Below are 72,089 nucleotides of genomic sequence, written 5' to 3' on the forward strand. Positions count from 1 at the left end.
AGATCCTTATGGGAGTCCGTTTTTTATTCTTTTTGACTTGCTGCTTTGTGACCCCAGGTTTACTTTGAAATATCGGACTTTCAGCATTTTTTCCAACAGGTTTGTCAATTTCAAGCATGGAATCATGTTCGCAAATTTCAGGATAAGATCATCTATCCATACCGTATCATAAGCTGCACTGAGGTCGACAAAGACTGCTGATGTTTTCAATCCTTTTTGGAATCCCGATTCTATGTATGATGTGAGGGCTAATACTTGTTCGCAGCAGCTTCGATTAGTTCTGAATGCGGCTTGTTCGTGAGGCAGGTGTTTGTCTATCGTTGGGTGTATCCTATTGTAGATCCGTCTCTTCAGCAACTTATATCAAATGCTCAATAATGCTATTGGGCGGTAGTTTGCAGGGTTTTCACCAGATTTCCCTGGTTTAAGGATGGCCAGAGTAAGAGACATTCTAAATTCCTTCGGGATATCTCCAGCTTTTAGTATGTCATTGAAGTAGTCTTTAAGCCAGGTTCTTGATATTGCTCCCAGATTTTTTATAAATTCAGGAAATATATTATCAGCACCAGCTGCTTTCCGTGGTTTGAGGGTTTTTATACCTTTATTTACCTCCCTGATAGTAAAAGGTTTTGAAAACTGTTTTCTTGTAGGGTGCTCTTTACTTCTTTGAGTTTGTTTATCTTCAACTTGCAGTGGAGGATTTGGCCACGTTGTGTTTGGTGGTTATATACTGACACTTGGGAAGTTCTTCTATTATCGTTTCAGTATTGCAGGTGTTGGACTTCTTTACCACTTCATAGTTATTGATGTCATTACGTATGCATATAATTGACCCATACGTTTCTGAGAGAACTGTTCCCACCACTGTAAATCCTTGAATTTTGGTCCTGGTTAAGATATCTGTTTCCACAGCTACATGTGTTTCTTGCAGTGCAATTACATCAACTTGGTGTTCCTTAGCCATTCTACCTAGGTGCTCACATTTACTGCGACTGATGCCTTCTATGTTTAACTGCATACTATGGACTGATGGTCCGATATTAATTGTCTTAGCGCTCAGACGGTTTCTTGGCTGAGCGTGCACTTGCTGCTGTTGACCGTGAGGGACTCTCCGTCCAGTTCGGTCGCAGTTTGTGTAAACTTTCTGCCGTGCTGCTGACGAAGCCCGTTGCCCGGGAGACACCATCTTGGAGATTGTTTACACACGTCTCCCGATGCTTGTGATATCCTTAGGTTAGTTAGGTTCAAGCTAAGTTCTAGGGGACTGATGACCTCAGATGGTAAGTCCCATAGTGCTCAGAGCGATTTGAACCATTTTTTTTTTTTTTGTTGCGATAATTCTCGCACGTGTCAGCTATTGCATTCTTCGAAATTGTGTGAATGATATTTTTCCGATAGTCAGACGTTATATTACCAGACTCATACATTCTACACGCCAACGTAAATAGTCGTCTTGTTGCCACTTCCCCTAATGATTTTAGAAATTCTGATGGGGTGTTATCTATTCCTTCGGTCTTATTTGATCTTAAGTCCTCCAAAGCTCTCTTAAATTCTGATTCTAATACTGGCTCCCCTTCCTCTTCTAAATCGACTCCTGCTTCTTCTTCTATCATATCAGACAAATCTTCCACCTTATAGAGGCCTTCAATGTACTCTTTCCACCTATATGCTCTCTCCTCTACATTTAGCAGTGGAATTCCGGTTTTACTCTTAATGTTACCAACCTTGCTTTTAATTTCACTGAAAGTTGTTTAGGCTCTCCTATATGCTGAGTCAGTCCTTCCGACTATTATTTCTTTTTCGGTTTCTTCACATTTTTCATGCAGTCATTTCGTCTTAGTTTCTCTGCACTTCGTATTTATTTCATTCTTCTGCAACTTGTATTTCAGTATTCCTGATTTTCCCTGAACATTTTTGTACTTCCGTCTTTCATCGAGCAGCTTAACTATTTCTTCTGTTAGCCATGTTTATTTTTCCAGTCACCTTCTTTGTACATATGTTTTTGTTTCCAGCTTCTGCGATTGCCCTTTTTAGAGATGTCCACTCCTCTTCAACTGTATTGCCTACTGTACTATTCTTTATTGCTGTACCCACCACCTTACAGAACTTCAAGCATATCTCATTATTCCTTAGTACTTCTGTATCCCACTTCTTTGCGTGTTGATTCTTTCCGAATAATCTCTTAAACTTCAGCCTAGTCTTCATCACTACTACAGTGTGATCTGAGTCTATATCCGCTCCTGGGTATGCATTACAATCCAGAATCTGATTTCGGAATCTCTGTCTGTGAAACTTAACATCAGGGTCGATGGTCACGAAGTTGATGAAGTTAAGGAATTGCGCTAACTAGACAGCAAAAGAGAAGTCTACAAGTATTTAACATTAGCCTTAGTTTGAGGAAGAAATTTCTGAGAATATACGCTTGGAGCACATGAGCACAGTGAAACGTGGACTGTGGGAAAACCGGAACAGAAGAGAATCGAAGCATTTGAGAAGTGGTGCTACAGACGAATGTTGAAAATTAGATGGACTGATAAGACAAGGAATGAGGATGTTCTGCAGAGAATCGGAGAGGAAAGAAATATGTGGAAAATACTGTCAAGGAGAAGGGATAGGATGATAAGACATCTGTTAAGACATCAGGGACTGACTTCCATGGTATTAGAGGAAGCTGTAGAGGGCATAAACTGTAGAGGAAGACAGAAATTGGAATACATCAAGCAGATAATTGAGGACGTAAGTTGCAAGTGCTATTCTGAGATGAAGAGGTTGGTACAGGAGAGAAATTTGTGACAAACCGCATCAAACCAGTCAGAAGACTGATGACTCATTAAAAAAAAAAAAAAAAAAGAATGCTCCAGGTCGCTGCTCCATAGCGTACTGCGAGTGGCCTGTTCCCAGCTAAAGACAGTGCTATTAAGATTACTGCAGAATGGTCTGCAGTTTAGGTGTAATTTTATTGACAACAAGCTCACCAGTGCAGACCAGATTGACTAAATAGGTAATAAAATCCACGTAAAAGAATTTCTCAAACGATGTTGCAGCCAGTAGTACTGTCGTCTCCACCTGTCGTGACCAGGTTGCGTGTCGTGTACAGACGGGATCCAAAAGTGGGAAGAGTATTGTCAGTTGAGCAAGCCATCTGGATCCTCTACTTTTTGCTAACCAGACTTCTATGACGTGTTCTCGCCATTAATTTGCATATAACTACACGTAACGACTAAATGTGGGCATCAGCGTTACTGGCAGGTAGAGGAAACAAGCCAACCGCGGGATGTCCCGTCCCTGTAATCACCAGATTACAGCCCGGCCAGCAAATTGCAGGACAATGAGTTCTCTGCGGTAGGTAGGGGGCCTGTTCTCATGCACGCCAGTCTGCATTCTTTGCGAGCTCAGATGGTTCTTTAAAAGTGCGCATTACATGTTATGGACCTATTAGACTGACGAGACATTTGACCATAAAAAAGCGAAAATAATTCCTAATGACCTCATTCCAATTATATTGCGAAACTAAATGGTAAACTAGAAGGGAAAGGCAACTTAATGGATGCAACAACGGTTTTGGAACCTATTACACGTCGTAACTCCCGGTACACAGGTTCGTTACAAGGACGGTGTCTCAGAAATACTCATTAGACAATTATAAGTCAACTGTATATGTGACAGTAGTCTGAAATGTAGTTTTTTTGTGATCTCTCGTAGGGCCCCACTATTGTTAGAACGATTCTTTAGATGTTGGAACGTTTAAATGAACGCTCTCAACACCTTATAGAACATGAACGAATAATGATAGTTAAATAAAACACATTTTATTAACACTTTTTAAAACGCAGTAAAAAGTATAAAATAATTTTCCTAGTCCATGCAGATTCCTAACTCCACACAAATAGTCTTGAAAATTTGTGCTTGTGAATCTTTAAAAGCTATCAAAATGCTTGTAAAATGTAAAACGGAAAACCTGGGACGAATGAAATAGATAACTGATCGAATAGTTCACCTTAGTCACTAGCAACATTCTTCCACTTCAAATGGCGTGAAACAATGCGTAATTTTTCTCAAGGACTGATACTCTCTGCACTCCTTTGTGTTATATACACATATCAAAAAAAAGTTTTCCATCACTCCGGTTCCCAGAATTCCTAAAGATAGACGATGACTGTGGATATTCTATCACAGTCGCAGTCCCTTTGACTGTTCAGAGATGTCACTAAACCCGCCCAAAGATGTAAACAATCATGGATGGGCAGCGCCTATTAGACAGAGGGGTCCGACAACCAATCAGTTCCAGTCATTCCACCAGGAAGAAGGTACACGGCTCGTGTTGTCTGTATCTCAACCATGCCTAGATTGTCAATACCGCAGTTCGATCGCGTCCGCATTGTTACTTTGTGCCAGGAAGGGCTCTCAACAAGGGGAGTGTCCAGGCGCCTCGGAGTGAACCAAAGCGATGTTGTTCGGACGTGGAGGAGATACAGAGAGACAGGAACTGTCGATGACATGCCTCGCTCAGGCCGCCCAAAGGTTACTACTGCAGTGGATGACCGCTACCTACAGATTATGGCTCGGAGGAACCCTGACAGCAACGCCATCATGTTGAATAATGCTTTCCATGCAGCCACAGGACGTCGCGTTACGACTCAAACTGTGCGCAACAGGCCGCATGATGCACAGCTTCACTCCCGACGTCCACGTCGAGGTCCATCTTTGCAACCACGACACCATGCCGCGCGAAACAGATGGGCGCAACAACATGCCGAATGGACCGCTCAGGATTGGCATCACTTTCTCTTCACCGATGAGTGTCGCATATGTCTTTAACCAGACAATCGTCGAAGACGTGTTTGGAGGCAACCCGGTCAGGCTGAACGCCTTAGACACACAGTCTAGCGAGTCCAGCAAATTGGAAGTTCCCTGCTGTTTTGGGGTGGCATTACGTGGGGCCGACGTACGCCACTGGTGGTCGTGGAAGGCGCCGTAACGGCTGTACGACACGTGAATACCATCCTCTGACCGAAGTGAAACCATATCGGTAGCATATTGGCGAGGCCTTCGTCTCCATGGATGACAATTCGCGCCCCCATCGTGCACATCTTGTGAATGACTTCCTTCAGTATAACGACACCGCTCGACTAGAGTGGCCATCATGTTCTACAGACATGAATCCTATCGAACATTCCTGGGATAGATTGAAAAGGGCTGTTTATGGACAACGTGACCCACCAACACCCCTGAGGGATCTACGCCGAATCGCTGTCGAGGAGTGGTGCAATCTGGAGCAACAGTGCCTTGATGAACTTGTGGATAATATGCCACGACGAATACAGCCATGCATCAATGCAATAGAACGTGCTACTGGGTATTAGAGGTACCGGTGTGTACAGTAATCTTGACCACCACCTCTGAAGGTCTCGTTGTATGGTGGTACAACATGCAATGTGTGGTTTTCATGAGGAATAAAAAGGGCGGAAATGATGTTTATGTTTATCTCTATTCCAATTTTATGTACATGTTCAGGAACTCTCGGAACCGAGGTGATGCAAAACTTTTTTTTTGCTGTGTGTATTTCAAGGGACCCATCCTTTTCATTTTAAATTTTAGAAGTATTGTCATAGCTACCCCAATGATGAAAAAATTGGAACACCAAAAAGGAGTTGTGCGACATAAACAAAAATTGATAGGGGTGTTTCTGCATTGCCACCACGCCCAATTCTATCGCCACCTCAGAATTAGGTTAAGTCGAGATTAAGAAGACTTTGAGGCTATATTCGTGTATGAGGTAATTAATTTTTACTATAATTTGATTCGTGATATTGTGCATGTTCACAGGGTGGACGATACATACGAAATAACAGTAACGATGCACCAGTACAGAGACATCGTCCACAATTTTTGCTGACTGTAATTGCGATTAACTGAGAAGTAAGTAATTTTAGCGAAGGTAGCGTTTTCCGTTGTAAGGGGGCCCTTTGTGCTAAGGTCGAAAGGCCCTCAGCGCATGAGTTCACCAGAGTGGCGCCTCAGGATCGGTTTTGGCCGTTGGAAGAAGCCTGTATCTGGCAACCTAACGTAGCTGAGCAGCCTGTCCAAACTGTGCCAATGAGCACAGTTAGGATGGCTACGAAAAGAAGAGTCCTCTGCACATTCGGTCCTGTGGTTTTAAATAGCTCCAACAGCAAGAGCTCTGCTTCGCTGGGAGCCAAGTTCTTCTGTCGTCAAGATGACATTCCGTGGCTGGTATGGTCGGTCTGCAGCCCACGCGGTCCTATCGTTTAGGTGCCATTTTGAGACAGTTTACTTGAGTGCTGCAGACACCAACAGGTCGCTAAAAGATTGCCGGTTAGTCGGAGGAATGATTAATGACCTTGTTACCCGCTAGTTGCGACAGTCACATCATCCAGAATAACGATGGCAGCTCGTAATTACCATCGCGTTCTGAGTACCGGCGCACCCATTCCGGCGGTAAACTAATCTGGCAACTTCTGCTGTCGTGTATCATTATTAGGCAGTATCTCTCTCGCTCGCCATCAATTACATATTGTAAGACTGGGGTCACTTTTAGCACTTTTTGTAGTATAATCTTATACAAATGTGTGCTATGATATTTAATAGGAGAGTCTACATGAAATTTTATAACCTTTATCCCTTAATTTTGATGGCAACAAAGGTTTTCTCTGCACTGAGGTATTCGGAATAAAAGAATATCAATCGACACAAAGTTACCCCCACTGAGGACGATAGTGACATAAGCTCTAAGACAGGCAAAGTATAGTTAAATTCGTCTGTCTCAAAAATGGACCACCCTAATGTTTCTCTATGACACACAGTTACAGCTTTGTTAAAGATTTGCTCGGGTTGATGACTTCTATATGAATTGAAGGCGGAGAGGTGAAGAAAGGAAAGGGATCATTGCTGTCAGCAGCATCGGGACGTTACGCAGAGTCAGCGGCGGCGAGTGAAAATGTGCGCCGAACTGGGGATCTCCTGTTTACTAGACAGGTGCGTTAGCCATTGATCAACAGAGACACAGCCTTAATGCAACTGCGTGGACAACCTCGGCAGACCTCACTGCCGATCCACACTCCCATCGAGCGCCACCTATCAGCACTCCCTGTCCATTTCCTCCAAGTTTACTCTCTGAGATTCCCCCTTGAGGTCGGACGTATTTGTGCAGCCACACTGAAGAAGGTGAATCCATTGCCCAGCTAGGCTAATCAGTTTATATGAATTTGTGTTGTATGTTCTTTTGGACATGTCCGAAAGAACTGATGCCACGATTTTATATAATTTATGACTTTTGTTTTATCAGTACTCAGAAATCCAACTGTAACAAAGTTTTTCAATTTGGTGAAATTTATTTTTCTAATTTTTTTATGGGCCTATCCTCATTCAAACAAAATAAAAATGAAAAATGTAAACTTTTTAAGTAAGGTAGTTAAACGAAACTTTTATGCACTTCTTTACGTATTTCTTCAGCGGAACCGTTTGAGGAGAAAGCAGGTCACGACACTTAGACTTAAAACAGTATCTTTTAAGGAAGGTAATTAATTATTGGTTATGAACCGCAGATTGAAACTGAAGAAACTGCAAAAAGGTGGGAATTTAAGGAGATGGGACCTGGATAAACTGAAAGAACCAGAGGTTGTAGAGAGTTTCAGGGAGAGCATAAGGGAACAACTGACAGGAATGGGGGAAAGAAATACAGTAGAAGAAGAATGGGTAGCTCTGAGGGATGAAGTAGTGAAGGCAGCAGAGGATCAAGTAGGTAAAAAGACGAGGGCTAATAGAAATCCTTGGGTAACAGAAGAAATATTGAATTTAATTGATGAAAGGAGAAAATATAAAAATGCAGTAAATGAAGCAGGCAAAAGGGAATACAAACGTCTCAAAAATGAGATCGACAGGAAGTGCAAAATGGCTAAGCAGGGATGGCTAGAGGACAAATGTAAGGATGTAGAGGCTTGTCTCACTATGGGTAAGATAGATACTGCCTACAGGAAAATTAAAGAGACCTTTGGAGAGAAGAGAACCACTTGTATGAATATCAAGAGCTCAGATGGCAACCCAGTTCTAAGCAAAGAAGGGAAGGCAGAAAGGTGGAAGGAGTATATAGAGGGTTTATACAAGGGCGATGTACTTGAGGACAGTATTATGGAAATGGAAGAGGATGTAGATGAAGATGAAATGGGAGATATGATACTGCGTGAAGAGTTTGACAGAGCACTGAAAGACCTGAGTCGAAACAAGGCCCCGGGAATAGACAACATTCCATTAGAACTACTGTTGGCCTTGGGAGAGCCAGTCATGACAAAACTCTACCATCTGGTGAGCAAGATGTATGAGAGAGGCGAAATACCCACAGACTTCAAGAAGAATATAATAATTCCAATACCAAAGAAAGCAGGTGTTGACAGATGTGAAAATTACCGAACTATCAGTTTTAATAAGTCACAGCTGCAAAATACTAACGCGAATTCTTTACAGACGAATGGAAAAACTGGTAGAAGCGGACCTCGGGGAAGATCAGTTTGGATTCCGTAGAAATGTTGGAACACGTGAGGCAATACTAACCTTACGACTTATCTTAGAAGAAAGATTAAGAAAAGGTTCAAATGGTTCAAATGGCTCTGAGCACTATGGGACTCAACATCTTAGGTCATAAGTCCCCTAGAACTTAGAACTACTTAAACCTAACTAACCTAAGGACATCACACACACCCATGCCCGAGGCAGGATTCGAACCTGCGACCGTAGCAGTCCCGCGGTTCCGGACTGCAGCGCCAGAACCGCTAGACCACCGCGGCCGGCTAAGAAAAGGCAAACCTACGTTTCTAGCATTTGTAGACTTAGAGAAAGCTTTTGACAACGTTAACTGGAATACTCTCTTTCAAATTCTGAAGGTGGCAGGGGTAAAATACAGGGAGCGAAAGGCTATTTACAATTTGTACAGAAACCAGATGGCAGTTATAAGAATCGAGGGGCATGAAAGGGAAGCAGTGGTTGGGAAAGGAGTGAGACAGGGTTGTAGCCTCTCCCCGATGTTATTCAATCTGTATATTGAGCAAGCAGTAAAGGAAATAAAAGAAAAATTCGGAGTAGGAATTAAAATTCATGGAGAAGAAGTAAAAACTTTGAGGTTCGCCGATGACATTGTAATTCTGTCAGAGACAGCAAAGGACTTGGAAGAGCAGTTGAACGGAATGGACAGTGTCTTGAAAGGAGGATATAAGATGAACATCAACAAAAGCAAAACGAGGATAATGGAATGTAGCCAAATTAAATCGGGTGATGCTGAGGGTATTAGATTAGGAAATGAGACACTTAATGTAGTAAAGGAGTTTTGCTATTTAGGGAGTAAAATAACTGATGATGGTCGAAGTAGAGAGGATATAAAATGTAGACTGGCAATGGCAAGGAAATCGTTTCTGAAGAAGAGAAATTTGTTAACATCGAGTATAGATTTAAGTGTCAGGAAGTCGTTTCTGAAAGTATTTGTATGGAGTGTAGCCATGTATGGAAGTGAAACATGGACGATAACCAGTTTGGACAAGAAGAGAATAGAAGCTTTCGAAATGTGGTGCTACAGAAGAATGCTGAAGATAAGGTGGGTAGATCACGTAACCAATGAGGAGGTATTGAATAGGATTGGGGAGAAGAGAAGTTTGTGGCACAACTTGACTAGAAGAAGGGATCGGTTGGTAGGACATGTTTTGAGGCGTCAAGGGATCACAAATTTAGCATTGGAGGGCAGCGTGGAGGGTAAAAATCGTAGAGGGAGACCAAGAGATGAATACACTAAGCAGATTCAGAAGGATGTAGGTTGCAGTAGGTACTGGGAGATGAAGAAGCTTGCACAGGATAGAGTAGCATGGAGAGCTGCATCAAACCAGTCTCAGGACTGAAGACCACAACAACAACAATTAGTTCAAACTGTTACACACTTAATTACGAGTTCAGAGGTATGAGAAAGAACAGAGTAATAACACATTTGATACAGTATTCTGAGCTACTATACGTTATGTTTAGAAACATCTACATCTACGTACAAACTCTGCAAGCCACCGTACGGTGCGTGCTGGAGGACACCCTGTATCACTACTAGTCATTCTACTTTCTGTTCCACTCGCAAATACAGCAAAGCAAAAACGACTGTCTAATCTCTCTCATCTAATTTTCATGATCTTTACTCGAAATGTTATAATGCGAAAAAAACTTTGTCTTTTTTACTGAACAATTTGAAACGTGCTTTCTTATAGGACAACTATCGAAGGAGTTTCACCCAGTAATAGCCGAACAGCAGACTCTGTACACAATTTATTAAATTACCAATACTAAACTCCTTTAAATAACAACAATTTCATATAACTTACAAAACTTAACAAATGGTTAAAGGGCCGGCCGAAGTGGCCGTGCGGTTCTAGGCGCTGCAGTCTGGAACCGCGAGACCGCTACGGTCGCAGGTTCGAATCCTGCCTCGGGCATGGATGTGTGTGATGTCCTTAGTTTGGTTAGGTTTAACTAGTTCTAAGTTCTGGGGGACTAATGACCTCAGAAGTTGAGTTCCATAGTGCTCAGAGCCATTTGAACCATTTTTTGAATGGTTAAAGAGTGAGCTTTAAAAAAACAATAACGGCAGCTTGCCACCATAAAATCAGGAACCTTTTACAATAGTGCTTTTAGAGTTTATCCAAAAGACAAAATCCAATAATAAGTTAACTTGGAATTACAATTTAAAATGATTTATATAAAATACTTTACGATAATGGCGCTTAGCACCATAAAATGAAAGAAGCGCAACACACAACCAATAAATATAATAACAAAATAATTTGATACAACCAAAGGGCGCGGGAAACTCCCAATGCAATCACAGAAGAGCGAGATCTCAACACTTCGGAGACTTCCCACTAGAAACGGTCCCCGAAATAAACCGCTGAGAGCTCCCCGACATGCCTCCCACAACTGCCCATCACTTACGCACCTTGGTTATGTTCTGTAACACACGAAAGATAATATCAACATACGATAAAATTCAAAATATAGTATAACATCCGGACAGCACATGATAACCACGGCGCCGTTAACTCGGGCGCTCTTAAGTACCGGAAGCCAACACACAAATCTCAAACAATTCTCGTTTCCTAAAACGAAACAATAAAAGCCAAGCTCATATGAATAGTCAAACAACAGTCTTATAAGTGCCTTAACGACACCAAACGCGACTATTCCACCAAGTTAATAATAGCACAATAAAAAAATACAGAACATACCACTAAATGCTTTTACACAACCAAATGGACTAGATCGTGTTGTTCAGGTCCCAGAAGACCACATATACCAAGCAGCAGTAATTCACTATGTATATACTGTACAAAACCGCCCTTCTTAGGCAGGCTTTACCTAACACATCGACTGCCAAATGCTCCACACATGAACGCAACTCCGGGGAGGACTCCAGTTGAGCAAATAAATTAGTACCAACAAATATCGTGACGAGCCACACACACAGCAAAAAGTTCCAACAACACCGTCCCACATCAGAAAAGTTCAGAAACCGCTGCTGGAGCTTCCATGGGAAAATCTGAAGAGCCAACCGAGTCCACACCCTAACCTGGCAGACGACTCCAAAATTCAGGAACTAGTTGTCTCCGGGCCAGAATATCACAGGACCCCACCGGACCTCCACATCAGATAGGCAGAAAGAACAAGTACGCCGACTCCAATTAATCACCATCGCATGGCCAGCACAGCGGCGAGTCGCCTCCGCCCCAGACCACTCTGCTCATATTGCGAGGCACAACCTTAACGCTAGTCACTAGCAGGTCAGGCAGAGCGAACTTCACGTTCCGTCCAGTCCCCGGTAATCCAACCACCCTCTCGCTTTTCGCCGGCCACCGCAAACACACGCCAGCGACGTCATAGCAAATCGCCACCGGAGCGCCACCCGCACCAGGACAGCGAACTACACTCCTGGAAATGGAAAAAAAGAACACATTGACACCGGTGTGTCAGACCCACCATACTTGCTCCGGACACTGCGAGAGGGCTGTACAAGCAATGATCACACGCACGGCACAGCGGACACACCAGGAACCGCGGTGTTGGCCGTCGAATGGCGCTAGCTGCGCAGCATTTGTGCACCGCCGCCGTCAGTGTCAGCCAGTTTGCCGTGGCATACGGAGCTCCATCGCAGTCTTTAACACTGGTAGCATGCCGCGACAGCGTGGACGTGAACCGTATGTGCAGTTGACGGACTTTGAGCGAGGGCGTATAGTGGGCATGCGGGAGGCCGGGTGGACGTACCGCCGAATTGCTCAACACGTGGGGCGTGAGGTCTCCACAGTACATCGATGTTGTCGCCAGTGGTCGGCGGAAGGTGCACGTGCCCGTCGACCTGGGACCGGACCGCAGCGACGCACGGATGCACGCCAAGACCGTAGGATCCTACGCAGTGCCGTAGGGGACCGCACCGCGACTTCCCAGCAAATTAGGGACACTGTTGCTCCTGGGGTATCGGCGAGGACCATTCGCAACCGTCTCCATGAAGCTGGGCTACGGTCCCGCACACCGTTAGGCCGTCTTCCGCTCACGCCCCAACATCGTGCAGCCCGCCTCCAGTGGTGTCGCGACAGGCATGAATGGAGGGACGAATGGAGACGTGTCGTCTTCAGCGATGAGAGTCGCTTCTGCCTTGGTGCCAATGATGGTCGTATGCGTGTTTGGCGCCGTGCAGGTGAGCGCCACAATCAGGACTGCATACGACCGAGGCACACAGGGCCAACACCCGGCATCATGGTGTGGGGAGCGATCTCCTACACTGGCCGTACACCACTGGTGATCGTCGAGGGGACACTGAATAGTGCACGGTACATCCAAACCGTCATCGAACCCATCGTTCTACCATTCCTAGACCGGCAAGGGAACTTGCTGTTCCAACAGGACAATGCACGTCCGCATGTATCCCGTGCCACCCAACGTGCTCTAGAAGGTGTAAGTCAACTACCCTGGCCAGCAAGATCTCCGGATCTGTCCCCCATTGAGCATGCTTGGGACTGGATGAAGCGTCGTCTCATGCGGTCTGCACGTCCAGCACGAACGCTGGTCCAACTGAGGCGCCAGGTGGAAATGGCATGGCACGCCGTTCCACAGGACTACATCCAGCATCTCTACGATCGTCTCCATGGGAGAATAGCAGCCTGCATTGCTGCGAAAGGTGGATATACACTGTACTAGTGCCGACATTGTGCATGCTCTGTTGCCTGTGGCTATGTGCCTGTGGTTCTGTCAGTGTGATCATGTGATGTATCTGACCCCAGGAATGTGTCAATAAAGTTTCCCCTTCCTGGGACAATGAATTCACGGTGTTCTTATTTCAATTTCCAGGAGTGTATAATCGATTACAATGCGCACTCTGTACAAGATCACAGGTTAGCGGCGCGCGCCATATCACAATTCACAAGTGTTTCTAATTTCGTTAAACAGAATTGTTTTCCACAATTTCAATTATCATACTTCTTCTTGTAGGTAAGTGTGCTGTCACCGAGCTACCCGAATAATCTACAGAAATAACTTATTTCATTTTCGAGTGACCGAAATTTTTTTTTGTAAAATGTAAGTCATATCCAGAATGGTCTGCACATATAACTTACTTACGTTAACTTATCTTCAGTTATTCAGGCCTTCAACCTCATCGGCAGTACGAGGGAGTTACCGAGAAATTTGCAAACACGGTTTCCCGACTGCAAAAAAATTACTTTGTGAGCAGCGCAAGTGTATTGCACGTAGTTGTACACTGGTAAGCCAAAGCGTTATGACAACTGCCCACTGCGCCGTTGGATTCCGCCTGGTAGCGTTTCGGGCACGTGACACGCTAATGAAATTATGTAACCGAAGCAGACACGGACGCAGGATCACTCTAGCGAAGATATGGGCTGCAAACGGGGAAATCCACTGAGATATGCGACCACGCACAAGTGCTTTGGAGCATAACGTTCATCGAACATGTTGAACATGGAGCTCCGCAGTAGACGTGTTCGCATGTTGACCCAACGACCTCGTCAATTACGACTGTAGTGAGCACGAGACCATCGGCGAATCACACATTTGCTACACTAGATCGATGGTCGTCTCCACAAACGTCGTCATCGAGGTGAATGGCCGGCCGCTGTGGCCGAGCGGCTCTAGGTCCTTCAGTCTGGAATCGCGCTGCTGATACGGTCGCAGGTTCGAATCCTGCCTCGGGCATGGATGTGTGTGATGTCCTTAGGTTAGTTACGTTTAAGTAGTTCTGAGTCTAGGGGACTGATGACCTCAGATGTTAAGTCCCATAGTGCTTAGAGCCATTCGAGGTGATCAGCGGCTCGAAACGTGCAGCGCGCCACGGATGCAGGCTGATGGGAGGAGTATTTTGCTATGGGAGAGATTCTTCTGCGCTTGCGTGGGACCTGTGATAGCAATCAAAGAGACGCTGACAACTGCGAACCACTTGCATCGCTTTAAGGTTGATGTTTTCCCCGACAGCGATGCCAGCAAAATGGGTCAAATGGCTCTGAGCACTATGGGATTTAACATCTGAGGTCATCAGTCCCCTAGAACTTAGGACTACTTAAACCTAACTAACCGAAGGACATCACACACATCCATGCCCGAGGCAGGATTCGATCGTGCGACCGTAGCAGTCACACGGTTCCAAACTGAAGCGCCTAGAACCGCTCGGCCACAGCGGCCGGCGGCGATGCCATCCATCAGTAGTATAACTGCCCGTATCTCGGAGCCAGAACCGTGCTACAGTGGTTCGAGCAGCATCATAGTGAACTCAAAATTAGCTCCTGTTCTGGCATGATGTCTGCATTTGTTGTTTCGTTTGTTTATACCGTTTTTGTACACCCATGACCACGGCATTTTCGTACATGCATCTTACTGTTGACACAAATAATGCGGCAGCTATAACCTTCTGAAAAAGGGCACTAAATGCCCGGAATCAGTTAAGAAATTAAATTTCTTTAATGCGACTGGTTGCTGATTATTTCGATTTAGACAATTACAGTTGCTGAGGATGGATAAATTACTAGTGTTCATTAATATTAACACTAATCGTGTACACCTACCCTGTAAACTGACTCGTTGCATATCATTCGGAAAATACTATCGTTCAAATGATCTATTGAACATGCAAATAACTAGCTATATCACTTCATCAAGGAAGTCCTCTCCCTCATAGACACTTTCGGTGTACCTTTTACACCAAGGTATATAGTGACTGCTAAGCTCACGCTGTTTGCTATAGGGCTCATTAGCGTTCAACCTGCGTTTCAGAAGAGTCGCTGATAACCATTCGTAGAAGCATAGATTGAAAATACCGCTTAAATTGTAAGGTACCTTTTAGTTTTCAGGTCTTATATTATGTAAACCTCGTTGAGTTGTCAGCTTTTAGTTAGCAGGTTTTAAATTGATCTTACTTTTAATGTGTCCATTTAGTGCTATTGCTGCTAACTGTAGTAGATTTTAACAGTGTAGCCTGGGAGGTGATGCGACCTCCCATTTTGTTCAGTAACGAGATGCTTCTTAATAGGAGTGACACATGTGTATGTTCTTTGAACTCATGACTGTGGTGCGTTATTCCACGTCGCCATATACATCCCCACTAAATTAAAAACTTGCACGCCACTCGTGGATAGGGAAAAATTTCCATTATGTTTTACGATTTTTGCATAAATATTACGTCGCCGGCTCCCAGTTAGTTTACTACAGTTCTGTACTATCCCTATTCAATATGTTGCTTTACCACTCGTAATGTACACTTAACGCTTGTCATATAACTCTCTAGGCTATGTTTTTTTTTTTCATTTTGAATGTAAATCACTAATTCAAATAGCGAATGGCCGGGATAGTTGGTCCAGTGTTGCTGTTCCCGTCGTCAGATGGCAGTACTGTTGCCACTCTGGTTTACCAGTCTGCTTCCCCCCTCACGTACGCTACTCTGTGCTCCGCGCTCGCTGGTGGTACACCGCGTCCTGTACTCAACCACCGCGGCCTCGGGATCACAGCACAAGGTGTAAGTGTCCTGCTGCTAAGGTCTCTTGTTTATTTTCAGTATAACACATGATGATGGGCACGTAAGAGCCCGAAACCGGTCAAAAAACGTTTTAACTACTAAAAAATTAAAAAAAGAACCTTACAACGGAAGCGGTATTTTCAACCTCTGCTATAATGTTCCGTTGGGAAGTTCCTCTGACAGGATTGTTTGCATTCCTAGAAGTGGGTGAGCAGCCTGTAATAACAATAATAATAAGCGTATGGCATGGGTGGCCGGGAGACCCCTCGCGGGGCCGTTCGGCCGCCGCTCCACGAGTTCTTTAACGCCACTACGGCCACTTGCGAATGAATGAGGATGAAATGATGATGAAAGACACACAACACCCAGTCATCTCGAAGCAGAGAAAATCCCTGACCCCGCGGGGAATCGAACCCGGGACCCCGTGCGCGGGAAGCGAGAACGCTACCGCAAGACGACGAGCCGCGGACAGGCTGTAATGAGTTGGAACCTATAACCAGATTCCAGTAGGGGCCATGCGCCACCTCTGACAGCCTCCTCCCCCCCCCCTTCCCCTCCTTCCGCATTCCTACTATAGTAGTCAAGACGACCTGCCGTTGCGTTAGTCCCCGTGACCTTGGCGGAGCCGGTCTTGGCAGCAGCTTCGGCGGTCCAGCACTGACCCACCCCTAGTTCCGTTGCCTCAACTGAACTGTCCTCACTGACCTACAGAAAGACCCGCCAGCTGAACGGACGGCTTTAAGTGGCATGCGGCGAGACTCGTATTACAACTGAACTCTCCAAGGGCTACCTAATGGTTCATTTACACTGAAATCTCAATAGTACGTCGTGTAAAATGTCGGTTGGTTCGCACTGTCGTCACTTCCGCGTTTCACTGACCGGTACTGAATGGCGAATCCCACGCAATGAGGAAAGGAGTGTCTAACATTCTGCGTGGTGTCTGTTTGTTCTAAGTCGTGTCTCCCTACCACTATCGCGCAACGACGCTCTGAGTGTGTTTTTTTTAGGGAATTGACTAGTTTGCACCTGGGACCTGTTGCCGGTAAGGATACTCCAGACCACACATGACATTTAGAGTTCAGAAGAGTTCAGTGAGACTAGCGATGATATAGTCAAATAGTTAATGATTTCAGCGTCAGCTCCACTGCACTCTCTGTAAAAGAATCTTAATACTAACTAAATTTAGTGGAAGGGGTTCAAGGCTTTCCTATGTTTAGTTAGCTGGTAAAATAACGTCGAAAAAGCAGTTAAGTTTACCATTGGAAATTTTATTCTGCTCACAAAACATTGTTTATAAATTGCACTATTGATAAAAGGAAATGTTTTAATACAGGATGATAAAAACCAACTGCGTTCGCCGGCCGCGGTGGCCTAGCGGTTCTGGCGCTGCAGTCCGGAACCGCGGGACTGCTACGGTCGCAGGTTCGAATCCTGCCTCGGGCATGGGTGTGTGTGATGTCCTTAGGTTAGTTAGGTTTAAGTAGTTCTAAGTTCTAAGGGACTTATGACCTAAGATGTTGAGTCCCATAGTGCTCAGAGCCATTTGAGCCAACTGCGTTCAACAAAAATGTGAACGAATATTCCCTGAGTGGGTTTCCAAGTTCTACAATGGATCGAAGGATGACCTATACCATATCACAACTATAATCTAGATTTAAGTTAAGTTTGATAAAAGAGAAAACTATCAAAAATGGTCTACAGATATTCTCAATTATCTTTAATTACTTATTTAACTTGTCGTATATTACAGTGGCTGATGTGGCTTCTCAGTAATTATATAACAGAAAAATCATCACGTTTCAGATTTTAACTTTTAGTAGCAAATGTGAATACCGTGAGCTTTAATTGACGATTGACATTAGTATTATGCAAAAAGGGGATGTAACAGATGAGACTTCTGCAGTTCTGAGTGAAGCCTTATGACTCTCATGCGCCATCACGTGCGTTCAAAACTTTGTTGTTGGTTGGGCAGCGTCAGGGGACGGCGGATGGTGCAGCTCCACACAACTCGCCGTCTCGAAAGCAACTCTCTCTAACTTCTCCTTACTACAATTTACCGAAGTTGGTTTACGAAAAGCTATCTGGCTGTGTTTTCAACTGACCAATCAGGGTCTCAATGTTAACCTTAAGCTCCGCCTACAAAAATTCTGCCTATCCAATGGCAAACGTTATACTTTTCGTGGTGGGGCAATGTTTTTAATGTTTGCTACGTAACAGAGATGCGAGAAAGTCTCACGCTAAAACTTGCAGCTGGTGTGGCCCTTTTAGTGTTATCGTAAGATCTATACTGTTCTGGAGGGCTCTATCTTTTAGCATGGGCTGGGGGGTGGTTTTGGCGGTCGGCTGGCGACGTGGGTGTCCATCCCTTATCGTAGGGCCTCCTAGCCTACACGGTTCTGCTCTCGGCTTCTGTTCTCGTTTCTCCCCTCGGAACTGCGTCTGTTTCACGGTGGGAAGGTAAGACATGCATTTAGGCATTCTTGTGTTAGTCTGTGGTATTCCATTTGTTCACTGGTTGATGGTATTACTTTGGTTAATTTAATGTCAGGATTTATTCGGAGCTATGTTACATACTGCCGGATTTGCTATCATGTCAGGGTTTTCATGGAAGGTGTTGGATTTGCCTGACACCTTACAATAGCTTTACTCGGGCTTCGGTCTTGGCATGTTTAATGATGAAAGATGTTGATTTGGGGGCGGGGGAAGGGACCAAACCGCGAGGTCATCGGTCCCCATGAATTAGGGAAGGATAGGGAAGAAAGCCGCCCCTTCAAAGGAACCAACCAGGCATTTACCTAAAGCGATTTAGGGAAACACGGAAAACCTAAATCAGGATGGCCGGATGCGGGTTCGAACGGTCGTCCTCCCGAATGCGAGTGCATTGCGCCAACCACTGCGCCATCTCGCTCGGTAATGTTGTAAGAGCAATCACAGAAATTGAATGAGAAAATACAGGTGCAAAGAAGGAAACTGCGAAGAAACCTAGGGTAGCAGAAGACGTGTATCAACAGATCGACGAAAGGAAGTACAGAAACGATAAGGAAAGGACTGGAAAGCAGCAATATGAGTCACTCAGGAATGAAATAAATGGAATGTGAGTGGAAGCTATGGCGAAATGGCTGAAAAAAGAAAAAGTGAAGAAATCGTAAAAGAAATGGTCATCGGAAGAACAGATTCAGTATATGGAAAAGTCAAAATAACCTTCTCGGAAACTAAAAGCAAAGACGTCAACATCATCATTCTGCAGAAATTCCGCTGTTAAACGTAGAAGAGAGGCCGGATTGTCCGAAAGACGTCTTACAGGAAGAAAAAGGTGTCGATCTGGAAGACTTAGACAATGCTCTATTACCGCCAGAGTTTAGGAAAGCTTTCTAAGATTTGCCACCAAAGGAGGCACATGACATGGATAACATTTCTTTGGAATTCCGAAAATCACTGGTGGAAGTGGCAACCAAAAGACTATCCAGTTGGGGTGTAGGATCTGTGGTATCGAAGACATACCAACAGACTTTGGAAAATATCATCCACAGAATCCCGAATACAGGAAGAAGATATAAGTGCGAGGATTATCGCACAATCATTAACAGATCATGCATTCAACTTGATAAAAAGAATAATATCTAGAAGAACAGGAAAGAAAATTGAGGATCTGATAGGTGGCAACCAGCTTGGGTTTAGGAAAGCAAAAGGCACCAGAGAGACAGCTTGACCTTCTGTTTGATAACGACATCGAGACTTACAGTATTCACAACATGTTCACAGGATTCGTCTACCTAGAAAAAATGTTCGACAATGTAAAATTATGCAAGATGTGCGAAATTCTAGGGGAAAATATGTGTAAAGTGTAGAAGAACACAAGTAATATGCTAACTGAATTTTCCGTCGGCAATAAATGAAAACATGACAAAAGTTAAATTGTTAAAAAGGAAAAAAGTTACGTGGCAATAATTTTGATACGCTCTAGTGGCGATATTTTAGATAATGGCGTAATTATTAACAGCTTTCGTAGTACACAGAATAATATAAAAATTACAAACACGTAGCTAAAGAAGCCCAATGAATGAAAATAGAATGCAGCAAATAATCAGCGCTCTCTGTTGGTGCTAAAGCCAGAACGCTGCCTAGGCGAGAAATGGTGAGAGGAACGTAAGCGCCAGAGGGCCCTTCGTAACCTGCGGGACGCCGTTCCAAGAAGAGAATAACAAAACACCGTACCAGTGCATCGACAAGATTATCTAGTTAATGAAGTCTATTACATAAACAGAGAAAGAACAAAAAAACACTAGAGTTTCGCTTATTGTACCACCTGAACCTGCAGTCATTCGAAGCAGTCCGAGAATTTTAGCTAATTACACAGCATACCAAGGCGTGATATGCAATTTTCATTTCGAAATTCATTGGTCCGCGCCTTTAGTTGCGCTGCTTCCGACACCAATCTTGGAGAATCAAATACTGCAGCTTTGGCATGTATTTAGTGAGCTCAGATGTTGGTTTAAAATTTGTCGTTAAAAAATTGCAGCTCCAGAATTGGTCAAATAATTTCCCAGCAGTGAACGTTTGAAGAAAACGTGTTGTGAAAAAAATGAAAATTACTCGCGAAGGTATTCTCACGATTTCCGTAAATACTTAACAAAAATGCCTGAAAGTGTGAGAGTTAGGTTGCGAGGTCTCGCTATAATATTGAACAGGACAGAAACTTTTGAAATATATTGTGCTGCCTGAGAAATACAGGGTGATTCAAAAAGAATACCACAACTTTAGGAATTTAAAACTCTGCAACGACAAAAGGCAGAGCTAAGCACTATCTGTCGGCGAATTAAGGGAGCTATAAAGTTTCATTTAGATGTACATTTGTTCGCTTGAGGCGCTGTTGACTAGGCGTCAGCGTCAGTTGATGCTAAGATGGCGACCGCTCAACAGAAAGCTTTTTGTGTTATTGAGTACGGCAGAAGTGAATCGGCGACAGTTGTTCAGCGTGCATTTCGAACGAAGTATGGTGTTAAACCTCCTGATAGGTGGTGTATTAAACGTTGGTATAAACAGTTTACAGAGAATGGGTGTTTGTGCAAAGGGAAAAGTTCTGGACGGCCGAGAACGAGTGATGAAAATGTAGCTCGCATCCAGCAAGCATTTGTTCGCAGCCCAGGAAAATCGACTTGCAGAGCTAGCAGAGAGCTGCAAATTCCACAATCAACTGTATGGAGAGTCCTACGAAAAAGGTTAGTTATGAAACCTTATCGTCTGAACGTCAACTAGCCGAGGCGATGGATCGGCCGCCAGGCAGCCCGTGACAGAGCACTTCATCACTGGCCTCCAAGAAGCCCTGATCTTACCCCCTGCGATTTTTTCTTATGGGGGTATGTTAAGGATATGGTGTTTGGGCCACCTCTCCCAGCCACCATTGATGATTTGAAACGAGAAATGACAGCAGCTATCCAAACTGTTACGCCTGATATGCTACAGAGAGTGTGGAACGAGTTGGAGTATCGGGTTGATATTGCTCGTGTGTCTGGAGGGGGCCATATTGGACATCTCTGAACTTGTTTTTGAGTGAAAGAAACCTTTTTAAATACTCTTTGTAATGATGTATAACAGAAGGTTATATTATGTTTCTTTTTGAATCACCCTGTATTTTGCCCTTTGTTGGCAGCATTAACAATGTCCTTGTCAGTCACTCATGTGATTCGTTGAATCACATCTCACGGTTTCTTTTCTTTTGCTATTATGTTTATCTACCAAAATCAGTTCAATACAAGAAAAAAGATCATTCACACTAGAATGACCCGTAATGAAGGAATTATTTTCGACACCTTGGGATGTTAAGGAAGATTTATACATGAACCGTAAAATTAAGAATGATTCTTACGAGACGTTGCTCACTAAATACAGAGAGCGGTGCAATACAGCAAAGAAAGAAAGATTATTTTGTTTTCTTAAGAAAAATTCTTTAATGAAAACCAAATGAGCAGCCATTTCCAGTTCTGTATCAAATGTTGGACCAACAACACGTAAAAAATCTGTTATTCTCTTTTTCAATACGTTCACGGGAGTAACCTTTTGACAATCCTTACACCAAATTTTCATCTATCCTTTTTTTCTTCTGCTTGAAAGAAAGTAGGGCAATTCACACAGCAATAGCGTCTTGATCGTCCAGAATTTCGAACCAGACTAAAAACTGCACATTTGTACTGAGGATTTTGGGGGGGAACTACAATAACATTGCACAATATTATTCTACAGTAATGTTGACTGTCTAGGAACCCCATCAGAAGCTGAAAGCTGGTTCGTGACCAAATAAATAATATTTTGCAGAACATCAGGAAAGGGTCTCCTATTTAATAGTGTTGTCACGTTTTGTCAAGCACCGGTGAAACTCCCAGTTTCATGGTATTGTTGTTTTGAAGATCTGCTGAACATCTTTACAAAAGAACATAGGTACGTGTAGATATCCTTGTTGCAAGTACTAATCATACAGGGAAATACATCTTAGAGTAACATTACTTACCAGAGACCTTGCTTTACTAAATTGAACTGTCTGTCAGTCTTTAGCTGAAATTCGTGCACGTCTTTTACGCTTCTGTGACGATATATGACGTTATCAGCCCGTTATTGGTTGAAATGTAACCCCTCAGTTTAGTCTAATGAGCCGAACACTGCGAGAAAACTGTCAGCGAACACAAGTGAACCAATGAGTAGAACAGTAGCACTCTTTTTTTTTAGTCATCAGTTTTCTGACTGGTTAGCTGCGGCTCTCCACTAATTCCTATCCTGGTCAGCTTCCTCTTCCGAGAGTAGCACTTGCACTCTAATCCAAAATTAATACTTGAATGTATTTCAATATCTGTGTTCCCCCACCGTTTTTACCCTCTACAGTTCTTTCTCATATCGTGGAAGCTAATCCGTGAAATCTTAGCACATGGCTTATCTTTCTGTCCCTTGTTCTTGTCAATGTTTCCCACATGTTCCTTTCTTCGCCTCATTTCTTATCTTATCAAGCCACATCATTTTCAACACCGTTCTGTAGCATGACATCTCAAACGCCTCGATTCTCTTTGATCCGTTACATCCACAGTACTTGAGTTACTACCACGCAATGTTGTGCTCCAAAAGTTCATTCTTAGACATTTCTTATTGAGATTGAAGCCGATGTTAGTTATTAGCAGACTTCTTTTGGAATAAATGATGACTAACTGAAACCCTTAGCTGCCGACAGGTGTTGTTCATATACCTCGATGTGGACAGCTGAAAATGTGTGCCCCGACCGGGACTCGAAACCGGGATCTCCTGCTTACATGGCAGACGCTCTATCCATCTGAGCCACCGAGGACACAGATGAATAGCGCGACTGCAGGGACTTATCCCTTGCACGCTTCCTGTGAGACACATTCCCAACTGCCCACAATTCTACATATGTAATGTACCTTATAGACATTTGCCCATTCACTCATTACTCGCGCACGCTTTGGCGATTCCCGTAAGAGTTTGGACAACCTGTGCGAATTCGCACAGACGAAGGTCACTGGCTGGGTAGCCTTTAACTATATATATGAAGACAGTAACTGTTCTCGAAAGAACAGAATACTGTTGATGACCGTGCAGCTTTTCCCTGGAATAAATGATGACTAACTGAAACCCTCAGCTGCCGACAGGTGTTGTTGATATACCTCGATGTGGACAGCTGAAAATGTGTGCCCCGACTGGGAACAGTTACTGTCTTCATATGTATAGTTAAAGGCTACCCAGCCATTGACCTTCGTCTGTGCGAATGCGCACAGGTTGTCCAGACTCTTACGGGAATCGCCAAAGCGTGCGCGAGTAATGAGTGAATGGGCAAATGTCTATAAGGTACATTACATATGTAGGATTGTGGGCAGTTGGGAATGTGAGTCTCACGAGAAGCGTGCAAGAGACAAGTCCCTGCAGTCGCGCTATTCATCTGTGTCCTCGGTGGCTAAGATGGATAGAGCGTCTGCCATGTAAGCAGGAGATCCCGGGTTCGAGTCCCGGTCGGGGCACACATTTTCAGCTGTCCACATCAAGGTATATCAACAACACCTATCGGCAGCTAAGGGTTTCAGTTAGTCATCATTTATTCCAGGGAAAAGCTGCACGGTCATCTACAGTATTCTGTTCTTTCGAGAACAGTTACTGTCTTCATATAGAGACTTCTTTTGGCCAATAACGCACTCTTTGCTTGTGTGAGTCTGCTCGTGATATCCTCTTTGCTGCGTCCACCTCTTGTTGTTTCCGAAGTAGCAAAATTCTTTAAATTCACCAGATTGATGGCCCCCAATCTTGATGTTAGCTTTATCGCTTAGTTCATCTCTGCTACTCCCCATTACATTAATCTTTCTTCGGCATACTCTCACTGCATATTCTATAATCATTAGACAGTTTATTCCAGTCAACATATCCAATAATTCTGCTTCAGTTGAGGATAGCAATATCATCAGCGAATCATTCACCTTGAACATTTTTTTTTATTTCCGTCATTATTTCTTCAGTGTATGGCGTGAAGAGTAGGGGCGAAAGACTACATTCCAGCATTAGACCATTTTCAACCCTAACACTTCGTTCTTACTCTTATTGTTCATTGTTGTACATAATGCACATTACCCGTCTTTCCCTACAGATTACTCCGATTTCTCTCAGAATTTTGAGCTTCTTGTCTCATTTTACATGTTTTATGGTTCCGTACTTCAATAGGTAAAAACGAAACCTTCAAGGAAACACTTTGTTGTTTGTCTGTCTGTCTGTTCGTCTCTGCCTGTTCGTCTCTGCCTGTTCGTCAAGACCCGTTGTTTTCAGAAACAGACGTATCGAAATTTTTGTCAAATACTTAAGTCTGCGTTCCCTTAAGCTTTTGAGTCGTACAGTCATATGTCATATATTCTGATACACGCAAACTGTCTTGAAAACATGTTTCTACTTAGATGTCGGCGATTCAGCGGTAAAGTGCGTAACTGGAAAGTGAGATGTCGTGGGATCTAATGTCCGTCAGACCATGGATGTTTCTTCGTTTCAACGAAGCCTTCTCCTCTCAACGATGCGAAGAGACGCGAGAAACAATACGTCTTTCGGATTTCACATTAAACTGTAGGTTCCCGTTCTGCGATTGGATAACTGGGTTAGGTTAGCGACACGCAAGTCGCCGAAGTGGCGTCCGATAGAAATACCGGCACCACGCCATTGAGCCTCACGAAATTAATATTATTAGTGTTTAAATACGGGATTAAGTTTGCTTCTAACAACTCTATTATGGACTCCAAAGCTGTTTCACAGAGGAAGACAGCACTGTACTTCCTCCTCTAGATTGTCGCACAGATGAGAAAATGGTAGCTATCGAAATAGATGACAGAGGGATAGATGAACAATTAAAATCGCTCAAAAGAGGAAAGACCGCTGGACCTGATGGGATACCAGTTCGACTTTACACAGAGTACGTGAAGGAAATTGCCCCCTTCTTGTAGCGGTGTACCGAAGGTCTCTAGAAGAGCGCAGCGTTCCAAAAGATTGGAAAAGGGCACAGGTCATCCCTGTTTTCAAGAAGGGACGTCGAACAGATGTGCAGAACTATAGACCTATATCTCTAACGTCGATCAGTTGTAGAATTTTGGAATACGTATTATGTTCGAGTATAATGACTTTTTCGGTGACTAGAAAACTACTCTGTAGCAATCAGCAGGGTTTCGAAAAAGACGATCGTGTGAAACCCAGCTCTTGCTATTCGTTGGTTGGTTGGTTGTTTGAGGTTTAAGGGACCAAACAGCGAGGTCATCAGTCCCTTGTTTCAAATATACTCCATTCTGCTAACGGGACATCTCAGAAAAGTCAGAACAATAAAACGGAAAAAGGGAAAAACGTAAAAGGGCAGTCACATTGTCATTGGTAAAAACAAATGAGGGAAGTCGGCAAGAGAACGAACCCAACACTATGCTGAAGCAGCATAGGCAAGACCACCTGTGACTTAAAAGGTATAACTGCTAAAATGCAGAAAGTACGTATGGGAATAAAAAGACTAACCAAGCCTGAAAAAAAGGGTAAAAAAGAGTAAAAGGGGAAGGAAAGAGGATTCCGGTCAGGGAGGTGAATCGGGAATCTCTAAACACTGCCTACAGTGGGAGACACCCAAACACTCACCGCCCTGCCCCAACACCAGAGAGATTAAAAACCTTAAAACTGAGAATAAAAACCACTCTCCCGGAGGAAACCGAGAACCAGAGAGACCATCCGGGAATCGTCAGCCAACATCAAAGGTAAAGTGTGGGGGAGTCGGTACTTAGTACGCAGAGCCAAAAGAAGGGGGCATTCAACCAAAATGTGGGCCACTGACTGGAAGGCTCCACAACCACATAGCGGGGGTGGCTCATCACGCAAAAGAAAACCATGGGTCAGCCTGGTATGACCAATGCGGAGACGACACAGTGTGGTCGAGTCCTTTCGGGAGAGGCGAAAGGAAGAACGCCATGGGCCTGGTGTCACCTTAATTGCACGAAGTTTATTAGACAGTGGAGTAGCCTCCCAAGAATTGGCCCATGACTGCGCGAAGTGGGATTTGATGTGAAGCCGTAAATCCGCTGCAGGAGGGGTTACAGGAAACGGGGGGTAAGTAACTGCTCCCCCAGCCAAACGATCAGCGAGCTCATTTCCCGGGATACCCACATGGCCAGGGACCCATAGGAAGTCAATGGAACAAGCAGCACGGTGAATATCAGCGAGATGGTCATGGATGGCAGAGACCAAGGGATGGCGCGAAAAACACCGATCAATAGCAAGAAGGCCACTCATCGAGTCCGTACATAACAAAACGCGGTTGTGTTGGGATTGTTTAATAAAGGTAAGGGCCCGGGAAATTGCCATCAATTCCGCAGTAAACACCCCACATGTAGGTGGCAGCAGATGATTTTCCGTTCCAACAGAGGACGTGAAGGCATACCCAACATGATCAACAGATTTAGAGCCATCAGTATAAAAAACAACAGCATCCCGAAACTCCCATAAAAGTTTGCGGAAAAAGGAACGAAACACCACCGGGGGGATGGAATCTTTCGGACCGCGGCGGAGATCCATCCGAATTCGAGGCCGAGGAACTAACCAAGGAGGGGTGGAGGGGAGGGAGCGAGGAAGACAGGACAAAGAAGGAAGCTGAAAATCACGGTAAAGAGACGCAAGGCGCAGCCCAACCGGTAAACCCGCCCGAGGGCGGGAGTCGGGTGGGCGACGTCCATGGTCTGGGAACAGGATAGAATAGGAAGGATGAGAGGGAGAAGAACGGATAGTGAGGGCATAAGACACCAGAAGCTGGGACCGCCGAACAGAAAGGGGTGGGATCCCAGCTTCAACCAGGAGACTATCAACAGGGCTAGTAGGGAAGGCACCGGTGGCCAAACGGATACCACGATGGTGGACTGGATCCAGCACGTGCAGTGTGGAAGGAGCAGCTGAACCATAAACTTGACAACCATAGTCCAAACGAGACAGAACTAGAGCACGATAAAGACGGAGGAGGAGGGAACGGTCCGCACCCCAAGAGGAGTGGGCAAGGAAGCGAAGGACATTGAGTTTACGGAAACATCCTACCTTCAGGAGTCTGATATGGGGCAACCAAGTGAGCTTGTCGTCGAAAAGAAGACCCAGGAAACGAAACTGTGAAACCACAGGCAATCGTTGTGCAGCGAGATAGAGCTCTGGATCAGGGTGGACCGTAGTACGGCGACAGAAGTGGACCACCCGCGATTTTAAAGGAGAGAATTGAAACCCGTGAGAGAGGGTCCATGCAGAGGCACGCCGTATAGCCACCTGGAGCTGCCGTTCTGCAGATGCCATCGAGGAGGAACTAACCCAAATGCAGAAATCATCCACATACAGGGCAGGGGCGACCAAGGGACCGACAGAGGCCACAAGTCGCTTGCTATTCGTCCACGAGACTCAGAGGGCCATAGACGAGGGGTCCCAGGTAGATGCCTTGTTTCTTCTGCAAGGTGTTTGATACAGTTCCCCACAGTCGTTTAACGAACAAAGTAAGAGCATATGGACTATCAGACCAATTGTGTGACTGGATTGAAGAGTTCCTAGATAACAGAACGCAGCATGTCATTCTCAATGGAGAGAAGTCTTCCGAAGTAAGAGTGATTCCAGGTGTGTCGCTGGGGAGTGTCGTAGGACCGTTGCTATTCACAATACATATAAATGACCTTGTGGATAACAGGAAGTTCACTAAGGCATTTTGCGGATTGTGCTGTAGTATATCGAGAGGTTGTAACAATGGAAAATTTTACTGAAATGCAGGAGGATCAGCAACGAATTGACGCGTGGTGCAGGGTATGCCAATTGAATCTCAATGTAAACAAGTGTAATGTGTTGCGAATACATAGAAAGAAAGATTCTTTATCATTTAGCTACAATATAGCAGGTCAGCAACTGGAAGCAGTTAATTCCATAAATTATCTGGGAGTAGGCATTAGGAGTGATTTAAAATGGAACGATCATATAAAGTTGATCGTCGGTAAAGCAGATGCCAGACTGAGATTCATTGGAAGAATCCTTAGGTAATGCAGTCCGAAAACAAAGGAAGTAGGTTACAGTAGACTTGTTCCCCACTGCTTGAGTACTGCTCACCGGTGTGGGATCCGTACCAGACGGGGTTAATAGAAGAGATAGAGAAGATCCAACGGAGAGCAGCGCGCTTCGTTACAGGATCATTTAGTAATCGCGAAAGCGTTACTCCAGTGGAAGACTCTGCAAGAGAGACGCTCAGTAGCTCGGCACTGGCTTTTGTTGAAGTTTCGAGAACATACATTCACACAGGAGTCAAGCAGTATACTGCTCCCTCTTACGTATGTCTCGCGAAGAGACCAGGAAGATAAAATCAGAGAGATCAGAGCCCACACAGAGGCATACCGACAGTCTGTCTTTCCACGAACAATACGAGACTGGAACAGAAGGGAGAACCGAAAGAGGTACTCAAGGTACCCTCCGCCACACACCGTCAGGTGGCTTGCGGAGTATGGATGTAGATGTAGATCTCAAAGATAAGATTAAAGTCATTACTGCGTGTACAGAGTTACGCATTCTTATCCGTCGGTATGAACGAAACGGCTAAAATTGCTGGACTTGATAGAATGGCCGATCAAATGTAGGACCTGTAATACCCTATTTTTTCAGTAAAACCCTATTTTTTAACTTAATACTTCTTGGGAGGAAAATTTGTACGGTAATCGGTTCGCGTCTCTAGTAGTACACATTGAAGTTTGTGCTCACAGAGAATGAATGTTGGTTGCAAACACGGGGTGTGTGTGTGTGTATGTGTGTGTGTAATATATGTATAGTTATCTGTTTCATTCTTACCCGTCGTTTAAAGAGCTCTCTCTTAATGGTGGGAGCTTCGAGTAGCTCAGTTACAAAGGAGGTGGTGTCTGGCGCGGAAAGCAGTAAAGTACACAGACGCTGCAACTCCAGAGAACGGCGAAGCTAGATCGGAACATTTATTAAATCGTAAAATAACTTTGTCACAGATGACGCATAACTGAGATGCCAAATGCGCTGTGTAAGAGGGCTGAAGCGTTGCTCAATTTCGCCCAGTTTGAAGTTGATAGTTGCCAACTGTCTGACCTCTAGAGAAGAGGCGTATTCAGGGAAAACTCGCACAGCCATTGCATTTTTGCGGTAAAGTGCGGTACACTACAACGCTTCGTGTATCACAAGTTTGACTGGCTAGCACCTGAGCTGAGTAATTTGTTCGATGTATTAGAGCAGACAGGTCGCTACGGGAAAAGTGGCATCTTCGGTAGAGAGTATTTTTCTTACATTGTTTTCTAGGACAGCTAAGAGAAAAAGGCAACGGTTAGAAGTAGGATCAGCATCATTTCATCGCTCACGGTGCTGTAAGTGAAGCACGTAATATGCGGTGTCCTACTCGTACTTGTCCGGCTATCTGTATAATCGTTTTTTCCCACTTCTGTTTAGCAGAGGTAACAGGAAAAGCTCCGCCCGCGGGCGCCGTGCTACCGCACGAGCCAGCGAGGAAGGCGCGTGTAGGCCGCCTTGTTATATGGCACCGCCGCGGGCGCTCCTCGCTTCCGTGTAACTGCAGACAGCCTCCAAGAGCAGCTCGAAAGAAGGAAGTACCAAAGATCAGGATCCCGCATCCCGTCGACGAGCTGGGCGTTGGAGATGTAGCACATGCGCCGACTGAAAGGAAGGAAAGACGAAAGATTTAGGTTTAACGTTTCGTCGACGCTCGGACTGTGGTGTCACTGCCGGACACCACACTTGCTAGGTGGTAGCTTAAATCGGCCGCGGTCCATTAGTACATGTCGGACCCGCGTGTCGCCACTGTGTGATCGCAGACCGAGCGCCACCACACGGCAGGTCTCGAGAGACGTACGAGAACTCGCCCCAGTTGTACGACGACGTTGCTAGCGACTATACGGACGAAGCCATTTCTCTCATTTACCGAGAGACAGTTAGAATAGCCTTCAGCTAAGTTAATGGCTACGACTTAGAAAGGCGCCATTAGCCTTAAATAGCTTGTATATAAAGAGTCACTTGTATCGCCACAATCTCCAGATGTCTCATCAAGAACGATGTATACAAGGATGTATTAAAAGTTAAGTATATTCCAAAGATACGTATTTTCTTTATCACATTCATTAAGTCTCCTGTTTCAGACCTCACTCCATCCTTCGTGAGTTAGCGCGTGCATCTTGGCCGCCTCTTTCAATTAGTGTGCGTAGTGTTGGCAAGTCTGCCGACACTACACGGACTAACGAAGATGGGATGAAAAGCGTCTACGTAAGCTTCACGGGAACCCTTCTGGCGTTCAGTTTAATCGATTTAGGAAGTCATGGGAAACTTAAATCTGACTAGTTAGATGGGTGTTTAAACACCGAGTTGAGTCACTTAAGTCTAGTCTGAGTATCTTAGACTGCACACCATTTCGCTCTTATCGGGAACAGACCTACTGCTTAAGTCACTGTTTGGTTCGTGGCGGAGGGTGCCTGGTACCACTAGTTGCCATTTGCTTACCTGTTCCACTCGTAAACAGAGCAAGGGGAAAAAACTGTATGTGACCGTACGAGCGCTAATTTCGCCTATCTTCGTGGTCCTTAAGCGAAAAGTAAGCTGGCGGCGGTAGTATTGTTCTGCAGTCAGCTTCAAATGCCAGTTCTCTAAATTTTCTCTATAGTCCAAACAGTCCGACTGTACTAGCATAAGCTTTAGAAGTTCAACTGTCATAACTAAATGTTAGGTAGCAAGTATTTAAACATCACAAGCATAAAATTAAAAAAAAAGGGGAAATAATACAAGGAGAGTAGGGAGGACAATTTACAATTTACGTTGAAGTTTAGAAGCTAACTGATTCCCGGAGGCCATAACCTATACAAACTGACAATTTATTACAATTAAATATTTTCAACAAATATTATAATTAAACATTTGGAACAATTAATCAAAATATTCTACAATTCAAATCAGTATTCACATTAATCACAAACGGGTGCCAAACCCCGTAAACTTGATGCCGACAGCGGCCGCCTCGCGGGCAGATAACATTAGAAAAACCGTAAAACAGCCATTATTCTAAAAGAGAAACAAGATACCACTAAACTCTTGCATATACAAAAATTTTACAAAACATCAGTTACTTGAATGAGGTTAGCGATCGAGGAAACTTCATGACTCTTATATCATTTTACCATCTGACTCATAAATTAAAAAATGGGGAAACTACTTTGGTCAGTGTTTATAAAACAACAAAAGTACTTAATTAAAATAAAGTACTAAAGGGACAACTTCACTATTAAAGATAAACACACAGCAAAATTTCGCTAAAAACCTTAAGTACAGAGTAAATGATCTGAAATTTCATAGCTGAACATTACAGTGCTTTTGCTTCGAGGCAGTTTACAAGAACAAAGACAACACCTCCTTAAGAAATCCACTCAAATTACAAAACTCAGTTCTGATCATTTAATCAACCGGCGCTACAGACGCCATTGGAAGTTTCTAGAATACAGGCATCACCCATTTCTTCCCGTGAGATTGCAAGAGCGGATGCTCACCATAAAATCCAATTACGTGAGAACTTCTTCGTTTTGGTTCCCACATAGCATTCTATCCACCGCGAAACCAGGTGGAAATTTCAGACAGGGGATCAGCACCTCCTTCCGCGCCGAGGCGAACTTGTGGTTCCGACAGCACAGAACAACACTTAACCAAGCCGCACCCACCGGGCTGGAATCTAGTGTTTACTTACACACTCCGCCCAAGCTTTGCTTCGAGCCAAGCCACAACTCTGCTCCTCTGCGAAAAGAACAAAAGTGAGCTGACAGTCAAAGTGCCGACTATCGGAACAGTTCCCGCAACTTCACAAACGCGGGCCCGGAGCCAACTTCCACTAGACAACCCCTTCAGTCACTCTTGAAGGCTTTGCGCAGCACCTAGCGGAGAGGCGGAACATGTGCAGCAGCGGTAACCTCTCTGAAGTCGATAGAGACCGTCTCGTAGCCTTCCACGGAGAGAACGTCGTCTATCCTCCATGGATTCCCACTTGAGTTCACGGAACATCTTCGTAACACACGCGCGTTGTTCGAACCTACCGGTAACATATCTAGCAGTCCGCCTTTATTCGGACTTGGTGGGAATCTCAGTCACTTGGCCAACTCTCAAGAACGTTTCATACTGGCGTTTTATATGCGGTCTCCTTATAGATGAATCACACTTCCCTAAAGTACTCCCAGTAATCCGAAGTCGACCGTTCGCGTTCCTTACTACCGTCCTTACGTTCCATTCATATCGCTTTGCAACGTGACTCCAAGATATTTAACAGACGTGACCGTTTCAAGCAGAACTCTATACTGTATTCGAACATTACGGGATTGTTTTTCCCACTCATCTGCGTTAACCTACAACCTTCTACATTCAGAGCAAGCCGCGCTTTCATCACACCAACTAGAATATTTGTCTAAGTCATCTTGCATCCTCCTACAGCAGGGCTTAACAACTCGCGTCTGCTCAGGCACGTGCTCGCGAGCTGCTGCAAGGTCGCGGAGTAGGAGGGAGGGGAGGGAGGGCAAATGCGCGCGCACGTCTGAATAGGGCCGCAGCGTGCCTATTGAGTTCGCGCCGACTGTTAACGTTTAAAGTACTACGATCAGCTCTTAACAGTCACTTCGCTGGTTAAGAATCATGTGAAGTCGCCGTTGTGTAACCCCAACCATGCTTTCGCAGTTCAACCCCCATTGGGAGGAATTATATCTGTTTACTGAAAAAGATGGTGTTGCAAAATGTTTAGTATGTCACAAAACGCTGAATTCTTTTACGAAATTTAATTTGCAGCGACATTATATGTCGTACCACGCGAAAGACTACAGACGTGGAAAATGTGATTGACCAGATCGTGCACAGGAAGTTATTAAACTTAAAAGGAAGCTATCCGAAGATCTGGACGACGAAGAAAAATCAACTGAGGCAGCTCTCAGAGTGGGTTACAAAATTGCTTTGCTTTTAGCAAAATCCCTGCGCCCCTTAACTGATGGCGATTTAATAAAAGAATGTTTGGTAGTTGCAGCGGAACATTTGTGTCCATCTCAAGTTGAACAGTTTCGGATGGTGCCATTATTTAACATGACCATACAGGAGATGGCAGACGACGTCCAGAGCCAGCTTGCAAATATCTGTAAAGATTTTATGGCGTATTCTCTAGCTCTGGACGAAAGTGTTGATATCACTGGAACAGCGCAGCTTGCCATATTTATTAGAGGTGTTAATAGAGATCTTCAGGTGAGGGAGGAGCTCCTCGATGTAGTAGCCATGAAGAACACTACAACCGGAGGTAATATTTTAAGTAGTGTTGAAGAAAGTGTTGAAAATATAGGATTGTCGTGGAATTCTTTAGTTTCAGTGTCTACAGATGGTAGAGTCATACACTAAGGTAATAAAATTATGTGGCACGTGTACATTCTCCTTTATTTGTTTCATTTGTCGCAGTAATAATTCATGAGTGATATCCCTGCAGGTGGCCGCGGATTTACATCGACTGGCGGCAGCTGTTGTGCAACCCACGTGACTCTCCCCACTCTCCGCTCTGGTCCGGTAGTGGGGGTAGCGTGCTCGCGCTGCTCCGTGCTCGCGCCTTGCTGCTCACAGCTTGCTCCGCGAGCACGTATGTTGTGAAGCCCTGTCCTACAGTCACTCAACGACAGCATCCCCAGGTACACTACAGCATCAGCGGCAAATAGCTGCAGATTAGTGCCTACCCTTGTACGTCACATCATTTATTTATACATAGAGAATAATAGCAGTACTATCACACTTCCCTAGGACACCCCTGACAATAACCCTGTCTCTGATGAACATCCGCCGTCGAGGACAATGTACTGGATTCTATTAGTTAAAAAGTCTCTGACCCACTCACACATGTGGGAATCTATTCCATATCCGCGTATTTCATTTCCGGAAATCTGGTAGTATGGAATCCGCCTGTTGCCCTACATCCATGGAAAAAAGAGTTGTAAAGAAAGTGATCATATGTAAAGTTTGCCAATATGGTCGCTAGACAGTTGTTGCTACCAGCTATTTTATTTCCCGTTTTGATTTCCTCATTATACAGTTATCGTTATTATTGTTATTACTGTTATTATTGTAATTATTACTATTCTTACTATTCTTCTTCTTATTATTATCAGATGACATATAATGTAATTGCACTTCCAAAATACACACATCTAACACAGCTTTATGTTTGTTTCGGCGAATGTCTTTTTATTTGCCTAATATCGTTTATTGTATTAATCGATCCTCTATGATGAATGTAATTTTATTGCATTATTGTTTTCCTACGTAAACTGCATCATTAAAAATGTATACTAATTACTTTAAGAATTATAGTTATGAAAGAGTGTGTAATCTCACCCTGGTTTATCAGTCGTCAAAATGAGTACGGTACAACTAATTTTCGGCTGAAATCGTTCGACTGGTGGTGACAGACTAATTTGATGCATACCGCGAGGCCTAGGTTAGGCTGGAGGTGATGTGTCAAATTGACTTTGTGTAACAGATTGATCTTCAGCGTGGCATATTGTGTACGTTCGTGCCATATGTAATCGAACGATTTCGGCCGACAACCCTTCGTAAGAAAAGCTCGCTGCGTAACTATTTGTAGTAGAGTGTGTTTTTCGAAAGACATAGGTGTTCTGTGCTGCCCGCGAAGCAAGACGAAATCTTATAGCAGACAAAATGAGGCTGCTTTCTGCTCAAGTAAAGATTGTCAGTCTAGGATCCGTGTGCCGTAACAATTACTGCAGTTGGTGTAATAATTTCAAATAAAAAGATGTGCAGGATAGAAGCTTTACACAGCATTACAATGTAACCCAACATAAGTGACCACCAGCGAAATTAGCACAAATCTCACCATCATCGATCACAAAAGGGAAGCTCTGTTGTTTGTTTCGATTTATTTTTGTAACAGGCTGCCGATAAACTTTTTTTTTATGAATCAGATAATACACCGCTTAACAAGTTCAACGTGTTTAATTGAATGCAAACTACCCTATTACTCAAGTGAAAATTTGTTTCCTATTGTGGATGAACAAATGTCATTAAACATGTTTGATTAACAGTACAGAGAAATGCAATGTTAACACAGCTGCTTCACAGCTATGAGCTTTAGCGTGCATTGTTTAAGTTGCTAACTCCCGTTATTGTTTTTGACTGATTAAAACCAGAAGGGTCTTCAGTCATGCGTTGTTCTGACATCTTACTTACTTTCAATGAAGTATAACGGATCAGTTCTGATACATTTACACTCTACACTCACAGTAACTGGAGTGTTTCTGCTTTCCGAAGTTTAAATAAAAAAACAAAACAACGCAGATTTAAAACAGCCTTAGCTTTTGAACACAGACTTTCTATGCATTTTGAACAACATGAAATTCTCAGGTGGATTGTCTAATTGAAAGTACTGGCTTCTGTCTTATCCTATGTCTACTGCACTGCCACAAAACTTCTGCTGATGTTAGAAGACACTAAGAAGGTAGGAAGTAATATAAAAATTTAACTGCCAGTGTTCAGTGTGTCATTATGTTTTCGGATTCCGATTGACATCCTACTGATTTACAACTGATGGACGAATCACAGTTTAGACACGCTATAGCTGTTTCATTAATTTAACTTGTTAGATATTAAAATTGTTAAGGCTTTCGTGGCCACTTGTTGACAAACTGCCTATTGGCTTCTGTCTCGGGTTCTTCGGCCGACGTTCATCTAATGATTTTTCTGACGTTTCGCCAGCACGAGTGGCTGGCATTGTCAAAGCTTCACCCTCCATTGCCGGTGGTGAACTGGAGGCGAGCTCGCGGCCGCAGACTATATGTACCTGGCGCGCCAACGTCCGAGGGCTTCTCCGCGGTCATTTCCGGTGCGGTTCTCCTCTTGCTACCTGCGACGGTCGTTCGCTGCAGTACGGGAAGCCAGGATCCATTTACCTTAAGGCTTTCCTCGGCTTTCCTCTTTCTTGTTGAAACTGTTCGCGTGTTTTTGGATTTCTACAGCTTCTCTGAACAAGCGCGTGTAATAGTGCTTCTCTACAGCCAGAACTTCCGTGTCGGCGAATTTTATTACGTGGTCGGTCTCATTCAGTGCGTGCTCTGCCACGGCCGATTTCTCCACCTGCCCCAACCTGCAATGTCGCTTATGCTCTTTGATCCTGGTGTTAATGGATCGTCCAGTCATTCCGACATAAACTTTTCCGCATGTGCAAGGTATACGGTATATTCCCGACATTGCAAGTGGGTCTCTTTTCTCCTTCGCCGATCTAAGATACTCTTTGATCTTCCTTGTCGGTTTGAAAATCGTCTTTACGCCGTGTTTGCGCAATATATTGTGATAAAGTGGGAATAGCTCGTTGTAGGTCACTTTGTAACAAATATAAATTCATTCCAAAAATCTTATAAGGTGATCATACAGAAAAAATGAAACCACTAAATCAAACAAAAATAATTCGACATGTCCAACAGAATAAAAAGTTCAGATAATAATCCGGGTTCATTTGACATAACAAACAGAATAAAAAAGTATAAAAACTAATAATAGCCGTTACAAACAGAATGTTCGCGTGCCTGTTCTTTCCATTGTTCACACGGGCTAACAGTTATATTAACTTTTCGGTAGTTTACCGTCAAACTGTTAAAGGTAATTTTCATTTCTCTTAGTGTCAATGGCGTTGAGAAAAATCAGAAATTGCTAAAACTGAACAGATTTCCAGCATCCGATTGAATCGCCATCAATTTATACACGGAATTCGCGGCTGATATAGTCCGTCTTTTAACCGCAGTGTACCAAAGATGCCCCGAACAAAAATCTGTACACTGGATTCGGAAGAGAGCACGTGTCACACCGGTCTAGAAGAAGGTCAGTAGATACATCCACAACATTGTCGTTCAATATCTTTCATATCCATCTGTTATGAAATCTTATAACATATTCTGAGCTCAAACATCACGCAAAACCGAAATCGCACTTCTCTCTCGTGACATCCTGAAAGCCATGGAAGAAGTGAGTCAGGCAGATGCAGACAAATTATAGATGATGGTGTTGTTTATACTCAAGCTGCTCCAATATCGAGTCAGATCTGGATAACACTTCAAATTGGTGCACAGACTGGTAACATGTTTCAAATGTTCAGAAATTTCAAACTGAGCGCTAAACAAAGCGCAAAGAAATAGTTCCTATGACTACAAAATCGGTGAGTTACAAGTGGAATCGGTCAGCTCATGCGAATACCTGTGTGCAACAACTTGTAGGTCTGTGAAGCGGAATGTTCACATAGGCTCAGTCTTAGGTAAAGCAGGTGGTAGATTCCAGTTAATTGGTGGGATACTGGGAAAGAGACTTCTTGAAAAACACTGTGCAACTCATAATACTGCTCAAGTGTGGAGGTCCCTTATCAGATAATACTAACAGAGGGATACTGCACGTGTACAAAGAAAGACAGCACGAATGGTAACAGTTTTGTCTGACATAGTGAGATGTTGTTGCTGTGGTCTTCAGTCCAGAGACTGGTTTGATGCAGCTCTCCATGCTGCTCTATCCTGTGCAAGCTTCTTCATCTCCCAGTACCTACGGCAACCTACATCCTTCTGAACCTGCTTAGTGTATTCATCTCTTGGTCTCCCTCTACGATTTGTACTCTCCATGCTGCCTTCCAATACTAAATTGGTGATCCATTGACGCCTCAGAAAATGTCCAATCAACCAATCCCTTCTTCTAGTCAAGTTGTGCCACAAATTTCTCTTCTCCCCAATTCTATTCAATACCTCCTCATTAGTTATGTGATCTACCCATCCAATCTTCGGCATTCTTCTGTAGCACCACGTTTCTTGTCCAAACTACTTATCGATCATGTTTCACTTCCATACATGGCTGCGCTCCATACAAATACTTTCAGAAACGACTTTCTGACATTTCTATACTCGATGTTAACAAATTTCTCTTCTTCAGAAACGCTTTCCTTGCCATTGCCAGTCTACATTTTATATCCTCTCTACGTCGACCATCAATAGTTATTTTGCTCCCCAAATAGCAAAACTCATTTACTAGTGTGCCACACATTACAGCAAAAATACAATGAATGTCCGAGCTTTCCCTGAATATAGACTCAGAGTAGAGCTCTGTGCTGGACATCGAGTACGTTGACGCTACGTGTTGACTGCTTCAGGAAAGTCACAAAAGTGAGGCTAAGTGACACTCCTGAGTTTTGTTTCAAAACTCGGTTCCAGCAACAAAATAGCAAAATTTCAGGGTAGGCACCATTTACGATTTCTGCCCTAAACGGCCGTTCCTGCAAGAATCTTCGTCCGTCTTACAAGCGTGTTCCGTGGGATCTCTTCAGAGCTGTTAGGTTGCCATAACCTGTCTGGTTCTAACCGCTAACTGCATTCCAGGAATGTAACCTGAAGGCCTTCTTCAAACCAAGGGGCCTCTATAACGCTCACCGCCATATTGGTGAGCACCAATAATTACAGCTTGTAATACGTTTCATTAAAATTAATCATTACAGTTTGTATGACGTTTCATTAAAATTAATCTGGCCCCAAAAATTGCTGCTGTACAAAGAAAATGATGAATACTTGGGAAATAAGGAGGCAAGTCCGTTTTTGTTTTAATACGTTTTGATTAGGTCTCTTTGTTGTCTTTTATCTGTTTGGTACAAATTTTGCAATTGATTTTAACTAGCTTAGCGATGAGCTAGAGACTACAAACTTTCAACATAGCTCAGAACTGGATTACAATGCAATATTAACACGCTCTCTTGTCTGGAGTGTACCGGAGTGCACCGAAAAGAATTCCCTGCTTGTCCGTTTGGGATGACAAATTTTGCAGCTGATTTTAACTAACATTCCGATGACCTATAGACTTGAAACTTTCAACATAGTTAGGAAGTGGATGGTAATGCAATATTAATTCGCTTTCGTGTGTGGTGGAGGGTAGTTTGCGTATGACTACTGTTCAAGTCGCGAATGTTTCGCTGTAAGAACGATTGCTGGTAATTTTACCTTCGCGGTCTTCTCGCGAGATATTCCTAGTAGAAAGCAACCTGTTGGCTAACTCAGGCGAAGATAAACTGAAATAAATCTCAAATTTACCAACATCTGTGTTGTAGTCTTATCAATATGTTTGAAACCAACTGAAAAAATTAACACACAGGACTAAGAAGCAGAAAATAATTATTTAAAGAAAAAGTCTACTACTATAATACGTTTTTAAAGCGGGCAAAAAAGTGAAATAATTTCTCCCAGCCCCGTTCACATTCCTGACCCCATACGTATGCGGCGAAATTTTGTGCTTGTGAATTTTTAATAGGCATGACAATACTTGTAAAATTTAAAACGGCAAACGTGGGGCGCATTAAATAGATTAGTAAGGAGTGTAGAGAGTAGATGCCGTTAAGAAAAATCACACAGAAGTTCATATCATTTGCAGTGGAATACATTTTTTGGTGTCTTAGGTCAACTATTCATGCATCAATTATCTGTTTCATGCGTGCTTTTTAAGTTTTACAAATAATGTCACAGCTGTTAAAAACTGAAAAGCACAAAATTTCAGGGCCTTCTGTATGGAATTAGGAATGTGCAGGGGATCAGTAGAAATTGTTTTACACCTTTTAGTCCGTTTTAAAAACGCTTTACATTAAAAAGTCTTATTTAAATAATTATTTTATTTATGACTTAATTTCTTAACAGAACAAATGCAGTGTCGCAGAGTCATATTGCAAGTGGTAATCCCAATGGCGAGTCACCTCGCTGAGAAGACACGACTTCTGCTGCAGTAACGCCTTCTGTCTCTCCAAACAGCTTCCAGCAGACAGGTTCTGGTAACAAGCCGTCCCGATTGATCACGTAGAGCCCGCTCTGTCATTACCACCCAGGCTGCCTATTATCGTGGCAATAGCTTTCCAATCTTGATGGATAACCATCAGACTCTAATACCCACAAAAAACAGCGTCAGTCCCACCGACTCGGCGTTTCTTATTAAACTGCTTGACGTTCCAGCACTGTCAACATTTCGTAGCCGCACAGTTGCAAATACTTCTGGCCACAACAAGTAGATACGCAGGTAAATCTTCGACGGTCTTTCCCGTGTGGCCGCGTCACTATAACTGTAACGAAGCAATATTTCTCCGTCCTTCGACACTGCCGCCAAAATCCACTTTACCGCTCACCTTTCAGCGTATTGTGCGATTTTTGCCTCAAAGCCGTGTCAAGAGATTTGACTACCGACATGTCTGCAGACGTATCGCGGTCAGACGTTGCGTTGTTAGAGCAAAAACTGCACGTCCGGTTGGAGTGAGAGACGAAGTATAGCCGCAGACATGTTGAGCAGCTTTTGAACAGTGTGACGTCTCATGCGGCGAGACACCAATTTCTTTCCCCCACTTGTGGTACACGTTCGAGTCTCTTATCTTTTGAGAATTCATTTGTCTGGTAAAAATTTGATCAAATGAAAAGTGTTTATACAATGCGCATCAAAGTCCTTATGACTTTTAACCAAACAGGCACTAAATCATTTGAATCTGACAGTATTATCACGGAAACGCTACACAGTTTTCAAAACGTCGACGCCATGGTCGCATGGCCGCTACGAACGCTTCCTTAGGAGTCTGTTTTAACCTTAGGAAAACAGCTGATACAATAGCGGCACGAGTGAAGAAAGTGAGAGCACGAAGTGTCTTTCATCGTTGGAAAACGCCCAGAACAACGATGAACGAGATCAGGTAAGTGAGGAGCAGGGGAAACCACTTCGAAGCGATTTCACGAGGAAACTCCTGTGTCGTGTTCGCCCGATACCCTAGAGCGTTGGACATCTTAAATATGTTTCACTCGTATTTGTATATACACAGAATGTTGTTCTCAATGGAGAGACGCCTACAGACGTTAAAGTAACATCTGGCTTGCCACAGGGGAGTGTTATGGGACCATTGCTTTTCACAATATATATAAATGACCTAGTAGATAGTGTCGGAAGTTCCATGCGGCTTTTTGCGGATGATGGTGTAGTATACAGAGAAGTTGCAGCATTAGAAAATTGCAGCGAAATGCAGGAAGATCTGCAGTGGATAGGTACTTGGTGCAGGGAGTGGCAACTGACCCTTAACGTAGTCAAATGTAATGTATTGCGAATACATAGGAAGAAGGATCCTTTATTGTATGGTTATATGATAACGGAACAAACACTGGTAGCAGTTACTTCTGTAAAATATCTGGGAATATGCGTACGGAACGATTTGAAGTGGAATGATCATATACAATTAATTGTTGGTAAGGTGGGTGCCAGGTTGAGATTCATTGGGAGAGTCCTTAGAAAATGTAGTCCATTAACAAAGGTGGTGGCTTACAAAACACTCGTTCGACCTATACTTCAGTATTGCTCGTCAGTGTGGGATCCGTACCAGGTCGGGCTGTCAGAGGAAATAGAGAAGAACCAAAGAAGAGCAGCGCGTTTCGTCGTAGGGTTATTTGGTAAGCGTGATAACGTTACGGAGACGTTTAGCAAACTCAAGTGGCAGACTCTGCAAGAGAGGCGCTCTGCATCGCGGTGTAACTTGCTGTCCAGGTTTCGAGAGGGTGTGTTTCCGGATGAGGTATCGAAGATACTGCTTCCCCCTACTTATACCTCCCGAGGAGATGCCGAATGTAAAATTAGAGAGATTCGAGCGCGCACGGAAGCTTTCCGGCAGTCGTTCTTCCCGCGAACCATACGCGACTGGAACAGGAAAGGGAGGTAATGACAGTGGCACGTAAAGTGCCCTCAGCCACGCACAAGTTGGGTGGCTTTCGGAGTATAAATGTAGATGTAGATAAGCCAAAACATTATGACCACAGCCCATCGCGGCGTTGCATGACACCTGGAGGTGCTGCGGGCACGACAAGCGGAAGCAAAGGTATGTAAGCGGAGCAGACATGGACGGATGATCACCCTATCGGAGATATAAATTGCGAATGAGGAAATCCATTGAGATGAGCGACTTTGGCAGAGGGCAGATAATTATTACACAGAGCCCATGAATGACTATCTCGAAAACGGAGAAACTGGTCGAATGTTCAGGTGCTACTGTCGAGAGCATCTACAGAAAGCTGTGGAAGGACAATGAAGCTACCACTAGACGCTACATGGTTAGACGTCCACGATTCTTCACAGAATATGGGGTTCAGAGCCTTGTCTGCTACGTAAAGTAGAATAGAGGATGATCTGTGGTATTTCTGTCGAAAGAGTACAGTACCGGTGCACGGCCGGCCGCTGTGGCCGAGCGGTTCTAGGCGCTTCAATCTGGAACCGCGCGACCGCTACGGTCGCAGGTTCGAATACTGCCTCGGGCATGGATGTGAGTGCTCTCCTTTCGTTAGTTAGCCGCGCGGGATTAGCCGAGCGGTCTGATGCACTGCAGTCATGGACTGTGCGGCTGGTCCCGGCGGAGGTTCGAGTCCTCCCTCGGGCATGGGTGTGTGTGTTAGTCCTTAGGATGATTTAGGTTAAGTAGTGTGTAAGCTTAGGGACTGATGACCTTAGCAGTTAAGTCCCATAAGATTTCACACGTATTTGAAAATTCGGGTTAGTTAGGTTTAAGCAGTTCTAAGTTGAGCCATTTGAACCGGTGCACGCACAAATGTTTCTGAGCACAATGTCCATCGCACATTGTTGAATACGGAGCTCCACAGCAGTCGACAGCTACGTGTTCATATGTTGACCCAACGACACCGGGACCGTGGGAATTCGACAGTCGATCAATGGGGACGTGTCGGCTCTTCGTGTGTATCACATCTTTGCTACACTAGCTTGATGGTCGTCTCCACAAACACCGTCATCGAGGTGAACGGCGGCTCGAAACGTGCACGCGCCACTGACGCAGGCTGGCGGGGAGCAGCGTTATGGTATGGAAAACATTCTTCTGCGCTTGCATGGGACCTGTGGTAGTAATCGAAAACACGTTGACCGCTGCGATCCACCTGCATCACTTGATGGTTGATATTTTCCCTGACGGCGATGTCGTCTTTCAGCAGTATAATTTTCCGTGTCCGTTTGAGGAGCATTATAGTGAATTCACTTTGATGTCTCGGCGATCAAATTCGCCTGACGTAAGTCCTATGGAACTCATTTGCGTCGCTATCGGACGCCGCCACCGCGTACGCAGATGAGTGGCCCGTTATTTAAGCGAATTACATGACCTGTGAGTGGACATCTAATGCCGCATACCTCCACAAACCTATCAACAAACTATCAAATCCCTGATAAGCAGAATCAGTGATGGATGTCGTTCCAAAGACGGACAAACAAGCTATTAAGCAGGTGGTCATAATGTTTTGGCTCATCAGTGCGTATTTCACTGTATCTCTAGCGAATTTAGCCCTGGAGTTTCCATTTCACGAAGCTTAATGTTTATGTACTGGGCAATTATATCATTTTGCAGGTACAGCCAGTGGTATATGTCTGCGAAATATGTTCTGAATTGAGTTAGTAGTAAAGAGATAATAAATTAAAACGTCGTATACGATGTGGCAGTTTTTTACGCATCTCGGCATTTGACGTCATATCTACTGAGCTATGTTTCATACAACGACGTATTTTTGGAGGTATATTCAGCTGCTTGGTTGGTTACTGTCTGAAAATTGTTGCGAACAGAGTTGTATTGTATTGTGTATTGAACCGGGGACCTAGAAACGAAGGAGAGGCTTCATCCCGCCTTAGCCCTCAGTGGTTCACAACCCCACAACAGCCCACAGCAGTCCACCCTCCCCACTGCCGCCCCTCAACGAACCCTGGGTTATTGATCGGTTCGGTCCGCAGTGAACCCCACCGGGAACGTCTCATACCAGACGAGTGTAAACCCAAATGTTTGCGTGGTAGAGTAATTATGGTATACGCGTACGTGGAGACAGTGTTTGTGCAGCAATCGCCGACATGGTGTAACTGAGGCGGAGTAAGGGGAACCATCCCGCGTTCTCCGAGGCAGATGGAAAACCGCCTTAAAAACCATCCACAGGCTGGCCGGCACACCGGACCTCGACACTAATCCGCCGGGCGGAGTCGTGCCGGGGACCGGCACGCCTTCCCGCTCGGGAAGCAGCGTGTTAGACCGCGCGGCTAGCCGGGCAGGCTGCGAATAGAGTTAGTAACTTCGAAGTAGCAAAATTTAAACGAGCAGTCTGCACGCATCTCAATGTTTATGACGTCATATCTCCTGAGCTGAGTGTCGTATAGTGATATATTTTTATAGGTACATTCAGCGGCATATGTGCATACTGTCTGGAAAATGTGTCGCCAATGCAGTTAGTATAAAAAGTAATAAATTAAAACGTCATGGTTCATGTGGCACTTTGTCTGCATGAACAGCGAGAATGTACCAACAAATAAACTTTTTTACTTTCATCATTTTGTAGGTGTCGTCAGTGAGAAAAAGTTTCGTAAAAGTTTGAATTTACCTGTAAAGTTTTATCCAAGTCACTAAGTGCTATCGCTCTCAAATACTGATTGACTAAAATACGGCAATTCGCGCGTCGTGGGCTACATCGCAGCGATAGTTTCGAGACAGTGGTATGTGTATCACATTTGGTTGAATTCGGTCCAGTGGTTGAGCAGGAGATGTTGAACGTAGATACATACATATATGTATTAATATATATGCACATTCATATTTATAATATGTACGGATCGTCTTGTTGCACAGAGGAATTCTTGAACATAAATAGTCAAGTGTAATTTTTTAATTGTCTGTGTTAACATCGTAACATTTATTGTGGATATGATCTGTAGAAATGGAATTAAGTAACAAACTAGGTAACTAATTATGTATTTGTGGCGCGATGAGTTCTGATTATAGAAACTGAATTAATAGTAGCCGCACACGAAAGTCTCGCTGCAAAGCACGGTGTCAAAGACACAGATACTAGAAAATAAATGCAAACTGTATGTTGGTCAAACAAGCAGTATACAGTAGCCATACCGACTTAGCTAGATCGATCCGAATGAGAACCCAAGTCAGAACTTTTCTTGAACTTGTGCTGAAGGAAGTGTGTAAATACAGGCAGAAGTGCTATATACAACCCACTCGTATAAAGGGATAAGTCTTAATCTGTTAGAAGCACTTCAGATAAATAGGCATTTAATACAAATCCTCCACTTGGTCCTAAATGAACAGTTACAGCTAGGCACACCCACAATCTTAGGTTCACATTATCCTATCAGGGAGCCACACACATCTTCAACTCAATTCCAGTGATTACATTCACCTTCAAGAAAACATGTACCAAAATATTTTCAATACATCTTACTTTTTTACAACCTTTTGCATTAAATTCTTACAACTTGAATATTTTCATACTGTGTGTTTTGATTATGTATTTTTTTTAACTAACCCGTTTGATAAATTGTAATTTAACGTATTTAGTGTATAACACGAGTGATAAGAGCTCGATTTGACATTTCTCACATAATGTTATGACGAGAGGTCCTATGTGTGTGTTGATAATATCTTTGTTTGTAATGTTCAGTTTTCTACACACTAGTCTCTCTTGTGGACACAAGTCAGTTGTTTTCTAAAGATGGATCAATAAGCCGAAAGAAGGGGTGAAAATAAAAACACTCTAAAAATTCCGACTCACCACGAATGAATTATCCGAAAGGGACGGAAATCGACGATAGATTATTGAGTGGAGTAGAACTGTCTTCAGTGGTGTTTCTCTTGGAACTGAGTGCCGATGGCCAGCAAAGACGTGTCAGGAGACGCCCTTCATGGCAAGCCATCCTGGGCTTACGTTTCAGCAAGATAATGGCCGCTCGCACACGTCGAGAGTTTCTACTGCTTGTCTTTGTGCTTGCCAAACATTGATTCACAATATTCCTCACGAGAACATTCAAAACCTCTATCAATGCCAAGCCGAATAACAGCTTTCATAAGGGCTAGAGATGGATTATCGCGTTATTGACTTACTTAGTTTGTGAAGGTCATTCTCTTGAATATAACATCGAATGTTTCTAAATTGCAATCATTTGTTTGAGTGTACATGTGCATCACATTCACTGATTTCCGTCCCATTCGGATAATTCCTTCGTGTGTGTCTTTTTTTTCTCTTACAGTGTGTCAACACTCATTGCGCTAACGACAGGCTGTGTAAGAAAGTGCAACGTGTAGCAGTACCGTGAGAACTAATGGAAAGGAAGCAAAAAATTACGTATCAATACACAACAACTTGTAAAAACATTTAAAATGAAACTTAATTTCGCTGTGTACTACATGTAACTGAGTTTTAGGACAAAAGCCCACTGCCGATGGCGAAAATGTAACGGATCTAGTATGGGGTAGCAAAGTGTTTGGACCGACACACCCCGTATTGTTTCCCTACCGACATGGATCAACCAGGAGAAGAGCTAAAGTATAACACTAGGGCATTACCAACTTGAAACTTTGTATCATTTTGCGCTTCCATTTGATCATCCGTTTTATTACTATAGGTTCTACTATGTAAATTGCGTTATATTAATTTGTGGTTGTTCCTTCGAGGCATTGCCATTTTCTCAGATAGTGTTATTTTATAATGAGTGTGCACTTTCCTTATCACGGAATTCAAAAGTGGAGACAGGTATCAAACAAGGAGACTGTATCTCCCCCAACCTTCTTAATTTGGTATTGGAAAAGGCCCTAAAAAGAGCCTTATCGAGTGCAAGAGATATAAACGTTGGTGATTAAGTGAAACTTTTAGCGTTCGTCGATGACACTGCCTTTATAGTGGAGGAGGAAGATGTGACTAATGAGAACAACTAAAGAGGTGAAAGAGGAGCATAAAAAGTGGGTCTGAGGATCAAATAAGTTAAAACAGATCACATGACTGTAGCAAGAAAAAGTAGAAATAGAAGGATCTCTGGCAACAGAAGATATGAAATTTAAGAAGACTAGGTATTTCAAATAACTAGGAAGTAATTAGGTATCTTCAACAGAATGATCTTCTCCACGACAATCGGTATGTATTCAGAAAACATTGGTCATGTGAAACTCAACTGGCACTCCTCTCACATGATCTGCTGAAAGCTTTGGACCAAGTCAGTTAGGTAGAGGCAGTATTTCTTGATTTCCGAAAAGCATTTAACTCAATACCACACCTGCGCTTATTGTTAAATGTTCGATCATGAGGGGTTTCCAGCGAAATTTGTGACTGGATTGAGGACTTTTCGGTAGGGAAGACACAGTATGTTATTTTTGATGGAGAATGATCGTCAGTTGTAGCAGTAACTTCTGGTGTACCTCAGGGAATGATGCTGGGAACTTCTCTGTTCACGTTATATGTTAATGACCAAGCGGCTAATATTAATAGTATCCTCAGACGTTTTACAGATGATGCAGTTATTTACAATGAAACATTGTCTGAAAGAATCTGCGTGATTATTCAGTCAGATCTTGACAAGTTTCAAAAGTGATGCAAAGATATGCAACTTGCTTTAACTGTTCAGAAATGTAAAATTGTGCACTTCACAAAACAAAAATGTAGTATCCTATGAAAATAATATCACTGAGTCACAGCGGGAATCGGCCAACTCACATAAATACCTGTGTGTTACACATTATAGGGATGTGAAATGCAATTATCATATAGGTTCACTTGTGGGTAAGCCAGGAGGCAGATTCCGGTTTATTGGTAGAATACCGGGGAAGTACAATCAGTCTACAAAGGAGACCGCTCACAAATAACTCGTGCGACCCATTCTAAAATAATGCTCAAGTTTGTGGAACCCGTACCAGATAGGACTAACAGGCGATACTGAACTTATACAGAGGACAGCGAAAATGGTCACAGGTTTTTTTGACCCATGGAAGAGTGTTACAGTAATGCTGAAGAAAATGAACTGGCATACTCTTGAAAGTAGGCGTAAGCTATCCTGAGAAAGTGTACTAACAATGTTACAAAAACAAGCTTTAAATGATGAGTCTAGGAATATACTACAGCCCCCTAGATATAGCTCTCATAGTAATCGTGAAGACGAGATTAGAATAATTGCTGTCCGCACATAGGCATTCAAAAAATCATTCTTCCCGCGCTCCATACTTGAATGGAACGGGAAGAAACTCTAATGACTTTAATAACCTGCCCTCTTCCATGCACTTCGCGGTGGTTTGTAGAGTATGGATGTAGGTGTAGATGTACAGGGTGTAAATTTTACGTTGACAAACCAGAATGACTCGAAAAAAAAAGATTCACACGAAAAAATGTGTAGAATCCAAAGTTGATTATTTTCGAGGGAGACATCTGCTGGTGCTAAAATTAGCCCGCCACCCCAGCCCCCTAGGGGTGGGGCGGGAGGCAACTTTAAAATTTCGAATGGGAGCATCAGATTCTACATAAAAACCACGGACATTTTGTATTAAACATTTGGTTTGATTCTTGGTAGTTGGCACTGTAATTCAAGAAAATCCATCTTCTCATTTTTGTGTGGAAAATGGTTACGGATAAATAAAAAATACTTATTTACTTCGTAAATTTTGATTCGCTAAAACTAAAACTCTCCCTCTCTCCCAATAGGGTGGGGTTTGAGAGTGAGGAGTTAGAGTTTTACAAATGTTGACCCAAATACAGTATTAATTTTTTCCGCATATTCGGGTAAGTTATGTTTGTTTCGGGGTCATGAGGCCACGCAACTTTTAGTTATCAAACAAATCATTTGACTAGCTAACTAACTAACCAAACATCCTACTTACTAACGACTGAACTCACTTTTTATTTATCCGTAACCATTTTCCACGCCAAAATGAGAACATGGATTTTCTTGATTTACAGTGCCAACTACCAAGAACCAAAGCAAATGTTTAAGGCAAAATGTATGTAGTTTTTTATGTAGAGTCTGATTCTGCAATAAAAATGGGGGTTCCCATTTGAAATTTTAAAGTTGCCTCCCGCCCCACCCCCAGGGGGCTGGGGTGGCGGGCTAATTTTAGCACCAGCAGATGTGCCCCACGAAAATAATCAACTTTGGATTCTACACATTTTTCCGTGTGAAGCTTATTTTTCGAGTCATTCTGGTTTGTCAACTTAAAATTTACACCCTGTAGAAGTAGCATCAGTGCGAACATCAACATGGAGGAGGAGGAGGAGGAGGAGGAGGAGGAGGAGGCAATGAACAGAATAAAATCTGCAGAGAGTGTCTGTTTTCAATGGGCAAGCTATTCAGCAGCAAATTATTAACAAGAACATCAAAACTCTTCATGTACAAGATAACTGTGCGACCGGTATTAATGTATAGGACAGTAACCTGGACACTGAGCAAGAAGATGGAGAGGAAAATTATGACCTTCGAAAACAAGATGTTAAGAAAAATCTGTGGACCTGTTTCAGAGAAAGGAATCTTTAGGAGAAGGAAAAAAACCACAGAATCCCAAACGCTATTCAACGAACCAGATGTGATAGCTGTTTTAAAGAGCAGAGGAATTAAATAGCTGGACACCTTGTGAGAAGAGAAGGAACAATGGTGAAAGCAGTGCTAGAAGGGAAGCAGCAAGGTAGGGGACCCCTTGACAGAACAAAACTGAGGTGAATCAATGGCGTCAAGAAAGATCTGGAGACACTGGAGGCGCACTAGAGCATGGCCAGCGACAGAGACAGATGGAAGACGCTATTGACTGAGGGAACGGACGGACTTCGGTTCGCGTAGCCCACTTAGTAAGCACTGCAGTAAGAATTCGAAGGATGGAAACAGATTGTACAAGAGAACAGTTACAAGGAGCCTGGCTCGGGAAAGCACCGGTTTCCAAACGACACCAAAGGCATCGATAGAAACTATACATTCTGTGCACAGTACACGTTTTACATTCCATTTCGCTCGTTAAAGTTCGCACAGAGAGAAGGGTCAGCGGATATGATTAGGCTCCTTAGGAGAGCCGCGGCAGCCGTGAAGCGAAGCGTGCTCACACAGCGTGTAAATTTACTCGTCCGGCCGCCAGCAATAAACCTGACCCTGCGCCGAGTTTTTGTCGTACTCCTTCCGTCCATAAATGAGGACCACCTCGCTGCAACCCGGATGTCTGCAAGGCGCTAAGCAGGTTGTCTCCCTGGTACAACCACCAGCAGGATACAGGCGGTGTCTGTATTCTAGACCTGTTCAATGAGAACAGCGGACGCAACCACCAGTGATGAGCTGACACTCTTCAAGAGGCGAGACGTTTCTTGTAAAGTGTTAGGTTGGTGCATAACATCGCAGCGTTTTTGTTTTATGTATAGGTATCCCGGTTGCTATGCCTTTGTTTATCGATTTTCATTTTTTTGTTTGTAGTTCACTGTTGCTATGTTAGTTTACATAACGTCATTTTATCATTTGGAGATAGTGAGTGGAGAGCTATGGTTGCTAAAAAAATAGAGTGCCAAGTGGACAAATCGGAACATACGCGACATATTCTTCCGTTTGATTTCAGTAGAGGGGAGACAGCAGCGGAGGCAGCCATAAACATTTGCGCCGTGTATGAAAATAATAAAATAATATCATTGGATGGAGCACAGCAAGAAAATGATTTTCTCGTTTTAAGGAGGATCGTTTTGACATTATTGTCTTTACACGAACAGGAAGACCTTCGGGGTCTGATGACGATCGTTCGAACGCATTAATCCACAATGATACACGTCAGTGTACACGAGAACTGGCAAACGTCATGAACTGCGATTATTCCACCATCGTGCGACATTTGCATGCATTGGGGCAGGTTCAAAAATCGGGTACCACATACTCTAAACCAAAATCACAAAAACCAGTGGGTGGCCATATGTGCATTTCTGCTTGGTCATCGTCAAGTGGCTCGTGCACAACATTGTCCATTCCTGTCTTGCATTGTCAGCCGGAATGGTGTCTTTATGGTAACGTAAGTGAAATGCTCTGCTTAACCCACAGGATAGGACAGATAGAATAAATTGTGGAAAGGGGTCAAAATAATGGGCTCTCAGTTACACTCGAACATTCAACTTTATTATTTGATGAAACACTACAAGAGCCCACAATATTTTTTTAAACACACAGCTTTAATCTTTGGGACTCAATTACCGGCTGAAAGCCACTTTAATTTAAAAACGGCTGAAGGCCAGTAACTTAAAACGCAAGCATAATCAGAAATTTAAAAGGCAACCCTTATCTTAAAACAGTTCTTTAGTTAGGCTGAAGTAAACAACTTAAATTCAGATCGGCTGAAGGCCGAAAACTTAAAAAAATCAAAAATTTTTAAATTGCCAAAAGGCTTACGTGGAACTGTACACTGTACCTTAAACTAGGCTGAAGGTCTTAAGAGTAAAACAACTCTAATTTAAAAAACAAACCGGCTAGAAGCCATACAAATACCAACAACAAGAACAAAGTTTTAAAAAAAGGCAGTCTACACAAGGGCGCCCAGATGTTCGAGGGTCGGTCTGGAATTCAAACATTAATGCTCACTTAGGTGAGACAGGCAGTCGGGCCAACCATTTACGATCCGACGACAACCCAACCGACCGACAGTCAGCGGATCCACCGACAATATAACTTCCACTTCACCCGACCAGGGCACAACAGGGAGTTCAACGGAACAACGTAGAAGATATTGGCGCCCACAACCAATGATACGCGGAGCTGTCAAACTACACACCGTGCTGGACAGCAACAACACGATGAGGAAACTACACTGCCTGAAATTTACGTCAACGCCCAGGGCAGGTGACCGGAACGTTAACGGCCACATGGCAGAAGATTCCGCTGGTGCACTTCAATTCAAATCACCAAATACAGTGAAACTCCACCGGAGAGTGGCTAGAATTTTCCAACTTGAAAACCACGTTGTTGCTCGCGGGAATATCCCAGCAGCCAAGAAACTGTCTTGACTTCCTGATAGGTTAAATCAAAACTCAACTTTCGTGTCCAGGGTCGGTGCGCCACGGATCTCGTAGCAATGGGAACAGCGCCACACTCTCCGACACCACGTAGAGACCGCCAGCGGGCCCCGGCCAAACTACGCCCCGCCGAGAACTCTTCACTGCTTCACGCCAACCGACCGACTCCTCGCACACCGCCCAGCCGGAAACTATGAGCGTCAGGTCAAAGATAGTCCAAGGTGCGAATATCGATACACACCGCTTCTGCCACCAGCGGAAGGAGAGGATAACAGCATAATCGCGATAACCGCGAGAGACTGAAGACAGAATTGCAAAGACGGTTTAATCCAGCGCATAGCAGGAGCCAGCCAAGGCTCAGTAAGGCAAAGAAAGGAACTGTTGAGCCCAAACAAAGCACCAATTCTCCGACAGAGACCTACTAGCATCCGCAAAAGATACTGTTATGCATCTGGTGCAACAGTGACTGCGTGGTGTACTATGAGTTGCCTCCTCGAGGTGTAACCACAGTGCTGACATTTGTTGTCAACAACTGAGACGTCTTGCAGACGCGATCCAAGAACAACGACCAGGAAGACTGCGTGCAGTTATGCTACTCCACGACAACGTCCGCCCGAATTCTGCTTGACTGACAAAAAACACTATACAGGATTTGGGTAGGGAAGTCATTTCGCAACCACCCTATTCATCTGATCTTGCTCCGTCAGCTTTTCATCTTTCCCGCTCTTAATAGAAAAACCTTCAAAGAACTTTGTTGTGTACTTTCTGCGACTGGCACAACCAGTTCCAGATTGACAGATGCAGGGGGCGGCGCCTTGGAGAAATGTGTTCTGACGCCGTTATGGTGACGCTCCACGCTACTTGGCTGTATACTGTCAATGTCGCTGTTCGCCCCAGTTCAAATGGTTCAAATGGCTCTGAGCACTACGGGACTTAACTTCTGAGGTCATCAGTCCCCTAGAACTTAGAACTACTTAAACCTAACTAACCTAAGGACATAACACACATCCATGCCCGAGGCAAGATTCGAACCTGCGATCGTAGCGGTCGCGCGGTTCCAGACTGTAGCGCCTAGAACCGCTCGGCCACTACGGCCGGCTCGCCCCAGTAGTTAACAGAAGTGGAGTATTTTTCTCTCACTAATATTTGGGGATTTCTGTCGTTAGGGTTTTAGAATTCCACCAAGGCGCGTCCCCTGTTCTTAGTAAATGGTTTCTCTTGCGTTTGTGTGGGTCATCCATCGGGGTGTGCCCACTGTTCCATGGACTTAAAAGACACTATTAAAATAACTGTTTTGCACATATTTGGTGTTATACTTGCAAGAAATTCCATGAGTGAGCTCTGTGGAATAGTCATTAAGTTATTAGTGGAATTACGTTGGTCTGTTTCATGAACTAAGCTTCCCACTGCTGAAATTGCTTTTTAACAAGTTGTTATTACATTTGCTATACTGTTGCTTAATGCACCTGTAGGGATTTTATCCCGGTAAATTCCTGTTACCTTTGTGGGGAATTACGATTGTCATTCATTTTCAGTGAGATCCGTTCATTTGTTCAATTACAAGGGAGGATCTTTACTTGACTTGTTTCACTCCATATACTCATGTAAGGAATGTATAAGGGCGTAGATTACCCTTGTTATTGGTGGCTGTTGGAAAGCCGGCTTTGTAAAAGATTTTGTAAAACTGTTTTTGGGATATGTGAACTACAAGCCTGTGTTTGCGTTTTCTTGTCGTTGCTCTTGGTGACTGTTGAAGAATTGTACACTACTGGCATTAAAATTGCTACACCAAAGAAATGCAGATGATAAACGGGTATTCATTGGACAAATATATTATACTAGAACTGACATGTGATTACATTTTCACGCAATTTGGGTGCATAGATCCTGAGAAATCAGTACCCAGAACAACCACCTCTGGCCGTAATAACAGCCTTGATACGCCTGGGCACAGAGTCAAACAGAGCTTCGATGGCGTGTACTGGTACAGCTGCCCATGTAGCTTCAAGACGATACCACAGTTCAGCAAGAGTAGTGACTGGCGTATTGTGACAAGCCAGTTGTTCGGCCACCATTGACCAGAAGTTTTCAATTGGTGAGAGATCTGGAGAATGTGCTGGCCAGGGCAGCAGTCGAACATTTTCTGTATCCAGAAAGGCCCGTACAGGACCTGCAACATGCGGTCGTGCGTCATCCTGCTGAAATGTAGGGTTTTGCAGGGATCGAATGAAGGGTAGAGCCACGGGTCGTAACACATCTGAAATGTAACGTCCACTGTTCAAAGTGCAGTCAATGCGAACAAGAGGTGACCGAGACGTGTAACCAATGGCACCCCATAACATCACACCGGGTGATACGCCAGTATGGCGATGACGAATGGTGTTATTGACTCGAGTGGTCTATTATTTGTGAGTGTGCTTTCGTCGTTCGTCTAAGCCTCGCGCCTCAGTAGTGTGTTTACATTTTGCGGCGTGCATTGCAGCTGTAGCGGTTATAAGCTAAGTACTGACAAACTTACTTGTGCTCTGTAATACAGTTATTAAATTTAATAGAGTTCAGTGATGTTGCGTGCCGTTTGTGGCTAAATAACAACTTAATAAACTTTTGTAATCGTTCGCTCGCTGTGTTTTTTTAGAGCTTTCAGTGTGTTGAAGTCGTTTAGTAAATTTCGTGCTTTAGTTTTTAACTAACGTTTATTATTCTTTCTAGTGAAATATTTCAGTAAAATTTTCATTCAGTGTTTTAACTTCGCTTAGTGTTACAGTAGTCGTTTTAATTTTTTGGTTTTAGCTAATAATTTTGTGAAGTTTTGCTGGTATTGGTGTTGGCTGTGTTGTAGTAGTATTAATACAAGTAGCCACTTTCTTAGTAGGCAGAGAATTTCGAGACCATTATTGTTAGTTCTTAAATAGTTGTACTAGTGTAAGTGAACTTTGGTAACATAGACGTATAGTTTATGTTTTCAGTAAATGTAAAATTTTACCATGAGTGAAAAGTGTGTGCTCTGTCGTAGTTTTGTGAGTAGTGGATTACGGTGTGGGTTTTGTTCAAAGTATTTTCATTGAAGGGAATGCAGTGGGGAAGCCAGTGGTCATTTTAGCGAGATCCTCTCCTGGGAATGTAGAATCTGTAGTAGAAAAAAGTTAATAGAGGAGCAGGAGCGTAAGATCTGTGCCCTTCAGGTGGAGTTACAATGCGCAAAGGAGGAACTAGATAGGTTGAGGAGGGAGAAGGGTGGTGGGGAATGGGAACTGGCAGTTGGCAAGAAGGTAGCTAGGAAGAGGAGTTATTCAGACAGTTTTACTTTGCATACATGCAATAGATACGACCAACTGTCAGAGTTGATTGGAGAGGAGCCTCGTGTAGCTGGAGATGTAGGGAACTTGCAGCAGTCCTCAGCAAATAGGAGGCCTAGGTTATTGCAAAGTCTAGCAGAAAGAAGGTTCTGCTGCTAGGTAGTTCCCACGGTAGAGGTGTGGGCCAGCAGTTGCAGGAAGTGTTGGGGAGTGAGTACCAGGTCACCAACACTGTGAAGCCTAGTGCAGGGTTGGCTCAGGTGACTGAAAGCATAGGGGAGTTATGCAAGAATTTTTACGGAGGAGGATCAGGTAGTGATAGTGGGTGGAGCAGGGAACAGTCTCGATAGGGACGGGGAATATGATGTCAGTGGAGACTTGGTTAAGATAGCTACTCAAACTGGTGGCACTAATGTGCATTTCGTGCAACTGTTTCAGCGGCATGATCGGCCTCACCTTAAATCGGCTGCTAGGCGCGTTAATGTGGGGCTGGGGAGGGAGCTGATGGCGGAGGGCATGGATCACATCTCAGTGGTGCCAGTTGGGTCTATCAGTAGATGGGGTTTCACTAGGCATGGCCTGCACCTCATTAGGTATGGGAAGGGGAAGCTGGCTAAGCTTATAGGTGACAGTGTAGTGGGTGGTGGTGGTGGTGGTGGTGGTGGCAGTGGTGTCACTCATGGAAAAATTCCTGTAGTAGTTGGTGTTAGAGCTGCACCTTTTTTAGATTGAAGTCAGCTGACAGGTATACCTGCTTAAAGGAAGTCCCTCTAACTAAGGGCTCACCTTCAGAGGATGTAATGTATTCAAGTAGAGTGGGAATTAGTATATTTCATCAAAATATAAGAGGTATTAAAGTTAGTGAACTGCTAATAGATGTTAACTCTTAAATTATTGGTATATCAGAGCACCACTTAAATAATTTGATAATTCAGAGGCTTCCTTTACCAGGCTACAGATAAGCTGGCTGTTTCTCAAGGAGTTCCTTGCGGGGTGGGGGTCTGGCTCTGTACGTAAAAAACAGTATTTCATTTGAGTCCATAGACGTATCACGACACTGCACTGAACAGATATTTGAAAGTTGTGCAGCGTTAGTTGAATTTAGTGAAACTAAACTTCTAATTGTTGCTGTTTATAGGTCCCCTAACTCAGACTTCAGAGCATTTCTGCTTAAGTTAGAAAGGGTTCTTGATTCACTTTGTAGGAAGTACCAGAAATTAGTTACATGTGGTGACTTCAATATTAATTTTGTATATAATTGTGCAAGAAAAAGGATGTTGGTAGATCTCCTAAATTCATATGATCTGATGCAAACTGTGTTTTTTCCAACTAAGGTGCAGGGGGACAGTAGCACAGTCATAGACAGTATTTTTATTCATTCTTCATTACCAGATGGGCATTCTGTTAGTAAAAGGGTGAATGGCCTTTCAGAACATGATGCACAAATTTTAACACTAAAAGAGTTTTGTACTCAAACGAATGTCATATTTAATTACAAACTATGTAGGAAAGTTAATCCAACAGCAATAGAGTGTTTTTTTTAAAAAACTTGTCAAGGAACAAGAGTGGCAAGATGTTTATAGTGCCGATAATATAGATGATAAATACAATGCTTTCCATAACACATTTCTCATGCTCTTTGAGAGCTGCTTTCCATTAGGACATTCTAAACGGGGTACTAGCAGTAATGGACAGGCCGGGTGGCTGACTAATGGGATAAGGATATCATGCAGAACAAAGCGGGAATTATATTAAAATGTTAGAAGTAGTCACAATCAAGCTACAGTAGCCCATTACAAACAGTATTGTAAGATGCTTAATAATGTTATTAGGAAGGCAAAGAGTATGTGGTATGCAAATAGAATAGCTAAATCACAGGATAAAATTAAAGCCATATGGTCAGTTGTGAAGGAAGTGTCTGGTCAGAAGCACAAGGTCGACGATATAAAGTCAGTTCGCAGTAACAATATTTCTGTTACTGATAAATCAGATATATGTACAGTATTTAACAATCATTTTCTGAACATTGCTGGTGAATTAAATAAAAATTTAGTTTCTACAGGATATCATTTAAATTTTTTAGCTAATGCCTTTCCGAGATTGATGTCTGAAATACTCCTCTGTGATACAGACAAGAGGGAGATTGAGTCAATAATTAAATCACTGAAGACTAAGGACCCTCACGGTTATGATGGAGTGTCTAGCAGAATATTAAAGTGCTATGCTGCACATGTTAGCCCTGTATTTAGACATATTTGTAATTTTTCTTTAGGAGTGGTCAGTTTCCTGAGGGATTTAAGTACTCAGTAGTAAAGCCGCTTTATAAAAAGGGAGAAAGGGATAATGTAGATTATTTTAGACCTATTTCTATGCCATCAGTGTTTGCAAAAGTTATCGAAAAGGCTGTGTATGTAAGGTTAATTGATCATTTTATATCACACGATTTGCTATCAAATGTGCAGTTCGGCTTTAGAAGTCGTTTACCAACTGAAAATGCTATATTCTCTTTTCTCTGTGAGGTACTGGATGGGCTAAACAAAAAGTTTCGAACGCTTGGCGTATTTTTTGATTTAACTAAGGCATTTGACTGTGTTGATCACAAAATATTGCTCCAGAAGTTGGACCATTATGGAATAAGGGGAGTAGCTCACAATTGGTTCACCTCTTACTTTAGCAACAGTCAGCAAAAGGTCATTATTCACAATGTTGATAACGGCTGTGATGTGGGATCTGAGTGGGGTACTGTCAAGTGGGGGGTGCCCCAGGGATCAGTGTTGGGGCCGCTCCTGTTCCTTATTTATATAAATGATATGCCCTCTAGAATTATGGGTAACTCAAAAATATTTCTGTTTGCTGATGACACTAGCTTGGTAGTAAAGGATGTTGTGTGAAACATGGACTCGATTTCAAATGGTGCAGTACATGACCTCAGTTCATGGCTTGTAGAAAATAAACTAACGTTAAATCACAGTAAGACTCAGTTTTTACAGTTTCTAACACACAGTTCTACAAAAACTGACGTTTTAATCCCACATAACGGGCATATGATTAGTGAAACTGAACAGTTCAAATTTCTAGGTGTTCAGATAGATAGTAAGCTATCGTGGAAAGCCACGTTCAGGATCTTGTTCAAAGACTTAATACTGCCATTTTTACTATTCGAACGGTATCAAAAGTGAGTGATCGTTCGACACGAAAATTAGTCTACTTTGCTTATTTTCATTCACTTACGTCGTATGGTATCATGTTTTAGGGTAACTCTTCCCATTCTAGAAGGATATTTTTGGCTCAGAAACGGGCGGTTCGGGCAATAAGTGGTGTGAGTTCACGAACCTCTTGTCGACCTCTGTTCACGAGTTTGGGTATTTTGACATTGGCCTCTCAATATATATATTTCTTACTGTCGTTTCTTTTTATCAATATTAGTTATTCCCAAGAAGAAGCAGCTTTCACTCGGTTAATACTCGGCAGAAATCAAACCTCCATTTGGATCGGACTTCCTTAACTCTTGTGCAAAAAGGTGTGCAGTATACTGCTGCGTCCATTTTCAATAAGCTGCCACTCGAATTCAAAAATCTTACCAGTAATCCACGCGCTTTCAAATCGAAACTGAAGGGTTTCCTCATGGGTCACTCCTTCTATTCTATCGAGCAGTTGCTTGAAAAATTAAGCTGATTCTTATTGTAATTCTGATAGCGTTTACTTAAACTTATGGACTGACTTTTTTCAGATTTAAGAACATTTATTTTCATCTGTTATTACTTTTACGTTGTAAGTTCATGTACTGACACGTTCCATGACCTTGGAGATTTGCTCTTCAATTTGATCCTACGGAACTTGATGTGCAAATAAAATAAATAAAAAATAAACGCTTCCAACGTGCGTTCACCGCGATGTCGTCAAACACGGATGCGACCATCATGATGCTGTAAACAGAACCTGGATTCATCCGAAAAAATGTCGTTTTGCCATTCGTGCACCCAGGTTCGTCGTTGAGTACACCATCGCAGGCGCTCCTGTCTGTGATGCAGCGTCAAGGGTAACCGCAGCCATGGTATCCGAGCTGAGAGTCCATGCTGCCGCGAACTTCATCGAACTGTTCGTGCAGATGGTTGTTGTCTTGCAAACGTCCCCATCTGTGGAATCAGGGATCGAGACGTGGCTGCACGATCCGTTACAGCCATGCGGATAAGATGCGTGTCATCTCGACAGTTGTGATATGAGACCGTTGGGATCCAGCACGGCGTTCCGTATACCCTCCTTAACCAACAGATTCCATTTTCTGTTAACAGTCATTGGATCTCGACCAACGCGAGCAGCAATGTCGCGATTCGATAAACTGCAATCGCGATAGGCTATAAACCGATCTTTATCAAAGTCGGAAACGTGATGGTACGCATTTCTCCTCCTTACACGAGGCATCACAACAACGTTTCGCCAGGCAACGCCGGTCAACTGCTGTTTGTGTATGAGAAATCGGTTGGAAACTTTCATCATGTCAGCACGTTGTAGGTGTCGCCACCGGCGCCAGCCTTGTGTGAATGCTCTGAAAAGCTAATCATTTGCCTATCACGGCATCTTCTTCCTGTCGGTTAAATTTCGCGTCTGTAGCACGTCATCTTCGTGGTATAGCTATTTTAATGGGCAGTAGTGTAACTGTTTTGCACATATTTGGTGTTATACTTGGAAGAAATTCCAAGAATGAGTTCTGTGGAATAGTTGTAACCTCCCCGTAAAAATATGAAAATGAAGAGAATTGAATAGAATTGCAAATAGTGCCAAATATTAGCTTCCCACAGTAATAAAACTCAATGATAATAAAAATGTGCAAAAATGTTAAGTCCCCACAAAATTAACGTTAAGATGAACCTGATAAATTTTATAAGGGCAGCTGCGCTGACCTTAGGCCCTGTGCAATAATTAATCTGATAAATTGATTCTGGGAGGAAAACCATAGGAAATATTGTTTCAATTCGAATGATTCTTTTCTTAAAAACGATTGCTTTGAAAACAAAATTATTATTGCCGCATTTCTTGAACAAATTAATTACAATTAACATACATTACATTATCAGATGTGCGCAATGCTGCTTCATTACCTTATTTAACAATATACCTTGTCCCGAATCTTGACCAGAGACCCATGTCGACGCCCGCCGACTCCTCACACACAACTTCCGACTGAGTACAACTCGCAACTGAACTCTCGCGCGGTCAAGCGCAGACTAGCAACGATAAACAACTCTCTGGTCAGAGATTCTGTCATGCCTCGCCATCGCTGGTGCTGAATACGTACGCGTTTCATAACCCTCCACTGGGGGGGGGGGGGCAAAAATTTGGCAGCGATGGTGCGTCATTTGGACTTGCCATGAGCAACAAATTTTTTCTTAGCTAATTAATTTTACAATCACAGAATATTCAGATGTAGAACATGAAGTAAATGTGGTGCACATGCACCGAGTACAAAACATATCAGACAATGACAAAAAATATATATACCATGAGTACAGAACATATCATCAAATCACAATAAATGTATATACAAATCATATTGATAAATGACAAAAGTGCACACTCACTGAAGTTCAGCACAAAACATATTAACAAATGACATAAGTGTACATGCACTGAAAAATTCTTCAAAGTCTTCACAACAAATAAACGTAATGGCAAAAAATGTTGACAAGTGACATAAGTGCACATGTACTATAGTTCAGAATATATCAGCAAATCACAAAATGTATATACAATAAGTAGAAATCATGTTATAAAAATGACAAAAGTGCACACGCACTGTAGTTCAGAGTATATTACGAAATCGAAAAAAAATGTATAGGCCATGAATACAAATGATGTTAGCAAAAAAAAAAATGATTTTCACTATGTTACAAGAATTAGGATAGGAAAGGGAAGGATTGCATCATGGTTGTAGCACTTTAGGTTGCACGCAGCTGCACTGAAAGTCCATATCTTTCCACAGAAGTACAACACAAAGTGAGACAATCTGAAGTTCTTTTCCCAGAAGTGTTTATCAGCGTAGCCAAGACACTGAAATGTCGTAGTAATATTCCATGTTATCATTTTGGCAGTACATCGGGTACACCAAACAGTGGGACCATAAATAACGTCTCCATCACTCATGGTGGTGGACAGCATGTCATGTCAACACTACGCTCTTACAAGGCACACCAACGTAGAATTAGTGCAAAAACCAAATATAGTACTCCATGATCAAGAGGATATACAGGACAAATGGATATTGCAGTAATTCAGGGTAGTTAGGTCAGAAGGTGAAGGACATTAAGTCACATACTAGTCTTCATTGAGAATTACATTCGTAGTTTGCGGCATTCATAGCCCAGTTATTGAACATTTCTGTACCATGTATGTAGTATTACAGAAAGATGTTCATTAATTGTTTTACAGAGAACATTGGCAGTCATTCCCTAATTACAAATCATAGAAGTCATTCGTTTTACAGAGAACATTGAAATTCGTTGCCTAATTACAAATCATCAGAAGTCATAACTTAAAACAGGAGGTAGTCAATAACATAGTATTACAGAATAATGTTGATAATTAATCATTGGTCATCCCAATACAGTAATCAGTAGCATTCATTTCCCAGTTACAAAGCATTATTAATTAACCATTGGTCATCCCAATACAGTAATCAGTAGCATTCATTTCCCAGTTACAAAGCATTATTAATTAATCATTGGTCATCTCAATACAGTAATCAGTAGCATTCATTTCCCAGTTACAAAGCATTATTAATTAATCATTGGTCATCCCAATACAGTAATCAGTAGCATTCATTTCCCAGTTACAAAGCATTATTAATTAATCATTGGTCATCTCAATACAGTAATCAGTAGCATTCATTTCCCAGTTACAAAGCATTATTAGTAGCATTCATTTTTCAAGTGACATACTATTCAGAGCTAATCAGTATTACTCAGAACTCTCTTAAACTGGTATCATTATTTGGGACTGGTAATACATTTTTTTGTTAGCAATGCATTGCTTTGGGTAATTATAGGGGAAAGCAAGAAGAGAAAAAAAGTTTGCTTCTGGGTTGTTCCTGTAAATGAAAATGTGTAACGTCATTCGTCATGAGTCAGCTTAGCAAGGTTATGAAACAAGTAGAGTATATGTAATCACATTCATAAATGACATGGGTTAAGTGAACAACTGCTTATAGCACATTAATTTCATAAATAATTTCTCCTGCAAAAATATATAAGAAAAATGGATTATTAAGCTGAAAGAAGAAACGCATTTTATGCTGAAAAGTAGTGAACTTCTAATTAACAGGTAGTGAAATGTGTATAAAAATGTGTTCCATACCTGTCCTTTCCAAAACCTTCAGTCATTATACTATGCAATATAACACCTGCTGTCAAAGCGAACTGCAACAAATACTTAAATAACTACATAGCATGAATACATAACTTCCACATTATCCTCATCTGTAAAAAGAAAAACTTCATTATCCATAGTAGCATATTCTTCATCATTATTCATCAGCAGTCATTATCATCTGCAAAAAATCACTTCATTACTCATTACATAACTATTCCTTATCTCTAGCATATTCCATCACTAAAACTAAGATGTGTAGTTCTGTCTGACAGCCTGCATCAATCGCCTTGTATTCTGAAAGAAAAAATTAGTTAAGACTGCTATTCTACGATGTGTATAGTATATTCTTGTTAATGTTAGTTAATCCTGATCCATTTACTCTTCCTCACGAGGTTTGCATCTTCTTTCGATCATTCCGAAGGTGAAATTCCCATTTCTGTTTAATTTATTTCTTTCACGCATCATTTCTTTCTGAAATTGATGAACAGAGATTAATGTCTTGCATTTAAATCATATACTCATTAAATACTGGCTGGTTTATGGTAACATAATTAAGCATACAGCATAACATGACAGAAAACGTAATATGTGAAAAACTTATATAGTGTTCAGAGGCAAAAATGTACTCAGTGTATCACAATGTAACAGTAAAGTAGTCACGATGTTGAGATATCATAAGACAAAATGTCAAAGTCAACTGGTGTTTGATATATGTTAACTATTTCATAGTGCATACAAACAAAACATGAAACAATCGTATATACCTAAGAAAGACAAAAAAATGTGACGTTCGTTGTGTTCAGCTTGTATGTTGTGTAGTTAATAGAGGCGAGAATTAAAGACTTTAATGGAGAGAAAATTTAATAAAATTAATATGTCACTAGATAACATTGCATAATTATTCATAAGATACGTAAGTTTCTCTAAAAAAAATGTGCACAGTCTGATATGTAACGACAAGAAGAGCGACCTGCTAACCTTACCTTGCTGGGCACTTGCCAAGAAAAAATACGATAAGTTTCTCTAAAAAAATGTGCACAGTCTGATATGTAATGACAAGAAGAGCGACCTGCTACCCTTACCTTGCCGGGCACTTGCCAAGAAAAAATACGATAAGTTTCTCTAAAAAAAATGTGCACAGTCGGATATGTAACGACAAGAAGAGGGACCTGCTAACCTTACCTTGCCGGGCACTTGCCAAGAAAAAATACGATAATCATCAGTAATTAGTCATGTGAATATAATTGCATAAGTGATCATAAAACTAGTAAAATGGCATTATAGCATGTTAAATCATAAAGTGTCTTCATTCAATAAAAGGTTTAATGTTTGACCAATGGTGGTTGCCTTTGGATTTTCTGGTTCTCAAAGTTTCGACGTGTACAACATTGGGGTGAGGAATGCTGCGAATCCGATATGGACCTGCGTATAGAAGTTCAAATTTACTGCACCTACCTTTTCCTTTGTTGGATAAATAGTGTGTACGTACTAATATTTTCTGTCCAATGTCAAAGTCACGGCGTGTACAAACCTGTTTTTGCTGTCTTCTCCGGCGCTCTGCGGCACGTTTGATGTTGTTCAGCGCAATGTCGATTATTTCGTGGTGTCGTAATCGACGAGATGTAGGAAAATTTATTAATTCTGTAATTTTGTTTGGTGGTTCAACATTTTTCAGTATAACAGACGGAGATAGTATAGTGGATTCATCTGGTATGGAATTAATTACATCTTGGAATGAGAATATGTGTGTGTCCCAATCAATATGTCTTTTGTGGCAGTATATTCTACACAGTTTACCAATTTCTTCCATTAATCGTTCACAAGGGTTCGAAGAAGCATGGTAATTGGATATATAGATCGGGGAGATGTTTCTAGCTCGTAACATGCGTGTCCATATAGCAGATCGAAATTGTGATCCATTGACAGAAATTACTTTCAACACATGCCCTACATGAAATAGAAAATGTTTTACAAATGCTTTCGAAACAGTTTTAGCAGTAGCTTTGCGTAACGGAGTGAAGGTAACAAATTTTGAAGTGAGTTCAACAGCGACAAAGATGTAGCCAAAACCTCTATTAGTTCTGGGAATCGCACCAAAAATGTCTACAGCGGCCGTATGTCTTAATTTAACAGGTACAATGGGATATAATGGAGGAATATGTGAAGTTGTGTCTGACTTAGCTTTCTGGCAGATTTTACATGACGCTAAAGCTCGTCGTATACGTTTCTCCATGTTGCCAAAATAAAAGTTCTGTCTCAGTATAAGAAAACATTTTCTAGCTCCGTAATGTGCGTAACTTAAATGAGTATACCAGATTAATTTGTTAACAAGCTCGTCAGGAATGCATAATAACCAATTGTTGCTGTCAGGATGAGAGCGGCGAAACAGAATGTCATTGCGTACAGTGTAATGGTTTCTAATCGTAACATTATTCTTATCTTGCCAAAGGTGTTTAATTTCTTTCCACACGTTGTCTTTATTTTGCTCTTTTGCTATGTCCTGTAATGACGACGAAATAAAATTTTCAAATGCAACTTGTTGAATGTACATAACGCTGAAATTTGCCTTGCAGAAGTTGGTTGCGATGTCTTGCTGATTGTTGCTGAGAGAACGAGATAGTTCGTCTGCTACAATATTTTGTGTGCCGGGAATGTGAACTATTGTAAAATTAAATTCCTGCAAATAAAGCTTCCATCTACTTAACCTGTCGTGTGAAAATTTAGCTGAAAGTAAAAATTGTATCGCTCTGTGGTCTGTGTATACGGTGGTATGTCTGCCATAAAGAAAGTGCCTAAATCTCGTAAATGCCCATACAACACATAATGTTTCCAGTTCTGTAACAGAATAATTTCGTTCAGCAGGTGACAGAATGCGACTTACAAATGCGATGTTTTTAATTACTGTAGAGCCATCTTCTTCAATTTCCTGGAAAATACGAGGGCCGTTCAGAAAGTAACCTCCGGTTGATTTAAAAAAATACACCAAGTTAAATAAAAATATTTTAATATATACATCTTACAACTACAAAAAAAAAATGGCTCTGAGCACTATGGGACTCAACATCTTAGGTCATAAGTCCCCTAGAACTTAGAACTACTTAAACCTAACTAACCTAAGGACATCACACACACCCATGCCCGAGGCAGGATTCGAACCTGCGACCGTAGCAGCCCCGCGGTTCCGGACTGCAGCGTCAGAACCGCACGACCACCGCGGCCGGCTTTACAACTACATCTTTGCACTATTTTTCTACATAGTCTCCATAGCGATTGAGGCACTTATCGTATCTCTTCACAAGCTTTGAAATTCCTTCTGCATAAAAATCACCCGCTTGTGCCTGGAGCCAGCCTGTGACCGCATCTTTGAGCTCTTCGTCGTCATCAAACCGCTGTGACCCGAGCCATTTCTTCAAATGCATGAAGAGGTGATAATCACTTGGCGCCAGATCTGGGCTGTAAGGTGGATGGTTGATAACGTCCCACTTGAAGGACTCAAGAAGGGCCGTTGTTCTGCGAGCAGAGTGGGGACGGGCGTTATCGTGCAAAAAAACGATAGCGGAAGTCAGCATACCACGACGTTTGTTCTGTATAGCCCGTCGTAACTTTTTTATTGTTTCACAGTACACGTCTTGATTAATGGTCGTACCACGTTCCATGAATTCAACCAACAACACCCCTTTGGCATCCCAAAACACCGTTGCCATCAGTTTTCTGGCAGAAAAATCTTGCGAGGCTTTTCTTGGTTTGGTAGGCGAATTTGAATGTGCCCACATCTTTGATTGTTCTTTTGTCTCAGGGTTCACGTACTTAATCCAGGTTTCGTCACCGGTCACGATTCTGTTTAACAATGGTTCTCCTTCGTCCTCATAACGTGACAGAAAGTCTAATGCAGAGGCCATTCTTTGAGTTTTGTGGTGGTCGGTAAGAATTTTGGGCACCCATCGTGCACAGAACTTACGGTAACCCAATCTTGCTGTCACTATCTCGTACAAGAGAGTCTTAGAAATCTGGGGAAAACCAGTAGACAACTCCGACATTGAGAAACGTCGATTTTCACGAACTTTTGCATCAACTGTCTGAACGGGTTCGTCAGTCACCAATGATGGTCTACCACTCCTCTCTTCATCATGAACGTTTTCTCGTCCACTTTTAAATAAACGTACCCATTCACGGACAACTCCTTCACTCATAACTCTTGGTCCGTACACGGCACAAAGCTCACAATGAATAGCTGCTGCAGAATATCCTTTGGCTGTAAAAAACCTTATGACAGCACGCACTTCACATTTGGCGGGGTTTTCTATTGCAGCACACATTTCAAACTGCCACAAAAACTAAACTAGCGCAGGTACGACGTTCACTCGACGACGGCTTGATGCCGACTGACCTGTTGAGTGCGTGAACGCACAGATGGCGTCGCTACTCCCCCCACAACCCGCACTGTGACCAATCGGAGGTTACTTTCTGAACCGCCCTCGCATGTACGCCTAAAGCGGTGTTGGAACTGTCGGTGGCAATGGAAAAATTTCTGGTAAGATCTGGGTGCGATAAAAGTGGTGCATTCAATAAAGCATGTTTCAGGTTCATAAATTCAGAATGTGCTTGCTTATCCCAGGACCAAATAGTGTTTTTACCTGTCAGTTGGCATAATCTAGGTGTGTCTAAAGCAGAGTGATGAATAAATTTACGAAAAAAGTTAATTAAGCCCAAAAAACTGCGTAGTTGCTTCTTCGTTGTAGGAACAGTAATATCACGTAGAGCTTGAAGTTTTTCCGGATCAGGCGCAATGCCTTCTGCTGAAATTACATGTCCAAGAAATTTTATAGAAGTTTTGCCAAAATGCGATTTACTGAGGTTAACTGTGAGTCCTTGTGTACGAAAAGTTTGTAACAGTTGTTCTAGAATCAGATTGTGTTCAGTCCAATTAGCTTCTGCAATAAGAATGTCATCTACGTACGTCGTGATTCTGTCTTTAAGTTCTGTAGGAAGTATTGTATTCAAACCACGAATAAAAGCTGCTGAAGAAATTGTTAAGCCGAACGGTAATTTACAAAATTGATAACAGTCACCAAAACAGAGAAAAGCTGTGTACTATCTGCAATTCGGATGGAGCTGAATTTGCCAAAATCCCGATTTCAAATCTAATGTAGAATAAATGGCAGTACTGTGAAATTTCTGTAGTAGCTCCTCTAATGTCTGTGGTCGATCTGTTTCATTAATAATTATGTCATTGATGTGACGTGAATCAAGTACGAGGCGAAGTGAGCCATCTTTTTTCTAAACAATATGTAGCGGGTTTATGTACGGACTAACTGCCGGTTCAATAATTCCTTGGTGAAGCATAGCTAGCAATTCTTTCTTGACCTGTTCTCTATGGATATATGGAATGCGATAATGCTTTGCTTTAAATGTGTCGTGCTGTTTGACTTGAAATTCATACATAAAACCGGACATAGTACCAGGAATGTTGTCGAAAACTGGACCTTGCTGTAAAACAATTTTGTGTAGTTGCGTGCGTTCGTCGTTTGTACTTGCACTGCTTTGTTTAACTTTATCAAAAATCATCTGCATTACGTCGTAGTCAGCTTCGTCTGGAGTGTTATAGTTATGTACGTACGTATCTGTGAACAATGTGGAATTACAGTCTATGCCACGTGATACGGAAATGACCCCTGTGCGATTAATTGTTTGTTCTTCTGCAGATAATGAGTGCTGAAATTCTAAAGCCAATTGTACATTTTCATCCTTTAACATTAAATAGGAATTTTGAAAATCAATAACTGTGTCGTGTTGTACCAGAAAATTCGTACCTAGAATAACGTCTGTTGTCAATAATGGAACAATCCCAAAATTTGAGTGAAATGTGTGACCTGCAATGAAAAATGATAAATGTCTCTGTAATTTAACGTCCACTCCTTTACTCGATACTGCTCCTTTCACTTTCGTTTTGCCTAATGGTAATGTAGGATAGGTATTCCTTTGTTACACTCGTTAAAAGTTTCTTCATTTATTACCGACATAGGTGATCCGGAATCGATTACTGCTGAAAATTTCGATGAACCAATTTTAATTTCGATGACAGGGTGTGAAATGGTTTTCTGAACAACTGGTCTTTCCTGCAAAAGAGTGTCTCGTATGTCGTCAAAAGTAATAACATTTTGATGAATAACATTCTGCTTGTCTAAAGTTGTGCTTGTGTTACTGGAAGATGCGATCTGTACAGTATCTAGTCAGATTCTATCTAACGTGTTACTATTTTCTTGAGGGTGTTGTGGCATTTCGACTATTTGAACTGTTCTGTTATTTCTTCCAGACGTATTACGTTCTGGATGATACTTACTGTCGGGTTCATTCATGAGGATATGTTGTTGCTGATCATTTTGCTGCTCGTAAGACCGACTGTTATTATACGTACGCTGATAATTGTGCTCATTGTTTTTACGTCTGTCGTGATAGTCATTCCTATACAGTGCATTGCGATAGGAATTGAAGTACTGTGTTTTCTGCACGTAGTTATTTCCTTGCTGGCGTGCGTTACTATTTGTTGTAGGTGGGACTATACGTGCACGCGGCGAAACATTAAAGCTTGGTTGACCTTGTGTACTGCATTGTCGGTTAGGTATGCTAACCGGCTGGTTTTGTTGTTGTTGTTGTGAAAAACCTCTATTGTTACTAAAATATGATTCCTGTTGCTGATAATTTTGACGATATTGATTAGTAAAACTGTGTCTGTTATTAAAGTTCTGGTGGTTGTCGTTCCTAAAGCGTCTATTAGCTTTGCTATTAAAATTGCGTGGTTGATCGTAACTACTGTAAGTTTGTTGGCCTTGGTTGTTATATGAAAAATTTTTGTTTACAAAGGAATAATCCGATTGCTGTACTTCCAAAAGCTGTAACAGATCTCTGAATGCCGAAATATATTCTTTTTGCTGACCCGTTAAAAGTGACACTCTTAATGATCGTGGTAATTTATAGATACATAATTGTGTGAGTGCAGATTCACTATGTGGTTCACTTAAGTACTGGTTTTGTTGGACCATGTGCTCAAAAAATTGCGTCACACTGGGAAAATTTGAGTTTTCATAATTTGGCAAACTAATTAGTTGATCTTTAATTCTGCGCTGTGTCGTCTTCGAGCAATACGCTGACAGAAAAGCATTCTGAAACTCTTCTACCGAGTAACATTGTCTGGCGATCGGTCTCATACGAGTTGCCGGTTCGCCTTCCAAAAAACTGCAAATAAATTCAAGTTTGTGTGTTACGGGCCAAGTCGGTGGAAAAGCAAAACTAACTTGTTGTATCCAATCCAGTGGGTGAATCAGTGTTCTGTCATTTTTAAACACTTTAAATTTTCTCACTGACAGAAAACGTTTGTAATCAAAATTATCGTCTCTGTATGATGGAACAGGTTCAGGATTGTAAGAGAATCTATTTGTCTGTGTCTGTTCGGAATCTAAGTCGCGTATTCTCTGTAGATAATCCAAATCATATGCGCTGCGTGAGTCTGACAAATGTTCGCAAACTGGCGTCTTCTGTGATGTGTTAAACCCTGAAACATTGTTTATCTCTGTTACCTCTTGTTGTAAACATGACAATTTTCTACATAAAGTGTTATTAGACGAATCGACCTCATTGATTGTCTGTTGTAGATTTTGAAATTCAGGTGTTTGATTAAATGAAACCGGTGAGGTATCTTCTGATTTGCTGTCATTATTACTTTCAATAACGTCAATACGACTGGCTAATTCATCATATTTTTCAGTCAGTATTTTTACCTGATCATCGTTCTTAGTGTCAGAAGCATTAATCTGTTTTTGTAATTTACGTGTGGTTTCATTCAATTTTTTGACGTCAGCTTTGACGACATCGGAATCCTGTGTTAGTTCTAATTGTTCGAGTCTATCGGTCACTGTTTGAAAATCTACTGTGTGTGTATCTGTTTTTGATTTAAGATCAGAAATTTCATCACGTAATTCTGTGTTCAATTGTTTGATGGTATTAATTTCTTCGGACACTGTAGCAATATTGTTGTCTACGTATGTTTTTGCCTTCACAAACGTTTTACGTTTATCTTCTTGTCTCTGTGCAGTGATTGTTTCCATGACTTGACGTTTTACTTTATTTTGATCCTGTATAAATTTACGGAAACGCGTATCACTGTTTTGTAGGTGATGATTAAAGCGTTCGTCAATTTGAGTGTTCTGTTGGTCGAATTTCGCGTCTATCTTTGCGTCCATTGTGCGCGAAAGTTCTGCTGTCGTTAATTTAAACTCGTCGCGTAATTGTGTTGCCTTTCCAGAGCATTGTTTACCGACTGCGCTCATTTCCTCTCTAAGTGTTTCTGTTGTAGCTGTTTGCATATCCCTTAATACTTGAGCAACAGATCTAATTTCTTCGCTACTTTTTCTTGAACAAGCCTCAATTTCCTCACGTAACTGTTCCTTAGTATCATGACACTGCGCGGCAACAGCTCTAATCTGTTCACTAAGCTGTCTGGAATTGTTGTCTAATTTTTCATTGAGGTTTTGTTTGAGATTTTCGTTATTTTCATTAAGTTGTTTGAAATTTTCTTTAAATTGTTTGTTATCTTCACTCTGTTGTTTGGTAATCTCGTTTTGTTCTGTCTTAAACTGTAGCAATACAACCATAATTTGATTCAAGCCAAAAGTAACCGCTGCATTCTCTGTGCCGTGTGATGCTGTATATGCATTTGTCACGTTTTCTGTATCCATTAGGATATTCTGTGATTTGCTAATCGGATGTGCACAGTTAGTCACTATTTCGGAATCAAGTAAATCTGTCCTACTTTGGGTATCCTGTTCATTTTCATTAGAAAGATTTGTCTGTTCGTCACGTGAATTTTGTGAACCGGTTGTGTTAAGCTGGGCAGCGCTCATTGCAACAGAACGCCCCGCGTCATCAATTGTCGACAAATTAACAGAGGAGACAATTGAGTTCGTTTGTTCATCATTAAAATAAAAATCATCATTAGTG

The sequence above is a fragment of the Schistocerca nitens genome, chromosome 2 (assembly GCF_023898315.1).
Source record: "Schistocerca nitens isolate TAMUIC-IGC-003100 chromosome 2, iqSchNite1.1, whole genome shotgun sequence".
In the NCBI taxonomy this organism is placed as follows: domain Eukaryota; kingdom Metazoa; phylum Arthropoda; class Insecta; order Orthoptera; family Acrididae; genus Schistocerca; species Schistocerca nitens.